General features: G+C 63.4%; 4 protein-coding genes and 1 non-coding gene across 8 annotated transcripts; 3 read left to right on the top strand and 2 right to left on the bottom strand.

The window, feature by feature from the left end:
- Positions 1 to 2688: 2688 nt before the first annotated feature.
- Positions 2689 to 6731, top strand: CLDN15 (claudin 15). Its single transcript, XM_074983141.1, has 5 exons — positions 2689 to 2954; positions 5304 to 5468; positions 6206 to 6287; positions 6383 to 6493; positions 6595 to 6731. The coding sequence occupies exons 1-5, from the start codon at positions 2741 to 2743 to the stop codon at positions 6695 to 6697; spliced, it is 675 nt and encodes a 224-aa protein (XP_074839242.1). The 5' UTR covers positions 2689 to 2740; the 3' UTR covers positions 6698 to 6731.
- A 2813-nt stretch (positions 6732 to 9544) lies between these two features.
- On the bottom strand, positions 9545 to 33845 carry LOC142005947 (dnaJ homolog subfamily C member 3-like). Of its 2 annotated transcripts, none has more exons than XM_074983137.1 (12): positions 33693 to 33845; positions 32487 to 32597; positions 30160 to 30284; positions 25044 to 25118; positions 23375 to 23518; positions 21134 to 21315; positions 19610 to 19729; positions 19017 to 19122; positions 15457 to 15577; positions 13575 to 13707; positions 11815 to 11963; positions 9545 to 11014 (listed from the first exon to the last, which is right to left on the bottom strand). In XM_074983137.1, exons 1-12 carry the CDS (start codon positions 33793 to 33795, stop codon positions 10872 to 10874), a joined length of 1512 nt encoding a protein of 503 aa, XP_074839238.1. In that variant the 5' UTR covers positions 33796 to 33845; the 3' UTR covers positions 9545 to 10871. The 2 variants fall into 2 exon arrangements, with proteins under 2 accessions (XP_074839238.1, XP_074839237.1); XM_074983136.1 differs by having other exon boundaries at positions 32487 to 32600; positions 33693 to 33835.
- A 39-nt stretch (positions 33846 to 33884) lies between these two features.
- ADAT3 (adenosine deaminase tRNA specific 3) lies at positions 33885 to 36353 on the top strand. 2 transcript variants are annotated; one of them, XM_074983139.1, is made up of 2 exons: positions 33885 to 33912; positions 35274 to 36353. In XM_074983139.1, the coding sequence occupies exon 2, from the start codon at positions 35288 to 35290 to the stop codon at positions 36275 to 36277; it is 990 nt and encodes a 329-aa protein (XP_074839240.1). In that variant the 5' UTR covers positions 33885 to 33912; positions 35274 to 35287; the 3' UTR covers positions 36278 to 36353. The 2 variants fall into 2 exon arrangements, with proteins under 2 accessions (XP_074839240.1, XP_074839239.1); XM_074983138.1 differs by lacking the exon at positions 33885 to 33912 and adding an exon at positions 34846 to 34884.
- A 2122-nt stretch (positions 36354 to 38475) lies between these two features.
- On the bottom strand, positions 38476 to 38547 carry TRNAM-CAU (transfer RNA methionine (anticodon CAU)). The gene has a single exon. It is a non-coding gene; the product is annotated as a tRNA-Met (tRNA).
- An 8736-nt stretch (positions 38548 to 47283) lies between these two features.
- LOC142005945 (uncharacterized) lies at positions 47284 to 53626 on the top strand. Of its 2 annotated transcripts, XM_074983129.1 has the most exons (5): positions 47284 to 47360; positions 48579 to 48649; positions 49134 to 49251; positions 50588 to 50677; positions 51658 to 53626. In XM_074983129.1, exons 2-5 carry the CDS (start codon positions 48638 to 48640, stop codon positions 53202 to 53204), a joined length of 1767 nt encoding a protein of 588 aa, XP_074839230.1. In that variant the 5' UTR covers positions 47284 to 47360; positions 48579 to 48637; the 3' UTR covers positions 53205 to 53626. The 2 variants fall into 2 exon arrangements, with proteins under 2 accessions (XP_074839230.1, XP_074839231.1); XM_074983130.1 differs by lacking the exons at positions 47284 to 47360; positions 48579 to 48649 and adding an exon at positions 48861 to 48991.
- The last annotated feature ends 9638 nt before the right edge of the window (positions 53627 to 63264 follow it).

The following is a 63264-nucleotide window of genomic DNA, read 5'->3' as shown; positions in this document are numbered from 1 at the left end:
GAGCAGGGGGACCCCTGAACCCCATTACAAGGGGTGAGTGATAAAGAAAGAAAGAGAAGGGGCGAAAGAAAGAAAAAAGAAAGAAAGAAAAGGGGGGGAGTGAAAGAGAGAAAGAAGGAAATAAAGGAAGAAAAGAGGGGAGAGAAAGAAAAAGAAGGAAAGAAAGGAAGAAAAGGGGGGAGTGAAAGAAAGAAAAAGAAAGAAAAGGGGGGAGTGAAAGAAAGAAAAAGAAAGAAAAGGGGGGAGTGAAAGAGAGAAAGAAAAGGGGGGAGTGAAAGAGAAAGAAGGAAAGACAGGAAGAAAAGGGGGGAGTGAAAGAGAGAAAGAAAAGGGGGGAGTGAAAGAGAGAAAGAAGGAAAGACAGGAAGAAAAGGGGGGAGTGAAAGAGAGAAAGAAAAGGGGGGAGTGAAAGAGAGAAAGAAAAGGGGGAGAGTGAAAGAGAAAGAAGGAAAGACAGGAAGAAAAGGGGGGAGTGAAAGAGAGAAAGAAGGAAAGACAGGAAGAAAAGGGGGGAGTGAAAGAGAGAAAGAAAAGGGGGGAGTGAAAGAAAGAGAGAAAGAAGGAAAGGAAGAAAGTGAAGGGGCGAGTGTGAGAAAGAAAGAAAACACGAAGCCCCTTTTGTTCACGTCCCGGCCCCCGACTGTTCGGCTTTGCCCATCCGGCTGCCGGAGGACACAGCGCGTAGCCCCGCGAGGAAAAGGTTCATTTTCGCCGGGCCGTTCCCTGGGGGACCCGGGGAGCTCACTGGGACCCCCCCCCGGTTTCGTTCAGCGTTGGCAACAGAAAACACGAGCCCGTCTCCTCCGAAATTCCCGCGGGGTTTTTCCTTCCGTCCCTGGGGCGAACGCTCTTCGGCGTTGGTCGGTGGCGATGGCTGATTTCCCACACGGCCGCCGGCAAGGCAGAGAGATGTCGGGCCTCCTCCGTGGTTGTCCACCACGGAGCGCTGGGACGGGGCCTCCAGAGATCACCGAGCCCAGCCCAAGACCAAGCATTGTCTAGACCGTCCCTGGTCGACGGCCGTCCGTCCAACCTGCTCTTCAGTGCTTCCAGCGCTGGAGATCCCACCACCTCCCCGGGCAATTTATTCCAGCGTTTGATCCCCCACTCACATCCAACCTCAACCGCCCTCGCTGCAGTTTAAGCCCATTGCTCTGACCTGTCCGCAGAGGCCCAGGAGAACCATTTTCCCCCTCCTCCTCGTGACCCTCTGAAAACTGCCCTCATGACCCCCTCCCATCTCTTTTCTCCACTAAACAAGCCCCGTCCTTTCCGGCGTCCCTCATGGCTCATGTTCTCCAGATCTTCCATCCTTCTCTTCTGGACCTGCTCCAGGTCTCTCTTGAGCCGTGGGGCCCAGAACTGGGCACAAGACCCCACCTGAGCCCGCATGGGCGCGGCTGAGTGTCTTCTCCTGCCCGGCTCACCGCCCTCCCATGGGTGCATCTCAGGACCCAGTTCTGATATATCCCCCCTGAAGACCCCGACCTCCCCCAGGCAGGCAGCAGCGGGTAGCGAGGCTGAGGCTGGGGAGCGGAGCGCCTGGGCCTGCCTTGATTTACCCAGGAGGCCAGGGCGCCATGGGGGGGAGCGGAAGGGCTCCAGCCCCATGCAGGGGGAGGCCGGTGCCTGGCAGGAGGTAGGACAAGGCCGTGCCAGGTTCTCCTGGCTCAGGGAGGTCGGGGCGTAGAACTGGTGTGTACGCCGGGCCCACCAGTGGCAGATGGGGAGGCTGGGGGCTGGGACCCCTTCCCCCCACCCCACGCTTTGCTGAGCCAGGGGCCCGTCGTGGGCCAGGGCTGTCCCTAGAGGGGCACAGGGCTTGGGGTACAGCCCCCACATCCGCCCCAGGCCCTGCCCCGCCCCCCCTTCCGGGCCCTGCCCCTCCCCCACTCCACCCCACCTCCAGGCCCTGCCCCACCCCCACTCTGCCCCCTCCAGGCCCTGCCCCACCCCCACTTCTTCCCCATCCAGGCCCTGCCCCACCTCCCACTCCCCTGAGGACCATGAGTTGGGGTGTCCCACCCCCCCCCTCCAGCCCCACTCAGTGGCGGATGGGGAGGCTGGGAGCTGGGCTCCCCCAGGCAGTGGGGCCGGGACAGGTGCCGGGCTCCCTGGGTAACACGGCCCAGGTCCCCATCCAGCGCTGTCTCCCTGCCCCCTGTGGCAAGGGGCCGGGCTCCGGGCTCGCCCCGAAGGACTTCCCTGGATCCCAATCTGGTCCTGCTCCACCCCAGAGCAGGCTGCATCCCGGGGTGCTGGCCCAGCACCCCGGCACGGACAGAGTGGGGGGAGCGGGGAGCCAGGACTCCTGGGTTCTCTCCCCGGCGCTGGGAGGGCAGTGAGGGCTGGTGGTTAGAGCGGGGGGGCAGGGTGGGAGCCAGGACTCCTGGGTTCTCTCCCCGGCGCTGGGAGGGCAGTGGGGGCTGGTGGGTAGAGCAGGGGGTGGGAGCCAGGACTCCTGGGTTCTCTCCCCGGCGCTGGGAGGGCAGTGGGGGCTGGTGGTTAGAGCAGGGGGTGGGAGCCAGGACTCCTGGGTTCTCTCCCCGGCGCTGGGAGACACCCCAGGTTGCGTTCCCAGCCGTGCGGCGAAAGCCAGATCCCCAGGGCTGCCCCGCCCCGCCCCGCCCCACAGCTGCCCCGCACAGCTGCCCCGCCCCGCCTCCCCCAGCGCCGTTAGCCGCCGCTCGGCCCCGTTAGGCGCTTCGCTGCTGCGCTCCGTGCGCCCTGCCCGTGCGCCATGGCGGCGGTGGAGGCGGGGGGCTTCCTCCTGGGCACGGTGGGCTGGGGGCTGCTGGGGGTGACGCTGCCCAACAGCTACTGGCGGGTGTCCACGGTGGACGGCAGCGTGATAACCACCTCCACCCTCTTCGAGAACCTCTGGCAGAGCTGCGCCACCGACTCCACCGGCGTCTACAACTGCCGCGACTTCCCCTCCATGCTGGCGCTCTCCGGTGAGCGGGGGGCCCGGGGCCCCCGCCCTGTCCGTGCGCCCCGGGACCCCGCCCCCCTCCTCTCTCCGTGCGCCCCCGGGACCCCCGCCCTGTCCGTGCGCCCCGGGACCCCGCCCCCCTCCCCTCTCCGTGCGCCCCCGGCGCCCCCGTCCTGTCCGTGCGCCCCGGGACCCCGGACCCCTCCCCTCTCCGTGCGCCCCGGGACCCCGCCCCCCTCCCCTCTCCGTGCGCCCCCGGCGCCCCCGTCCTGTCCGTGCCCCCCCGGACCCCTCCCCTCTCCGTGCGCCCCCGGCACCCCCGCCCTGTCCGTGTGCCCCGGGACCCCGACCCCCTCTCCGTGTGCCCCCGGACCCAGCCCTTCCCCTGTCCGTGCGCCCCGGGACCCCGGATCGCTGCCCCTCCCCTCTCCGTGCGCCTCGGGACCCCCGCCCCTCTCCTCTCTCCGTGCGCCCCCGGGAGCCCCCTCATTCCTCTCCGTGCGCCCCCGGGACTTCCTCCCCGCTCCGTGCGCCCCCGGGACCCCGCCCCTCTCCTCTCTCCGTGCGCCCCCGGGAGCCCCGTCCTGTCCGTGCGCCCCCGGGACCCCGGATCCCTGCCCCTCCTCTGTCCGTGCGCCCCGGGACCCCCGTCTTCTCCGTGCGCCCCCGTGACTCCCTCCCCTCTCTGTGCGCCCCCGGACCCCCATCCCCTCCCCTCCCCTCTTCTCTCCGTGAGTCCCCGGGACCCCCTCCCCGTCCGTGCGCCCCCCGGACCCCGCCCCTCCCGCCCCTCTCCTCTCTGTGCGCCCCCGGGACCCCGGATCCCCGCCCTGTCCGTGCGCCCCCGGGACCCCCTATTCCCTCCGTGCGCCTCCTGGGACACCCACCGTGTCCGTGCGGCCCCCGGGACCCCCTCCCCTCTCCATGCGCCTCCTGTACCGCGGGGACCCCTCCCCTCCCCATGCGCTCCTGGGACCCCCCTCTCCATGCACCCCCTGTACCACCGGGACCCCTTCCCTCTCCTTGCGCCCCCTGCGCTCCCCTCTCCCCTCTCTATGAACCCCCGGAACCCCCCACGCGCCCCCTGCTCCATCGGGCCCCCTCCCCTCTCCATACACCCCCGTGCTGCAGGGACCCCTTCACCTCTCTGGGCGCCCCTGAACCACCCAGATCCTCGCCCTTCTCCATGCGCTCCCGCGCCCCCAGGACCCCTCTATGCGCCCCCTGCCCCTCTCTCCTCTCCATGTGCCCCTGCACGGCCGGGACTCCGCTCCCCCCATAAGCCTCCTGCACTTCCAGGGCCCCTCCCCCTCTTCCATGCGCCTCCCGCGACCCCCCTCCCCTTTCCTTGCACCCCAGCACCGCTGGGAGCCAGGACTCCTGGGTTCTCTCCCCGGCGCTGGGAGGGCAGTGGGGGCTGGTGGTTAGAGCAGGGGGTGGGAGCCAGGACTCCTGGGTTCTCTCCCCGGCGCTGGGAGGGCAGTGGGGGCTGGTGGGTAGAGCAGGGGGTGGGAGCCAGGACTCCTGGGTTCTCTCCCCGGCGCTGGGAGGGCAGTGGGGGCTGGTGGTTAGAGCAGGGGGTGGGAGCCAGGACTCCTGGGTTCTCTCCCCGGCGCTGGGAGGGCAGTGGGGGCTGGTGGTTGGAGCAGGGGGTGGGAGCCAGGACTCCTGGGTTCTCTCCCCGGTGCTGGGAGGGCAGTGGGGGCTGGTGGTTAGAGCAGGGGGTGGGAGCCAGGACTCCTGGGTTCTCTCCCCGGCGCTGGGAGGGCAGTGGGGGCTGGTGGTTAGAGCAGGGGGCTGGGGGCCAGGACTCCTGGGTTCTCTCTGTGGCCCTGGGTGGGCAGTGGGGGCTGGTGCACCACACCCCTGCTCTAACCACCAGCGCCCACTGCCCTCCCAGCGCTGGGGAGAGAACCCAGGAGTCCTGGCCCCCAGCCCCACTCCCCCCTCCTCCGGGCTGCAGACCCAGAAGAACCAATGGGCTTTGGAGGGCAGGGAACTTTTCCAAGCACAGCCCCTGTCCCTACCCTGGCGGGGTGGGGGGGCAAGGAATACCCACAATGCAAAGCTCCCTGCCCCACCAGTGTGCCCCATCAGCTGAACGCTGGGGGCAGGAGCGATCCAGCGGCGTGTGGCCCTTGGGTGGGTCCCCCCCCCCAGCCTGGCTGTAAGGGGGGGTGCGTGGGAGGTCCCCAGGCTCTGCTCCCCCCCCTTCCGCAGCCAGGTGTGACTCTCATTCAGCAGGGGAGGCGCTGAAACCGGCCCGGTCCCCCCCGCCCCCGACCCCGGTGGGTGCGCGCGCCGGGCACGCAATAAAATTATTCCGCACATGGATGGAACAAACCCGCCCCTTGCTCTGTGCCCGCCCCAGGCTACCTGCAGGCCTGCCGTGCCCTCATGATCTCTGCCCTGGTCCTGGGGGCCCTGGCCCTGCTCTGCAGCGTGGCCGGCCTGCGCTGCACCAAGCTGGCCGAGGGCAACCCGGCCGCCAAGGGGAAGCTGGCAGCCGCCGGGGGCTGCATCTTCATCCTGGCGGGTGAGTGTCTGGCCCGGGTCCCCCACCTGGGCAAGGGGCGTGGCGAGGGGGGGGCGGGTTGGTGTTTCTGGCCACGCCCCCACCTGGCCCTGGGGGCGGGGCATAGCTGCTTTGGTTCTCTAGCCACGCCCCCCATCTGCCCCCCCCGAGGAGGCGGGGCATATCCGGCAGTGTTCTTTGGCCCCACCCCCTGAAGGCGGGGCATAGCCAGTGAGGTTCTCTGGCCACTCCCCCGATCTGTCCCCTGGGTGGGGAGGGGGGCGTAGTTGGCAGTGGGCTCTGGCCACGCCCCCACCCAGCTCCTGGTGGGTGGGGCATAACGGGCTGTGTCCTCTAGCCACGCCCCCAACTGGACATGGGGGCGGGGCCTCGCTGGCCACACCCATGAGCAGCCTTCTGGGGGTGGGGGGGCATTCTGTGTGATGTCCCCTGGCCACGCCCCCATCCGCCTCTGGAGGTGGGGGTGAAGCATTGTCAGCCAGGTGCTCTGGCCCCACCCCCCCACCTGTCCAGGGGGGCGGGGCATAGCTGGTGGGGTTCTCTGGCCACGCCCCCTCCCACCCCATGGCAGCGGGCATAGCCATGGTGTGGGGCCCTGACTAGCCCCCATGTGGATTGCTGTGGCCACAACCCCACCCGGCCCTGGCCAGGGGCAGCCTTCCCCCTACAGCTGTCGGGGGGCGGGGGGTCCATGGGCCTGCCCCCCAAGTCCTTTACTCCACCCCTTTTCCCGGCAGGGCTGAGCAGTATGGTAGCCCTCTCCTGGTACGCCTTCAACATCACCCGCGACTTCTTCGATCCCCTCTTCCCCGGCACCAAGTGAGTGTGGCCGGCCGGCTGGGGGGGGGGTGGGGAGAACCGGCTCCTGCCCCCCACCCCTGCCCTGACCCCCCACTCTCTCTCCACGGCTGCAGGTATGAGATCGGCCCGGCCCTCTACTTGGGCTGGAGTGGGTCCCTGTTGGCCATCGTGGGGGGCGGCTGCCTGCTGGGAGCCCGCTGTGCTGACATCTCGCGAGACAAGAGGTAACGGCGGGGGGAGCGTCGCTGGGGGGGGGGGGGGGCCTTGCTTCCGTGGGGCGCTGGCTTGGGGGGGATACTCAACCTGCACCCTTGTCTTCGGCCAGTTACAGCTATTCCTACGCCGGGCCCAGGGCCGCCACCGAGCGCCCCCAGAAAGCCTCCGACGCCAGCAACACCGGGCCCTACGGCAAGAACGCTTACGTCTAGGCAGGGATGTGGGGGGGGGCGGGGTGTCCGAGCCCCCCCCCCCCCCCCCCCCGAGCCAGCGAGCAGCCAGAACGAGGGCACGCCGACCTCCTCCCCCGCCAGCCTCGGGGCTCATCTCTGGCGGCGGCCGAGCCCTGGCGCAGCATGGGAAGGCGAGGAAATCCAGGACCGTGCGGCCTTCCTGACCCTTCCCGGCAACCTCCCGGAGCCCTGGAGCATGAGGATGGAGTCGAAATGCCACTGCGAACAGGAACGTTGTCATGAGTTTATTTTTTGTTAATTGCCTGAGGCCGCCTCCACGGGAAACAGACTGACGCGGGCAAGGGGTTGGTGTATAAAATCATGAACGGTGTGGAGAAAGTGAATAGAGAAAAATTATTTACCTTTCCCCATGATACAAGAACTAGGGGACACCAAATGAAATCGATGGGTAGCAGGTTCAAAACTAATAAAAGGAAATTTTTCTTCACACAGCGCACAGTCAACCTGTGGAACTCCTCGCCGGAGGAGGCTGTGAAGGCCAGGACTCTATTAGGGTTTAAAAAAGATCTCGATAAATTTTTGCAGGTTAGGTCCATAAATGGCTATTAGCCAGGGATAAAGTATGGTGCCCCAGCCTTCAGAACAAGGGCAGGAGATGGATGGCAGGAGATAAATCACTCGATCATTGTCTTCTGTTCTCCTTCTCTGGGGCACCCGGCGTTGGCCACCGTCGGCAGACGGGATGCTGGGCTGGATGGACCTTTGGTCTGACCCAGTATGGACGTTCTTATGATTTTTTTTTGGGGGGGGGGCATTAAAAATGGTTAGAAGCAGGACCCGATTGTTGGTTTCCAAGAAAACCCAACTCCTGGCACGGCCTCTCCGTGCCATGTGCCGATGGACCTGCTTTGAATCTGCCCCCCCCCCGGCCCAGGGGTGTGCGAAATAAACCTTATTTCAACGCGCAGGCTGGGTCCCCCCGGGGGCTGCCACGAGGGGGCGATGCTGGGGGGGGGGGGGGGCGGCCTCAGCCTCGGCTCCCGGGAGCTGGTTTTCGGTGACGACGCTCGGGCAAAAAGGGGGCCCTTGCGTTGCTGCTGGGCTAAGGCCGGCCAGTCCATCCCCCCCACCCGCCGCAGGTTGGCTGCTACGCGTGGGGAGCATTGGGGCTGCCCCCAGCTCAGAGCAGCGGCTCTGCCAGGCCAATAGGCGCTGGGGGGGGGGGCGCACTGCCTGTGGCAGAGAGCAGCACATGGAGGCTCCCCCCCAAGTGGTCTGGAGCTACTGGGGCACAGCGAGGGGCCAGGGCAGGTGGGGAACAACCTGCCTCAGTTTCCCCATCCCCCAGGCTCACCGAAACCCGAGCCCCCCTCCGGATCACGAAACTCCCCGAGCTGCCCTCCCGCCCCCCCACAGCCCAGCCCCCTGAAAGGGAAAGGGGGGGGGGCGAGCAAGCCCCTGAAGTGGGGAGAGGGAATAGGGGGTCGGGCTTCAGGAATGGTTGGGGTAGGGTGTTTGGTTTTGTGTAAGCAAAAAGCTGACTCCCCAGGTGTGGGAGCCGGGGGGGGGGTCCCCAAGAACAGCCCCCTGAGTCCCTGCTCTGTTAAAAAGAGGGGAGCTGTACCCGTTGCTGCAGGCCCCCCCCCCAGCATTTGGGGGGGGGGGAAGTTTGACTCTCCCCTATGCACGGCACGATAAATCGGAGGATGGGGCCGAGAGAAAGCGGAGGAGGTTCAGCAGAGCCCTGCCCGCGGGACGGGAGAATCCCAAGCCTTGTTCCAGGCTGGCTAAGGAGCCGGGCGGCAGAAAAGGCCCTGGGGGTCGTGGTGGGTGAGGGGCCGGAGAGGAGCCCCCAGTGGGGCCTTGTAGCCGAGAAGGCGACGGGCGCATGGGGCTGCGTCCGGAGGAGCATTTCCAGCAGCGCTAGAGAAGCGATTGGTCCCCTCTACTCGGCGCTGGGGAGGCCCCAGCTGGAGGGTTGTGTCCGGTTCTGGGCCCCCCAGTGCAGAAGGGACGTGGGGGCGTTGGAGAGGGGCCGGCGGAGGGCAACCAAAATGCGCCGGGGGCTGGAGCAGGTGGCCGGCGAGGAGAGGCCGAGGGACTGGGGCGTGGTGAGTTGGCAGAAGAGAAGAGCGAGGGGGGTTTGCTGGCAGCCTTCACCTCCCTGCAGGGGCTCTGACGAGGCCGGGGGGAGGCTGTTCTCGGGGGTGCCGGTGGGCAGGATGAGGAGCGATGGGCTCACGTGGCGGTGGGGGAGGTGGGGGTTGGAGATGAGGAAAAACTCTGCCCCGAGGAGGGCAGTGAGGCACTGGGGCGGGTTCCCCAGAGCGGTGGGGGGATCTCCAGCCCTAGAGGTGGAGCTGGCCCAAGCCCTGGCTGGGACGATGGAGTCGGGTCGGTCCTGCTTTGGGCAGGGGGCTGGACCTGAGACTTCCTGAGGTCCCTTCCCGCCCTGAGAGTCTATATCCCGAAGTTTGGTGTTCCTCAGGTGGTGCATATCTGCGCCTCCTTTAGTGTGCACAAAATTTATTCCGTCCGGTGGGGGGGAAAAAATTAGCAGGAACCCTGTGGCTTCTGGCTCCCCTGTGCCTTCAGCCCCACAGAAAGGGGCGACTCTACCCAGCAGACTTCACGGCTGACGAGAGACCGTGTAGAAGGGGAGCAGAGGCCGGCGCACACGACCTTGCCAGGAACTCAGGACACCTGGGTTCCACTCCTGCCTCTGCGTCGAGACCCTTTGCGCCACGCTGTGCCTCGGTTTCCCCTCCTGCCTCTTGTCTCTTTGGGCCACGCCTGAAAGAACAGGGGCCCGGATTGCAGTGCGGGGAGGGTCTGTGCGGATGCCGGGAAAAAAATGGCGACGCATTTGCAATATAAACTTTAATCCCAAAACTCTGAGGTTGGGGGAGAGGACGTTGGCCTCCCCTTTCAGATTACAACGTCCAACCCGTTCCCGGAAAGAAATCAAGACTAAAATAGTATCGATAAAATAGCCAGGGAGGGGGGGAGATCGGCCCCGGTCAGCATCGATCTTCCGGAATTCGATTCCACAGCCTTAGGGGGGTCGCACGAATTCGAATTCTCCGGGGTCGGCAGTTTTCCGGAGGAGTGAGAGAGGGCGATGGGAGATCGACCTCTGTCTGTGAGAAGTCAATCCCAGCCCTGTTGAGTCCTGCGCCGTTCTTGCCATGGCTGGAAGTGCATATCTATTCCAGTCCAGTGAGAACCGGAAAAAAGAAAAGACAGGTGGCGGCTGCATCTTTCTGAGCTGCGGCAAGACCTGGGGGGTGGATTTTGGAAATCAATTTGATTTCTTTGCATGAAAGGAACCAAGGAAAAAGGTGTTTATCTTCCTTCCCCTGGGAATTGAGATGAGCTTTTGCCCAAAGTAGGCACGGCGGGAAATCTTCTGAGAGGAGAAAAATAAAAGGCCGTTTTTGGTTCATCGCAAAATATTTCAAATAAATACGCCGGCAAATCTATGGCCGAGCTGATTCCGATTGGTTTGTAAATCGCGCACAGACACAGCCGGTTTTTTCACCCGTTCCGCTGAAGTGAGCAGGGTGAGGAGCTGGGGAAAAAGTGGGTGTTTATGAGAAAAAAAAAATCTCCCCTCAGCTGAAAAAAAAAATAGTCTGAAGGAGAAATTTCAATTTTCTGGGGCAAATTCAAATTTTGAGCAAGTTGGAGCTGAAAAAAACTGATGTCTTTATAGGAGTTTAAGCACCTCCCGCGCCTTTTCTGGGCTGTAGGCCAGGTTTTGTGGCGACAACTCCCAGAATGCACCACAGCCTCTTCTCTGTGTGTGTGTGGGGGGGGGGGTGCACAAAGGGCCCCCCCCACTGCGTTGTTTAGCGGATCCTCCACTAAACACCCCCTTTCGAAATTTCTCGTCGAGGCCTGGGCCCAAATTTCCACGCAGAGCATTTTTCTCCTAAGTGTGTGCTGGGCGTTCACACGCGACGAGGGGAGGAGACGCACGTCTCACGCCGGGATCCTACGTGGCCGGGGTGCATGAATTGGAGCCGATGCAATGAGTCCTCCAGGAAATTTGGCCTAGGAAAAGCAGCACCTCGCAGGCTTTGCCGCGTCGGTCTCTCTCCGTACGCAGGTGCCAGGCCCGGCCCGGAAGGAAACGTGGCACGTGGCGCGGCGGGAGGGGGCTCCGGGGGGGCCCGGCGCATCTCCCGAGTTAGTTGAAGTGGAATTTGAAGTGGAAATTGCCAGAGCCGAAGGGGTTAAACTCGAAGGGCCACTGGTGGGGGTGACCGCCCGCCCCCTGCTGGTTCTCGGGGTCCAGGGGGTCCTCGCCCGAGTCGAACTTCTGCCGCATGTCTGGAAGGGAGAGGGCTGGTGAGGTGGGGGGGTTGAGAGGGCCGCCGGCGTGCGAGCCTGCGTCTACCCACTAGGCACTGCTCCCCGCTGCCTGGGAAGAGATCATTTCGCCTGGGGACTGGGGGTGCGGGGGGACGGGGCCTGGCTTTTAGTTTTGCCTGTGGGATGTTCCCCCCTCACTCTGCACCTAAGGCCCCACCCTCAATCTGCCCCTTCCCCAGGCCCCCACCCCCACTGCACCCCTTGCCCCCAGGACCCCATCCTCACCCTCACCCCTTCCTCCCAAGGGCCCATCCCCAAGGGCCCCCCTCTCCCCAAGCTCTGGCCCTTCCTCCATCTCACCATGCCTCTTCCTCCCAAGGCCCCACCTCCTCCCCCCAAGGCCCCACCCTCCCCGCTCCCCCCAAAGCCCTGCCCCCACTCCACTTCCATCCCCCCCCACCTCCCCTCTCTCCTGGCTCCTCCTCCCCTCCCTCTGCCAGCCCACCCACTGTCCTCCGCCTCTCCCTCCCCCAGCTGCCGGACCGCTGTACCTGGGGGCGGGGGGGTGCTCAAACCTGGCTACTCCCTCCTCTCCCCCAGTCCCGGCACACCCACGGAGTTGAAGATCTCAGCCCCCCGCCGGCCGCCCAGCCGCGTCCAGAGAACGAGGACCCCCCTCCAGCCTCTCCGCCTCCGGGGCGCCCTTCGCGGGGCCAGCCCCTCCTCAGCTGTCGACGGCCCCAGTGGCTGTCGCGGCGGGACGGCTTGGGAACTGGTGAGGAAGGGGTAGCCCGCCCGCCCCGCAGCCCAGGCCTTACCGGGGTCGGTCAGGACCTCTTTGGCGGCCGCGATGTCGATGAATTTCTTCTCCGCCTCCTTCTTGTCGTCCTCGGACTGGAAGTTGTCGGGGTGCCACTGCTGAGCCAGCTTGCGGTAGGCTTTGAGGATCTCCTGCTTGTTGGCGTTCCTGTAGGGGCGGGGGAAAGCCGAGCCGGCGGCGTAAGGGGGCGGCAGCCGCAGCCGGGCGCTCCGCCTCGCTGTGCCGCGCCGGAGTCCTGTCTACACTAGCCAGGCCACCACAGAGAACGTGGGAACAGCCGCACTGGGTCCATCCAGCCCAGGATCCAGGCCAACGCCCCAGAAGGAGTGAACAGAACAGGGAATCACCCATAACCCGTCGCCCACGCTCCGCACCTGCAAGCTGAGGCTAGGGACGCCCTCTCTGTCCGTCCTGGCCAACAGCCGTCAATGGACCTGTCCTTCCATGACCACAGATCTAGCCTCCAGCTCAGAGGTCCCCAGGGACGACGTGGGGTGTGTGGGAACCCCCTGGTTCAGTTGTGTATGTTTCCTACCGTCCAGCGCTAACCCCAGGGGGTGCCTCAGTCTCCCCAGGCACAGCAGCAGAGCCTAGCGGTGAGGGGAGTTTCGGGGTGACATCTCGCACGTAGGCAGTGGGGCCCCAGGCTCTTTGTTAACCCAGGGGACCCCTTTCTTCTCCGAGAAACGGGACAAGGCGGGTGGAGGGACCTGGCAGGCTGGAATGGGAACTGGGCTTTGGAGTTTGGCTGAACTGGAGAGGGAGAAAGGGGGTCCAGGGCCCAGCTCGGGGACCCCCTCTGGGCCCCCAAAACGGAGGGTCGTGACGGCTTCTGGGCTGTTCTACACGGTGTTCCTGCCGCCCAATCACCCTTCCGGGGCTCCAGTGGGCATCGCATGCCGTCCCCGCCCCACACGCCAGCTCGGCAGCTCCCACTGGCTGGGAACCGTGGCCAATGGGAGCTGTGGGGGCGGGGCAAGGCGCCCTGCCGCGTGGCTCATCCTCTGCGTGGGAACTGGAGCGCCATCCCCAGCCTCACCCTTGAGGCCTTTCCCCCCAATGCACCCCAATGCCCTGCCCCAGCTGAGAGCCAGGGTTCCCTATGTGCTGAGAGCCCAGGAGAGGGTCGGCGTCCCCCAGCTGTCGGGCAGAGCCCCTAGCCGGCAGTGTCCGTTTCTATAGGTGGTGCCCAGGTCCCCCGGCTTGGCGCATGGAACAAAATTTATTCCACCCCGTCGGGAAATCCATCAGCCAAGAGCCCCCTCCCACCCACCGAATTCCTCGTTTTGTGGGCTTCCGCGGCCCGCCAGGGTTTCCCCACAAGCCGGGGCCTCCGGGCGAGACCGTCCCGCGGACCTGTTTAATGCAGAACGGCCACCGTGTGAGGATGGACGCCAGACACGGATCCGCTAGACAAAGGTCCCAGCGAGACCCTGAAACCGAACCTTGGAAGGGGGGAGAAACTCAGGCTGGAGTTAAGAAGCCTCTCCCCATTGGGTGCCTGGCCTGCCAGTGGGACCCTCAGAGGGCCCTAGGAGACGGCTCAGCGTGCCGTTAACTGGGGGGACTCCTCGCCGCAGGAGAGGCGGACGTTAACGGGTTCAAAAAAGATCTGGAGAAGTTCCAGGAGGACAGGTCCATCGACGGCCTGGGAGGGGGGGTCCCAGCCTCAGTTTGCAGGGGCAGAGAATGGGCTCGACGGTTGCCTGCTCTGCTTGGGGGGCACCTGGCGTGGGACAGGCTCCCGGGCCGGCTCACCTCCGGACGCCCAGGACCTTGTAGTAGTCCCGTTTTTTCGACTGCTTCAGCAGCTTCTGGGCTCGCTCCAGCCCCTCCTTTATCTCTTCGTTCTCCCCGTCGAGCTCCTTGGCCTCCTGGTAGTCCTCCACAGCTGGGACCCAAGCAGAGAGGGGCCAGAACCTCCATTAGCGCTCGCCCCTGCAGACGTGTGCCGGGGAAACTACATCTCCCAGGATGCACCGCGGCCACAGGGGTGAAGGCGATGCATCCTGGGACATGTAGTTTCCTGGCCTTGTTCCCCTTCCTCAGCCACGCAGCTCAGGGGAACTTGTCTCCCATGATGCACCATGCTCTCGCTTCCTGCTCAGCCGCCCCAGTGCATTATGGGAGCCCCTGGCAGCAGTGCCTTATGGGAGGCAGGGCGTGTCCCAGAATCCCACACTCCCAGGGCGGGACGGGAGCTCGGGAGGTCGTCGGGTCCGGCCCCCTGCCCAGAGCAGGACCGACCCGACTCCATCGTCCCAGCCAGGGCTTGGGCCAGCTCCACCCCCAGGGCTGGAGATCCCCCCACCGCTCTGGGGAACCCGCCCCAGTGCCTCACCGCCCTCCTGGGGGGAGAGTTTTTCCTCATCTCCAACCCCCACCTCCCCCACCGCGACGTGAGTCCATCGCTCCTCGTCCTGCCCCCCGGCACCCCCAAGAACAGCCCCTCCCCGGCCTCGTCAGAGTCCCTGCAGGGAGGTGAAGGCTGCCAGCAAACCCCCCTCGCTCTTCTCTTCTGCCAACTCACCGCGCCCCAGTCCCTCGGCCTCTCCTCGCCGGCCCCCTGCTCTAACCACCAGCCCTCACTGCCCTCCCAGCGCCGGGGAGAGAACCCAGGAGTCCTGGCTCCCGGCCCCCTGCTCTAACCACCAGCCCTCACTGCCCTCCCAGCGCCGGGGAGAGAACCCAGGAGTCCTGGCTCCCACCCCCTGCTCTCACCACCAGCCCCCACTGCCCTCCCAGCACCGGGGAGAGAACCCAGGAGTCCTGGCTCCCACCCCCTGCTCTCACCACCAGCCCCCACTGCCCTCCCAGCGCCAGCGAGAACCCAGGAGTCCTGGCTCCCACCCCCTGCTCTACCCACCAGCCCCCACTGCCCTCCCAGCGCCGGGGAGAGAGCCCAGGAGTCCTGGCTCCCACCCCCTGCTCTAACCACCAGCCCTCACTGCCCTCCCAGCGCCAGGGAGAACCCAGGAGTCCTGGCTCCCACCCCCTGCTCTACCCACCAGCCCCCACTGCCCTCCCAGCGCCGGGGAGAGAACCCACGAGTCCTGGCTCCCACCCCCTGGTCTAACCACCAGCCCCCACTGCCCTCCCAGCGCCGGGGAGAGAACCCAGGAGTCCTGGCTCCCACCCCCTGCTCTGACCACCAGCCCCCACTGCCCTCCCAGCGCCGGGAAGAGAACCCAGGAGTCCTGGCTCCCACCCCCTGGTCTAACCACCAGCCCCCACTGCCCTCCCAGCGCTGGGGAGAGAACCCAGGAGTCCTGGCTCCCACCCCCTGCTCTAACCACCAGCCCCCACTGCCCTCCCAGCGCCGGGGAGAGAACCCAGGAGTCCTGGCTCCCAGCCCCCTGCTCTAACCACCAGCCCCCACTGGCCCCCCAGCGCCCGGGCGAGACCCCAGGACACACGCTGGCCCTACGACAGAACCCAGGAGTCCAGCTTTGCAGCCCAGACCCTGTTCCACCCCACCAGAGCCCCCCTCTTGTCCCAGACCTGCGAGAGCGCCCAGGAGTCCTGCCTGCAAGGGCCAGGCTCACCCCACTGGCCCGCACTGCCCAGGTGGCTGGCCAGGGCGACTCCTTCCCGGAGGGCCGTGCTCGGAGCAGGGCAGTGGAGGGAGGCCGGGCCCTACCTCTCTGGAACTCCTCGTTCAGGATGTAGGCCTCGGCCCGGTCGTGCAGGACGAACACGTTGTGTGGGTCCCGCCGGTGAGCCTCGGTGCAGACCTCGATGGCCTCCTGGGGCCGTTGGCTCTGCCGGGGAGAGGCGGGTCAGGCTAATCCGGCCCCTGGATTATGGCAACCCCGCCGGGACGCCCCTCGCCCCTTGCCTGGACTCGCCCCGCTGCCTCCCCTGCAATAAAATTTATTCCGCAAGTGGAGGCATAAAAAATCTGGGGGAATAGCAGCGGCCGCCCGGGAGAGAATCAGGCGGCACCCCGCTGGGTGGCTGAGCGCCCACCGCCCACAGCATCGGTCTCTCTGGGTGGTGCACCCGCCTTGGTGCATGTAACAAAATTTATTCCTCCCCGGTGAAAAAAGAATCAGCAGAAACCCAGCTCACAGGCCCCCTCTGCTCTGGGCTGTGAGACACCCACACGCCTGCTCCAGAAGGGTTCAACCCTCCTCGAGACGCTCTCCGACAACGGGCCCCGTTGGCCTCCCAGGTCCCCGCTTGTCTCTTCCCCTGCCACAGGTGCGCAATAAAATTTCCCAGGGGTGCCCGACATGAGGAGTCGCTCTTCTGTGCTGTTCCGGAGTCCACCTGGCTGGGCCCCTGGGCTCAAGAAAGATCTGGAGAAGGTCCAGAGAAGAACGTGAGCCCTGAGGGAGGCCAGAAAGACCTGGGCTCGTTTAGGGGAGAAAAGAGAAGACGGGGGCGGGGGGGGTTGTTTTCCAGTACCTCACAAGGAGAAGAGAGAAACATGGTTCTCCTGGGCCTGTGAGGACAACCAAAGCAATGGGTTTAGACTGCAGCAAGGAAGACTGAGGTAGGACAGCAGGAAAAACTTCCTAATGGTCAGGGGGTTACAGACTGGAATAAGTTTTTCAACCCCACAAGGAGGTGGAAACGAAGGCCTGAGTTGGGAGCGGTTCGACTCACGGGAGCAGGCAGAGACAGGCGCCCGGAGCGGGGGATTAAGGACAGTGGGGTGATAGATGACAGCCTGTTTGCCCCCAGAAGCTCTGTCCTCTGCTGGAAGGGACCGGCCCTGTACGGGTGTGTGACTGTGTGCGTCTCTCTCCCCTGGCTGGAGGAGACGGGCTGTGTGTACACGGACCCCTCAGCCAGGGCCCAGATGCGGCCACCTCTGGGGTGAGGCACAGCAGCTGTGTATATACGAACCCCTCAGCCAGGGCCGAGATGCGGCCACCTCTGGGGTGAGGCACAGCAGCTGTGTATATACGAACCCCTCAGCCAGGGCCGAGATGCAGCCACCTCTGGGGTGAGGCACAAGGGCTGTGTGTACACAGACCCCTCAGCCAGGGCCCAGATGCGGCCACCTCTGGGGTGAGGCACAGGGGCTGTGTGTACATGGACCCCTCAGCCAGGGCCCAGATGCGGCCACCTCTAGGGTGAGGCACAGGGGCTGTGTGTACACAGACCCCTCAGCCAGGGCCCAGATGCGGCCACCTCTAGGGTGAGGCACAGGGGCTGTGTGTACACGAACGCCTCAGCCAGGGCCCAGATGCGGCCACCTCTGGAGTGAGGCACAGGGACTGTGTGTACACAAACCCCTCAGCCAGGGCCCAGATGCGGCCACCTCTGGGGTGAGGTACGAGAGCTGTGTGTACGCAGACCCCTCAGCCAGGGCCCAGATGCGGCCACCTCTGGGGTGAGGTACGAGAGCTGTGTGTACGCAGACCCCTCAGCCAGGGCCCAGATGTGGCCACCTCTGGGGTGAGGCATGCTAATTTGCTGTCTTAAACCCCTGGCCATCTAGAACATGTGGCTGCTTCTCAGTGCTGGGCGGGGCATCCCTGTACAGACAGCCTCTGCGCCCCACCACTCAGCCCCACACGAGGGGGTTGCTGCATAAACAGTCGCTCTGCTCCCCCCCAGAGGTGGCCGCATCTCAGCAGTGGGCAAGGCATCCAGGTATACTGAGACCCTGCGCCACACCCCACAGGCAGCTGCATCTCAGCACCAGGGAAGGACTCGGTGTGTACAGAGCCAGAGCCCCCACGCCTCACCCCAGAGGTGGCCGCATCTGGGCCCTGGCTGAGGGGTCTGTGTACACACAGCCCCTGTGCCTCACCCCAGAGGTGGCCGCATCTGGGCCCTGGCTGAGGGGTCTGTGTACACACAGCCCCTATGCCTCACCCCAGAGGTGGCCGCATCTTGGCCCTGGTTGAGGGGTCTGTGTACACACAGCCCCTATGCCTCACCCCAGAGGTGGCCGCATCTTGGCCCTGGCTGAGGGGTCTGTGTACACACAGCTCCTGTACCTCACCCCAGAGATGGCTGCATCTCAGTACCCAAGAAACTGTGTATACCCAGCCCCCCTGCCCCGCCCCAGAAGTAGCTGCATCTGAGCCCTGCCACGTCTCTCCCGCCTGCTCACCCCACGCCAAGCGATGACGAGCTAACGGGCCCTGCAGCCGTGGGAAGTCGGTGGCCGTGATCTACGTTAACATCAGCAAAGCTTTCAAGACATGGTCCGTGGACTGCCAGGCGGCCAGAAAGCCGGCCAGCAGTCAGGCCCAACGGGTAGCCATCAACGGCTCCGTGAACGCTTGGCGGCCGGTTTCAAGGGGGTGAAACCTTCGGGGTCGGGGTTCATCGACGTGGACGAGGGGTCGGACGGCGCCCTCGGCAAATCTAAGCCGGGGGGGGAGGGTGATTGCTTGGCAGGTCGGGACAGGTCCGGATGCCCGAGAGAAATCGGAGGATGGGGCCGAGAGAAAGCGGAGGAGGTTCAGCAGAGCCCTGCCCGCGGGACGGGAGAATCCCGAGCCTTGTTCCAGGCTGGCTAAGGAGCCGGGCGGCAGAAAAGGCCCTGGGGGTCGCGGTGGGTGAGGGGCCGGAGAGGAGCCCCCAGTGGGGCCTTGTAGCCGAGAAGGCGACCGGCGCATTGGGCTGCGTCAGGCGGAGCATTTCCAGCAGCGCTAGAGAAGTGGTTGGTCCCCTCTCCTCGGCGCTGGGGAGGCCCCAGCTGGAGGGTTGTGTCCGGTTCTGGGCCCCCCAGTGCGGAAGGGACGTGGGGGCGTTGGAGAGGGGCCGGCGGAGGGCAACCAAAATGCGCCGGGGGCTGGAGCAGGTGGCCGGCGAGGAGAGGCCGAGGGACTGGGGCGTGGTGAGTTGGCAGAAGAGAAGAGCGAGGGGGGTTTGCTGGCAGCCTTCACCTCCCTGCAGGGGCTCTGACGAGGCCGGGGGGAGGCTGTTCTCGGGGGTGCCGGGGGGCAGGACGAGGAGCGATGGGCTCACGTCGTGGTGGGGGAGGTGGGGGTCGGAGAGGAGGAAAAACTCTCCCCCCAGGAGGGCGGTGAGGCACTGGGACGGGTTCCCCAGAGCAGTGGGGGGATCTCCAGCCCTAGAGGTGGAGCTGGCCCAAGCCCTGGCTGGGACGATGGAGTCGGGTCGGTCCCGCTTTGGGCAGGGGGCTGGACCCGACGACCTCCTGAGGCCCCGTCCCGCCCTGGGGGTCTGGGATTCTGTTGCGACTGAAGCTCGGGGTGCGGCCGGGCTCACCTTGGACAGGCAGTGACATATTCGGGCCTTGGCCTTGGCGATGTAAACCTCCACCTGCGGCTCCGTCTTCATGGCCGCGTTGTACTTCTCAATGGCCTCCACGTACCTGGCCCCAGGGAACAGCACAGATCACTCACCGGCGGTGCCACCCCAGAGCTGGGCGCATCTCAGGCCCGGGGGAGGGATCCCCTATAACCAGCCCCGCTCGCCCCGCCCCAGAGCTGGGCGCATCTCAGCCCCGGGGGAGGCATCCCCTGTAACCAGCCCCCTCGCCCCACCCCAGAGCTGGGCGCATCTCAGGCCCGGGGGAGGGATCCCCTGTAACCAGCCCCCTCGCCCCGCCCCAGAGCTGGGCGCATCTCAGCCCCGGAGGAGGGATCCCCTGTAACCAGCCCCCTCGCCCCGCCCCAGAGCAGGGCGCATCTCAGCCCCGGGGGAGGGATCCCCTGTAACCAGCCCCCTCGCCCCCCCCCAGAGCTGGGCGCATCTCAGCCCCGGAGGAGGGATCCCCTGTAACCAGCCCCCTCGCCCCGCCCCAGAGCAGGGCGCATCTCAGCCCCTGGGTTTTGGGGGACGGGGGCTCCAGCCCCCACCTTCCTGCTCTGACGTGCTCCTCGGCCGACTCCAGCTGCTTGGAGAGCTTCTTGACCTGCTTGTAGTGGGCGAAACAGGCCTTGTCGTCCTGGTCCAGCTTGAGGCACTCTCGCACCTGCCTGGGTGACGGGGTGGGGTGTGAGCCTGGCTGCCTCCCAGACAGCGGGGAAATGGGGGGTCAGAGGAGGCTCAGACATGGGGGGCTGGCAGGGTGAGAACCACGTCCCTGAGGGATCCCCTCACCTCCCCACTCACACCAAGGCTCCCCCGCGCTCCCCACTCACACCAGGGACTCCCCGCACTCACACCAAGGCTCCCCCGCGCTCCCCACTCACACCAGGGACTCCCCACACCCCCCCACTCACACCAAGGCCCCCCCGCGCTCCCCACTCACACCAGGGACTCCCCACACCCCCCCACTCACACCAAGGCTCCCCCGCGCTCCCCACTCACACCAGGGACTCCCCACACCCCCCCACTCACACCAAGGCTCCCCCGTGCTCCTCACTCACACCAGGGGCTCCCCACACCCCCCCACTCACACCAAGGCTCCCCCGCGCTCCCTACTCACACGAGGGACTCCCCGCACACCCCCACTCACACCAAGGCCCCCCCGTGCTCCCCACTCACACCAGGGACTCCCCACACCCCCACTCACACCAAGGCTCCCCCGCGCTCCCCACTCACACCAGGGACTCCCCACACCCCCCCACTCACACCAAGGCTCCCCTGTGCTCCTCACTCACACCAGGGGCTCCCCACACCCCCCCACTCACACCAAGGCTCCCCCGCGCTCCCCACTCACACCAGGGACTCCCCGCACACCCCCACTCACACCAAGGCCCCCCCGTGCTCCCCACTCACACCAGGGACTCCCCGCACACCCCCACTCACACCAAGGCCCCCCCGTGCTCCCCACTCACACCAGGGACTCCCCACACACCCCCACTCACACCAAGGCCCCCCCGCGCTCCCCACTCACACCAGGGACTCCCCGCACACCCCCACTCACACCAAGGCTCCCCCGCGCTCCCCACTCACACCAGGGACTCCCCACACCCCCCCACTCACACCAAGGCCCCCCCGCGCTCCCCACTCACACCAGGGACTCCCCACACCCCCCCACTCACACCAAGGCCCCCCCGTGCTCCTCACTCACACCAGGGACTCCCCACACACTCCCACTCATACCAAGGCCCCCCTGCGCTCCCCACTCACACCAGGGGCTCCCCACACCCCCCACTCACACCCAGGCCCCCCCTCGCTTCCCACTCGCATCAGGGGCTCCCCTCACCCCCCCACTCATGCCAAGGCCCCCCCGCTGTTCCCACTCGCACCAGGGGCTCCCCACACACATCAAGTCCCCCCCACGCTCCCCACTCACACCAGGGTCTCCCCCCCACTCACGCCAAGGCCCCCCCGCGCTCCCCACTCACATCGGGCCTCCCCACATCCCCCATTCATGCCAAGGCCCCCCCGGGCTCCCTGCTCGCACCAGGAGCTCCCCACACCCCCGCACTCACGCCAGGGACTGCTCGTGCTCCCCCAGGCTGTAGTAGAGCTGGCTGAGCTTGAGGAAGGCCGCCCGGTTGTCGGTGCGGAGCTTGGCCGCGGGCTTGAGGTCCAGGATGGCCTTGGCGTGGTCGCCCAGCATCAGGTGGCTATCGGCCCGAAGCTCCTTCGCCTCGGGGTCCCACGGGGAGATCTGCGGGCCGGGGAGGGAACCCGTTCAGCCTCGCTGCCTTCACGGGGGGCAGCGGGGAAACTGAGGCATCCCTCCCGCCCCCCGCCACCCCCAGCCAACTGATGCGGTGACGCTCCATCTCAGCTCCAGGCCGGGCCTCCTGGCTGAACTACATCTCCCAGGATGCTCCGCAGTCTGGCCCCCTTGGAGAGTGAGGTGCATCATGGGATATGTCGTCTGGCTGGCCGGCAGGAGCAAAAGGGGTTGTGGGGGCATGGAACTACATCTCCCAGGATGCATTGCGGCCTCGCCCCCTTTGAGGGCAAGCTGCACCCTGAGCAGCCGTGGCTGCTGTGCATCATGGGAAATGTAGTCCAGCTGGCCTGGAGAGAGGAAACGAATGGTGCCGCTGTTGAACTACAACTCCCAGGATGCTCTGCAGTCTTGCCCCCCCCTGGCCCGGAGGCTGAGGTGCATCATGGGAATTCACAGCAGCAGTGCATCATGGGAAGTGTAGTCTGGCTGGCCAAGCAAGGCCAAACGGATTGTGTGGACACTGAACTACAACTCCCAGGATGCTCTGCGGTCTCACCCCCGCCTTTGAGGGGGAGGTCCACCATGAGGCTCTCTGACTGCTGTGCCTCATGGGATATGTAGTCCAGTTGGCCTGGAGAGAGGAAACCAACTGCATGGCTGTTGAACTACATCTCCCAGGATGCATGGCGGCCTCGCACCTTTGAGGGTGAGGAGTATCATGGGACCCCACAGCAGCAGTGCACCCTGGGAAATGTAGTTTGGTGAGCCACCATCCCCTTCACCCCTGCAGGGCAAGCTAACAGGGCGGATATCTCCCATGGTGCCCTGCAGTCTCGCCTCTTGGAGGGTGAGGGGCATCATGGGAAGCCACAGCAGCAGTGCATCCTGGGAGATGTAGTCCGGCTGGCCTACAGAGGTGAAACCAATTGTGTGGAAAATAACCTACAACTTGACACAATCTCCTGCTTGGTGACCCACAGCAGCCGGGCACTGCAGACCCCAGGAGGGATGGGGCCTCAGGAGGTCGTTGGGTCCAGCCCCCTGCCAAAAGCAGGACCGACCCGACTCCATTGGCCCAGCCAGGGCTTGGGCCAGCTCCACCTCTAGGGCTGGAGATCCCCCCACTGCTCTGGGGAACCCGTCCCAGTGCCTCACCGTCCTCCTGGGGGGAGAGTTTTTCCTCCTCTCCGACCCCCACCTCCCCCACCGCGACGTGAGCCCATCGCTCCTCGTCCTGCCCCCCGGCGCCCCCGAGAACAGCCTCCCCCCCGGCCTCGTCAGAGCCCCTGCAGGGAGGTGAAGGCTGCCAGCAAACCCCCCTCGCTCTTCTCTTCTGCCAACTCACCACGCCCCAGTCCCTCGGCCTCTCCTCGCCGGCCACCTGCTCCAGCCCCCGGCGCATTTTGGTTGCCCTCCGCCGGCCCCTCTCCAACGCCCCCACGTCCCGTCTGCACTGGGGGGCCCAGAACCGGACACAACCCTCCAGCTGGGGCCTCCCCAGTGCCGAGGAGAGGGGACCAAACGCTTCTCTAGCGCTGCTGGAAATGCTCCTCCGGACACAGCCCCATGCGCCGGTCGCCTTCTCGGCTACAAGGCCCCACTGGTGGTTCCTCTCCAGCCTCTCACCCGCCGCGACCCCCAGGGCCTTTTCTGCCGCCCAGCTCCTTAGCCAGCCTGGAACAAGGCTCGGGATTCTCCCCTCCCGCGGGCAGTACTCTGCCCTTGTCCTTGCTGACCCTCGGCAACCCTGACTCCAGCACGACCCCCTCCGGCCAGCCAGCGGGAGGATCCCAGGTGCAGCGCGGCCGCAGGCGGGGAAAGGAGAGGCTGAAGCCACGCTGGTGGCTGTAAGTCCGCACGCTCTGTTCCCCAGCCGGCCGGGCTGGAGAGAGAGACATTTCTCAGGCTGGAACCAGCCCCTGGGGCTGATTTAGCCCCTCTCGCTGTGACCGCGCCGGCCGGCCTGCCTGAGCGACACCCACCCTGCTCTCAGAGGGGGCAGGGCAGGGCACCCCCTCCTCCCCCCCGCCCCCCAAACCCAGACCTCAATAACTCGCTCCAGGAAGCGGACGGCCGCCACGTAGTCCCTCCTCTGATAGGCCGCCTTGGCCTCCTGCGTGACCGCTTCCAACTCGGCGCCTCTGGCTAGCTGGTTTTTGGCCTCCTTGTGACCGGGGTCGCTCTGGAGCTGTGGGGAGCAGGACGGGGGAAAAAAAAAAACCAGACGGTCAGAAAGTCCTCCACCTGGCGGGCCTGTAACCAGCATTCCCTGCAAGCTTGGCACTCGTGCGGCTGCTCGGGCTAGGTTTTTGTGTCGGGGAGTGGTGCACGCCTGCAAGGGCCTCGGCGCATGCCGAAAAATTATCCCGCACGTGTACGGAAAAGATGCACGGGAAGGCTTCCCCCCGGCCCCCCAGCGCAGAGAAACAAGCCAGCAACGCTCTCTCTGCGCCTGGAGAGGGAGGACAGCGCAGGGGGATGGGAGGGGAAGCCGGACACTGCTTAGATGCTGCAGAGCTCCAACGCTTCCCCTCTCCTCCTCTGCCCACAAACAGAATCACAGAATCCCGGGGCTGGAAGGGCGCTCAGGAGGTCATCGAGTCCGGCCCCCTGCTTCAAACAGGATCAGCCCCCACTGAGTCATCCCAGCCAGGGCCTTGTCCAGCCGGGACCTAAAAACCTCCAGGGATGGAGAATCCACCACCTCTCCAGGCAACACATTCCAGTGCTTCACCACCCGCCTGGGGAAGGAGTTTTTCCTAATATCCAACCTGCACCTCCCCCTCTTCAACTTCAGCCCATTGCTCCTTGTTCTGCCGTCTGACACCTCTGAGAACAGCCTCTCGCCAGCCTCTTTAGAGCTCCCCTTCAGGAAGTTGAAGGCTGCTATTAAATCACCCCTCAGTCTCCTCTTCCGCAAACTAAACAAGCCCAAATCCCTCAGCCTCCCCTCATCGGTCTTGTGCTCCAGCCCCTGAATCATTTTTGTTGCCCTCCGCTGAACCTGCTCCAGCAAATCCACGTCCTTTTTATACTGGGGGGGCCCAAAACTGGACACAATATTCCAGCTGTGGGCTCCCCAGTGCCGAATAGAGGGGAACAACCACTTCTCTAGATCTGCACAAAATGCTCCTCCTAATGCCCCCCAATACGCCGTTAGCCTTCTTGGCTACAAGGGCCCACTGTTTACTCACATCCAGCCTTTCATCCACCAGCACCCCTAGGTCCCTTTCCATCGTACTGCTGCTGAGCCAGTCGCTCCCCAGCCTGTAACAATACTTGGGATTCTTCCGCCCCAGGTGCAGGACTCTGCACTTCTCCTTATTGAACCGCATCAGATTTCTTTCGGCCCCATCCTCCAATTTATCCAGGTCCCTCTGGATTCTCTCTCCACCCTCCAATCTATCTACCTCTGCCCCTAGTTTTGTGTCATCCGCAAACTTGCTGAGGGTGCAACCCAGCCCCTCGTCCAGGTCATTAATAAAGATGTTGGACAAGACCGGCCCCAGAACCGAGCCTTGGGCGCGCCGCTTGGAACCGACCAGATATTGAGTCATTGACCACCACCCGTTGGGCCCGACCCTCAAGCCAGCTTTCTATCCGTCTTACAGTCCAAAGATCCACTCCATAGTTCCTGAACTTGGGGACAAACGGCTCTGTTCCCACGCCTCCCAGGCAGGGCAGCCCTGCCAGCCCTTCCTCCCAGCACTCACCACCGCTTCCAAGTCCCGCTTGGCTTCCTGCGTGTTGCCTTCTTTCAGCAGAATGGTGCCTCTCTGTAAGCGGGCCTGCAGGGGGGAGAGAGAGCAGATTCCCAGGGCGGGAAGGGACCTCAGGAGGTCACTGAGTCCAGCCCCCCTGCCCAAAGCCGGGCTGAACCCGACTCCGCCATCCCCTTTGAAAGGGTTCAGACCGAGCTCTTTTTCTGTGACTCTCGACAAAGATGCAGCGGCATTACCGGTTTTACAGACCAGGGAAACTGAGGCACGGGGGTGGGGGGGAGGGTCTCACTTTTTTTTTTTTGGCTGGGACCCCCTCCACGATGTTCCCTAAATAACTCCCTGCTTTCAATGTGTCAATGGTGGGACCTCTCTAATCCGGCACACTCTCGCCCGGTGACCTCCGTAATCTGGCATGATTTTAATTAGCCGGACGACCGCTTATCGGGGTGTGGCCAAGTTTCCTGAGGGCCCGTGAACTTCGGTTCCGGCTCTCGCTGTTCTGGGCTGTTCTTTAACTGTACTTTACCCCCCGCACGTCTTCTAGGAGCCCAGTGGAAGCGTTGGTAATGTGCTAGACAACCTTGACCTCCCAGGGCCCAGCAGATTCTCTCGTCCGGCACCGGTCAGGTCCTGAAGATGCCAGACTGGAGAGGTTGAATGCGCATCTGTGATTTTTGGTTTTTGCTTCTTGCTGCACCTCAGGTCCGAAAATATCAAAGCCGTGACTCCACACCGGATAATCCCGGGGAGGGGGGGACATCCTTCGTCCCAAAGGGGGGAAACCGAGGCACGGGGACAGGCCAGACCTCAGGCCAAACTGGCAGGCAGTGGGGCAGACCCACTGTCCTCTGCCATCATTTCCTTTATCGTCGTATTCAGCCCCGGTCGATAGAAATGCAGTTCTCTTTTGTAGGACGGCTCCTGGGTGTAAGTAAGATAAAGAAAACCCTCTCCGCATCCTTCATTTTGGGGGTGCTTAATTGCTTGCCCCGTTGGGTGAAGGGGGCGTGATTGGGAAGATCTGAGAGACCAGCACCTCCAGGTCTTTGCAAGGGCTGGAGCAGGTAGACCCCAGACCAAGGAGGACTTCATTGGAACCTGTGAAATGGGCCCATCGGAAGAAGATCGGACAGATGGCTACCGGCAGGTGCCTGTCTCTGGAAGCACCACCCAGAAGGCCCTAAATGCATATTCATAAGATCGGTCTCCCAGATTATGCATATGCATGAGGCGGCTAAGGGGTGCCAACATGCATGAGAGAGGGGCCGTTATAAACCACGGTTCCCCAAACTGGGGAGCATGAAGGAATTCCAGGGGGGCGCGAGGAGACCCAGCCCCCACCCTATCCCCCCCACCCCCTGAAGAAAAAGCCGGCCTTTGCTTCCAGCTCTCGGCCCCTGCCATTTTACATGGGCGACCCGGCTCAGCTGCTGCAAGACCCAGGCAGGCGGTGGGCGTGGGACTCGGGGGCAGCTGGGGCAGAACCCGGCACCCCCCGGTGGGGGGGCCGAGAAATACTATTTGTGCTCATTTTTAATTTCAGCTCGTACTTTTATACCTCGCGTTTGGGTTTGCCTTAAATTACGAACTGAAGGTTTTGTTAAAAGGGGGGTCGGACGAGGGGTGGAGGGGGCGTGAGGGTTTCTCAAATATCAAAAGGAGGGCGGGAGGCCGACAAGTTTGCTATATACGGAAGGTGCCTCTGTGGTGGGGTTCGGGGGTCCCCAAGCGCTGCCCCCCGGCCGCGGGCAGGAGTGACTCTCACTCAGCAGGTAGAACAGGAAGCTTATTAGGCGACAGATGCCCAGTTTCTCACAGAAGAGTCAGTGCAGCAGTCAGAGACAGTCCTTCCAACCCGTCCTGGGGAGAGGAGCGTGAGGGGAGCCCCTCTGGGATGTACCTTCCCCCCTCGCCAGGCTGGCTGCCCCCCAGATCCCTCTCCCCCTCCCGCCTCCGAGTCAAACCCAGCTCGGCTCCTCCCTGCTCTGTGCTCAGGGCAGAGGTGTTACCTGCCAGCCTAGGTTGTAGCCCCAGGGTCATCCTTAGCCGCTGGGAGCTGCTCTGCTTGTCTCACGCATCCAGCCTGAGTCTCACACATGCAACGCCCCCCCAACTCCATCACAGTCTTCCCGAGGGACCCCGGGTTTGCCTCCCATTGGAAGCCCCACCCAGAATAAATGCATATTCATAAGATTGCTCCCCCAGTTTATGCATATGCATAAGCCGGTGGACAGGCGCCAACATGCATGAGAGAGGGGGGTACTACAAACCATGGCTCCCCAAACTGGGGGGGGCGGCGTGAAGGAATTCCAGGGGGGCGCGAATAAGCCTGGCTCCACCTTCGTCTCACTCGCCTGGCCCGGGCAGGTCGGGGGAGCGACCGGCGGTAACGACCACAAGACAGGAGGGTGTGTGTGTGTGTGTGTAAAACATCATAGGCACGTGATGAGCGTTGACTACTGTGTGTGTATCACCAATAAACACGGTTTTTTGCCTTTTCCCCCTGAAAAGATCCCATCCGGGACTTTTCAGCACAACACAAGGACTATCACACCTCCGCCCCGAGGTCTTTGGGTCAACACGTTTCCAGGCCAGCCGGTTTGGGGTCAGCCGTGGCAGTGAAATCTTCGGCCCCGCCGCCTCTGAGCTCTGCGCGCGAGCTGCCGGAAGAGCCAGGGACGGAAGCCGATTTTTTCAGGCGCGGCCCGGAGCTTCGGCCCTCTGAAAAACGCCTGGCTGACCGAAGCGGAGGCAGAAATATGGACGGGAGAACGGGACGGGGCCGTTTTCACCGCGGAATTGAAACTGGAATGTTAACCACATGGACATGGGGTTTGAACCGGGACGGCAATTTTCTAGGTCATTATAGGGGCTCTTATGCATACTTGGCTTTAGCTAATTCTTGACTCTCCCCCCCAACTTCTGTCCCCTGTGGTGGGGTTCAGGGGTCCCCACGTGCTGCCCCCCGGCCGCAGGCAGGAGTGACTCTCACCCAGCAGGTAGAACAGGAAGTTTATGAGGCGACAGAGGCCCGGGTCAGTACAGCCGACAGAGACAGTCATTCCAACCTGGCCTGGGGAGAGGAGCCTGAGGGGAGCCCCTCTGGGGTGTAGCTTCCCCCCTCACTCCCCAGCTTCTAACTGCCCCCTCCCATTCCAACCCAGCTCGGCTCCTTTCTGCTCTGTGCTCAGGGCAGAGGTGTTACCTGCCAGCCTAGGGTACAGCCCAGGGGTCACCCTTAGCCGCTGGGAGCTGCTCTGCCCGTCTCACACACATCCAGCACCCCCTCCCCTCTGCTCTCTGATTTGCTCACCTGGATCAGAATACATCTCACTTGTCCAACCTGACTACTATTTTTGGTTTCCTGTGCCTTAACCATGGAGTCTGCTCTGGGCTGAAGAAGTGGGTTTGACCCACGGAAGCTCATCACCTAATCAATTATTTTTTTAGTCGTCAAAGCGCTCCTAGACTGCTTTTTGGTTTTGGCCTGTAGACGCTGTACTTCCAGGCCGCACGAACCAGGCACGGGCGCGGAGAAACTGTCGTTTGCACTGACTTCTCTCCGGCGGTATACGCAGGACGATGTAAAACAAGGGGAGTCCCGTCTGGTGGCAACGAGACAACTTACGGAGGGAACGAATGAGCTTTAGCGGGACAGGTAGATACGCTGGAGGGGCAGGACAGAGTCTGGAGTGAGCGAGAGAAATCGGAGGATGGGGCCGAGAGAAAGCGGAGGAGGTTCAGCAGAGCCCTGCCCGCGGGACGGGAGAATCCCAAGCCTTGTTCCAGGCTGGCTAAGGAGCCGGGCGGCAGAGAAGGCCCTGGGGGTCGCGGTGGGTGAGAGGCCGGAGAGGAGCCCCCAGTGGGGCCTTGTAGCCGAGAAGGCGACCGGCGCATTGGGCTGTGTCCGGAGGAGCATTTCCAGCAGCGCTAGAGAAGTGATTGGTCCCCTCTACTCGGCACTGGGGAGGCCCCGGCTGGAGGGTTGTGTCCGGTTCTGGGCCCCCCAGTGCAGAAGGGACGTGGGGGCGTTGGAGAGAGGCCAGCGGAGGGCAACCAAAATGCGCCGGGGGCTGGAGCAGGTGGCCGGCGAGCAGAGGCCGAGGGACTGGGGCGTGGTGAGTTGGCAGAAGAGAAGAGCGAGGGGGGTTTGCTGGCAGCCTTCACCTCCCTGCAGGGGCGCTGACGAGGCCGGGGGGAGGCTGTTCTCGGGGGTGCCAGGGGGCAGGACGAGGAGCGATGGGCTCACGTGGCGGTGGGGGTCGGAGAGGAGGAAAAACTCTCCCCCCAGGAGGGCGGTGAGGCACTGGGACGGGTTCCCCAGAGCAGTGGGGGGATCTCCAGCCCTAGAGGTGGAGCTGGCCCAAGCCCTGGCTGGGCCGATGGAGTCGGGTTGGTCCTGCTTTGAGCAGGGGGCTGGACCCGACGACCTCCTGAGGCCCCGTCCCGCCCTGGGGGTCTGGGATTCTTAGCCTAGAGCTGGCCGGCTTTCACCTCAAACCGCAGCAGTCCCCGCCCCAAGCTCCAGAGCTGCCAGGTAGGTTGAAGGCTACCTGTGCGCGGTTACAGGGGCAGATACCTAGAGGACCTGACGTGACCCTGGAAGACCCCAGCGTCCCCCTCTGGCTACACGGCCAAGCAGGCTGAGAACCCAACAGAAATCTAAGCAGCTCCGGCAGGTGGATGAAGTCAGGCTGGAAAGAAGCTGCGCCCTTTCAATGGGGGCGGGGTGGTGTCCCCCCACTCTTCCCCCCACAGACCCAAACTTCTTCTATCGCGGCGGGGAAAAGACCAGAGGGAATCCCGCTGGCTGCCCCCGGCCGCGTGCAAACGGCCACCGGGGGGGGTCTGCCGGAGAAACCCGCCACAGATCAACCTGGAAGGGTCCAGGGAAGGTCTCTGGGGGTTACGACGGGGGGGGATCCCAGTGGCTTCTGCCGACCGAGCCGCAGAGGGGGTTTCGTTCACCGCGCTGCGGCCCGTGGGAAGGCTACTCCCCCGCAGCAGCCGCGGGCGTGTGCCTCAGTTTCCCCGCCGGCCCACAAGGCTTCCGCTCGCCCCGCCGGCTGACAGGCGACCGCCCCCCCGAGCGCCGAGCGCGACTTACGGCCAGGAAGTCCGGCTTCAGTTCAATGGCCTTTGACAGGTCGGGCAGCGCCGAGCGGAACTTGCCCATGGCCAGGTAGATGGTAGCTCGCTTGTAATAGGTAAGGTAGTTCTTGGGGTCGCCTTCTGCGGGAGGGAGGAGGGGTTAGTGGAGTCCTGGCCCCGCCCCCAGGCTGCTAGCTCCGCCCCCAGGCTGCTCTCCCCACCTTCTTTGGCTGTCCTGTCTCATGGGGCAGTCCTGGCTCCGCCCCCAGTCTGCTAGCTCCGCCCCCAGGCTGCTCTCCCCACCTTCTTTGGCTATCCTGTCTCATGGGGCAGTCCTGGCTCCGCCCCCAGGCTGCTCTCCCCACCTTCTTTGGCTATCCTGTCTCATGGGGCAGTCCTGGCCCCGCCCCCAGGCTGCTAGCTCCGCCCCCAGGCTGCTCTCCCCACCTACTTTGGCTGTCCTGTCTCATGGGGCAGTCCTGGCCCCCCCCTCAGACTGCTAGCCCCGCCCACCTCTCCCCACCTTCTTTGGCTATCCTGGCCCTTGGGGCAGTCCTGGCTCCGCCCCCAGGCTGCTAGCCCCACCTTCTTTGGCTATCCTGTCTCATGGGGCAGTCCTGGCCCCGCCCCCAGGCTGCTAGCTCCACCCCCAGGCTGCTCTCCCAACCTTCTTTGGCTGTCCTGTCTCATGGGGCAGTCCTGGCTCTGCGCCCCACCCCCAGGCTGCTAGCTCCGCCCACATCTCCCCACCTTCCTGGGCTGTCCTGTCTCCCGGAGGCAGTCCTGGCCCCGCCCACATCTGTTCTCCCCTTCTTCCCCTGCCCTGTCTCACTGGGGCAGTACTGGCCCCGCCCCCAGGCTGCTAGCTCCGCCCACCTCCATTCTCCCCGCCCCCTGCCTTGGGCTGCCCTGTCTCACCAGGGCAGATCAGCCATTTCTACGGCCGACGAGCCTCTCCCCCCAGCCAGCTACCCCCCTTGACCATATCCACTTTGGGACAGGATAGTCAACATCAGGCTTCGGTCGCCCGCTGCGGCTGGGTCTGCCCGGCCAAGCGATTTCGACCCCACAGCCTCTTCGGCGCTCTAAGACTCCCGGCGCCTCCGGCACGGTTTCCGAACCAGCCGCCGACCGCTCGTTCGAAATGGGCAGGGTCGGGAAAGTAAAGGCCAATAAACCCGGCAGCCACAGTCTGAGGTTGCAGCGTCCAACACTGCAGGGGTTGCTCAACAGAGCCCTCCAAAACCCGAAACCCCACCCTCGAAAGAGCCCGTCTTCTCAGGGAAAAAAATGAGGAAGAAGGTTTCTCTCGGAGAGGGGCTTTCCTTCCGACAAAGCCGCCTCCCCGGGGCTTTCCCTCTTCCGAAAGGAGGCCGTGCAAATGAGGCGCCCGAGATGTAAATCTGCCCCTCATTTGCATGCCCCTTCCGAAGGGGGAATGCGAGCGCCGACGGTAGCCACAGAGAGGTCTATTTTCATAGAAATGTGGCAGTGCCCCGTATCTTTGTACCACTTCGAAACGCCGTACTGTAGATAAGACTCCGCGGCTGGATTAGCCTGCGAGCTTTGTGCCGTCTGTGTGACAGCCGACGGAAAGCTTAGAGACACCCACAAGTCCTGGGGTACCTTACAGGCTAACAGCCAGAAAGGGGTGGGCGGGGCCAGCCCTTAAGGGGCGGGGCCAGCGAGCTAAAGATTGATGGGAGGTGGGCGGAGCAAAAGAGCAACGGGGCGGGGCCATGAGGAGTCGAGGGGAGCCAGGGAAAGGAGACTGTTTGGGGGGCAGAGCCAGCAAGAGGGGGGCAAGGCTGGGGAGGGCTAAAGAGTGACAGGGCGGAGTCAGTGCTAAGGGGCGGGGCCAGAATAAGGAAAGAGTCAGGAAACTGACCCAGCTTCCTGTCACTCAAGGGAGAGGGGAAACTGGCCATCAAGCGGACACATTTTCTCCGAGCTCTCAAGGAGGCCTCGTTCTTGCCGCCTCACTGTCGCGTCCACCTCCAGTGAGGCGGACGCCCCTTCGTTTCAGGCGCGGTTCCATTCCTCACCCCCGCTTCCTTGCACCAGGGCGATTTCAGCCCACAGGCGTGTCAAAGCCAGCCACCGTGAATAAACTGACCCAGCAGAACCCAGCCACCCCGGGGGCTGCCCCTCACTGGTATACCCGTTACACAGCCGACCTGGCCCTTCCTGCACCCTAATTTTGCTACCCCCGCTCAGCTTGACCCCAGCTGATTGCTCTGCGCTGAGCACCCCTGGCTGGCGCTCAGCTCCCGCCGGCTATCCCCAGCTACCGCTGGTTACGCCCTTCCCCGGCTGGCACCCTCCCCGGCCGCACATACTTACCGACGGCCGAGTGGTAGTGAGACAGCGCCTCGGCCAGCTGGCCGGCCGCCAGCAGCTTGCGCCCCATTTCCAGGTGGTTTTCGATCTCGGCCTGCCCGGAGGCCAGCACGCCTGCTGGGGGCGAAGTGGGTTAGATTCACCAGGGACGGGCGCCCCACTGAAGAACCCAGAGCCACCGCCCTGAAAACGCAGCCCCGCCACCCACCCGCCCTGCGTTCTCCCTGCCAGTCAGGCCGCTCTCCGGCCCGGGCTGACCAGCTGCCTCCGTGTTCGGGGCTTTGTCTTACTCAGATCCTGCTCCGACTCCCCCACCACGCCGGTCTTGACCTCCCAGGCCTCCCCTTCTGGGGGGGGTGGGGCCAGCTCCAAGGGGGAGGGGCCAGCTGAAAGGGGGCGGGCCTAGGAGCAGGAGGGAGGAGCCAGAGGGACTAAAGAGCAGCTGGGGCAGAGCCAGAAGAGAGGGGGTGGGGCCAGCAGGAAGTGGGAGGAGCCTGTGGGGAGCAAATCAGCACATTGTGGGAGGGGCCAGGAGATGGGGCGGAGCCAGAAGGAGGGGAAAGGAGCCAGAGGACCTAAAGGGCAAGGGGGGGGCGGGGCCGTAGGGGGGGGCGGAGCCAGTGGGAGCAAGAGAGAGAGATGGTAGGCGGAGCCAGCAATTAAGAGGCAGGGCGGGCAAGAGATGGGTGTTGCCAGGGGGAGGTGGGCGGGGCCAGGGCAGCAAAAGAATGTGGGGGGCGGAGCTAGGAGAGGGGGCGGAGTCAGCAGTTAAGGGGCGGGGCTGACAGGAAGTGGGCGGGGCCAAGGGCGCTAAAGAGGGTCTGGGGCGGAGCCAGGAGAGGGGGCGGGGTCAGCAGTTGAGGGGCGGGGCAGGCGGGAAGGGGCGGAGCCAAAGGATCGAAACCATCCAGGGGCGGGGCCAGCAGGAGGTGGGCGGGGCCAGGGGAACTAAACAGGGTCAGGGGCGGGGCCAAGAGAGGGGCGGGGCCAGCGCGGTGATTGGCTGAGCCGGAAGGGGCGGGCTAGGGCATCGGCTGCCCGGGCGGGAACGGAGCTCGCGGGCAGTGGGCGGGGCCCGGAGAAGGGGCGGGGCCAGCGCAGCGATTGGCTGAGCCGGAAGGGGCGGGGCTAGGGCATCGGTGACCCGGGCGGGGGAGGGGGCGCGCGCGTAGGAAGCGGGGCCGGCTTCCGGCGCGTCGCCATGGTTACCTGGGAGCTGCAGGTCCAGCAGGACGCAGAGCAGGGAGGCGGCCCAGAGCAGCCGCCGCGCGCAGCGCCACAGCCCCGGCCCGGCTCCCCGCCCGGGCTCCATGGCCGCGCTCCGGCCCCGGCCCGCACTTCCGCATGCCGCACTTCCGGCCGCGTGCGGCCCTGTCGTCACTTCCGCCGCCCCGCCTCGCGCCGCTCCGGCTGGCCGCGGGACTCTATGGTATGGGCGCGCCCTCCCGCCTCTCCTCCCGCCCTTTCTCTATGACTCCGGGCCGCTCTAGCCGGCCCGACTCTATGCCCTGGGCAGACCGCGGGCCCACGCGTTCTCTCTCGCTCTCTCTCTCCCCTTCAGGCTTCCACGTTCTCCCCTCCCCCCCGCCCGTCAATCTTTTGGGCCAATCGGAGCGCTCGGCTTCGCAGACGGGCAGCGCCGCGAGCCAATGGGCGTGAAGGGCCGGGGCAGGGGGCGGGACTGCGCTAGGGGGCGAGGGGCAGGTGAGGGAGGGGAGCTGTGGGGGGCTGGGATAAGGGGAGCTGGGGGGGCTGTGGGGCTGGGATAAGGGGAACCATGAGGGGGCTGTGGGGCTGGGATGGGGGGGTCTGTGGGGCTGGGATAAGGGGGGTTGTGGGGGCTGTGGGGCATTGGGTAAAGGGAGCTGTGGGGGGGCTGGGGGGCTGCGATAAGGGGGGTTGGGGAGGCTGTGGGGCTGGGATAAGGGGAGCTGTGGGGCTGGAATAAGGGGGTTTGTGGGGAGTCTGTGGGGCTGGGATGGGGGGGCTGTGGGGCTGCAATAAGGGGGGCTGTGGGGCTGGGATAAGGGGAGCTGTGGGAGGGCTGTGGGGCTGCGATAAGGGGGTTTGTGGGGAGTCTGTGGGGCTGGGATGGGGAGTCTGTGGGGCTGGGATAAGGGGGGTTGTGGGGGGTCTGTGGGGCTGGGATAAGGGGAGCTGTGAGGGGGATGTGGGGCTGGGATAAGAGTTGTTGTGGGGGGCTGGGACAAGTGGGTGCCCTTGGGGGAGAGAAGGGAGTCTTCTGGGGGACTTGGCTGTGGGGGTCACAGGGAAGGGGTGGGGAGCTTCTGGGGGGGTGATACAATGGGGCCTGAAGGAGGGGTGGGCTGGGGGGAGGCTGGGGGTTCTGTGGAGCTGGGACAGGAGGGTCCCTGGAGAAGGGGGAGTTCTGGGGAGCTGGGTAGGTGGGACCCGGGGGGAAAGGGGAAGGCGTACTGTGCAGCTGGGACAAAGGAGGGGCCCTGGAGTGGCTTTTGGGGGGCTGGGGGATATGACGAGGTGTCTGAGCAGCCCCCACGTAGGGCCAGGGTAGAGCATTTTCTAGCCCAGCTGGGCGGGAGTGGATGGCCGCCAGTGATGTGGGGAGGGCGGGGTGCTCTCGCTGGGTGGTGGGGCGGGGAGCGGCTCAGAGAGGGGCCCCCTTCCCGTGGGGGGCGAGGAGCATCTGCAGGAGGAAGGGTGGTGGGGGGTCTTAGGCGAGTCCCCCCAGGGAAGGGAGCGTGGCTGGGGGGGAAGACGGGGGGGTCGAAGTCTCCAATCCACCCCTTCGATTGCTATTTCTCGGCCTAGCCGGTGCCGGGGCAATGGAGCCGGACGCCAAGCGGCGAAAGACGGAGGACCCCCCGTGGGACGCTGTGCTGGTCCTGCCCGAGCTGGAATCCCGACCGGTGGAGCTGACCCCGGCCTATGCCGCCCCCGTGCTCCTGCGCACCGAGACGTCCCGCCTGGTGCGGGAGTTGGCGGTCGCCCGCCCCCTGACGGCGCTCCCCCACCTCAAGCGTGTGCGAGCGGCCGGCGAGGCTTGGCCGCTGGAGTTGCTCCTCTGCCCGGCCGGCCCCTCGCCGGCCCCGCTGACGCTCTCAGAGCTGCTCCCGGCCGGCCAGGTGGACCCCCGTGGCTTGGGAGAGCCCTTCCTCGTCCGAGTGCCCGCCCGCGTCCCCCTGACCCGGCCTCAGTTCGAGGAGGCCGCCCGCCACTGGCCCACGGCCTTCCACGAAAACAAGCGCACCAGCCTGGCGCTGGCTGGCCAGCTCTTCACCCCCCGGGACAAGGCGGCAATGCAGGGGTACATGGAACAGGCGATCCAGGCCGCACGCCGGGGGGCGGAGCTGGGGATGGTGCCGGCGGGGGCGGCGGTGGTGGAGCCGGCCACCGGGCGGGTGCTGGCGGTGGGGCATGACTGCCGAAAGTCTCTCCACCCCCTGCTCCACGCCACCATGGTCTGTATCGACTTGGTGGCCCACCGCCAGGGGGGAGGCGTCCACAGCTACCGTGACTATCCCGCCTGCAGCTTCCTGGCCCCGGACGGCGCCCCTCGGCCTAGCTCCGACGGGCTCCCTTACATCTGCACCGGCTACGACCTCTACCTCACCCGGGAGCCCTGCCCCATGTGCGCCATGGCCCTGGTCCACTCCCGTATCCAGAGGGTCTTCTACGGCGTGGCCACCTCGCAAGGAGCCCTGGGGACCAGCTACCGCCTCCACGGCCACAGAGACCTCAACCACCACTTTGAAGTCTTCCGGAGCGTCCTGGAGGGGCCGTGTGGACGTCTGGGCCAGGATCTCGCTAGCTGAGGGCTCCTTTTTATACCGTTCTGTTTTAAACGTTGAGCTTTCCTTCTTTTTTTTATTTTTTAATAAATTTGTTTTAACGGGGAGGCGGTTTGCGGGCTGCGCCTCTGATTTTGCAGTTCTTGGCCGCAGGGACGGGTGGGCTTGGTGGGGGACGAACCACGTCAAACGGGATGGAGAGAGGCTGTGCCGGGCGGCAGGACGAGGAGCGACGGGCTCACGGCGCGGTGGGGGAGGTGGCGGTCAGACGCGACGGCCTCCTGAGGTCCTCTCTTCGTCTGTAAGGTGCCCCCGGGATTTCTCGGTGTCGTGACACCTCCGTGGCTTTCTTGCAGCAGGCTGGTTTTGTGAATTTGGAAGAGGCTTTGTTCCTTTTAGCCCGGCCTAGCAGAACTGTGGGCAGCAGAACCAGGGAGCTGAACCCTGGGCTCCGTTCGGCTCTAAACCTGGTCGGATCTCGTCTCGTGGGCACAGCTGGGCTGCCTGTCGGGGCCGAGCCTGGGCGGCCCCCCCAGGGAATGCCTGCCCGCAGCCGAACGGTTATCGGAGGATGCCAGAGTATCGTATCGGTGGTAGAGACCCCCGGGGGGTGGCAGGGACCTACTCGTTTTGAGGGGGGCTGGCCTCCCCGGTTCTGCCCCTTAAGAGAAGGCAGGTGGGGGGTTATGCACAGCTGCAAATAACGTCCGGGAAAGGGGGGAGCGGGTGTCTTCTGGGGCCAGATGGGAACAAGGGTCCCCATTGAATATCCCTGAACCCTGAGTCCTCAGACCCCCGCTCTGACTCCAAGATCCAAGCCCGCCCCCTGCCCCACCGCTCTGGCCATGGCTCCGCCCTGGACAAAGGGCTCCCCGGGCTGGGGGGCGGATCCTCTGGCCAGGCCCAGCCCCTCGCGGGGGGGAGATAAGGTGGGGAGCCCTGGCTGAAGATTCCCCCAAACCCAGCAGGGGGGATCACAGCCCCCCACAACCTGCCCCTGTGGGGGGGGGGAGAAAACTCAGCCAGGTGCCTAAATCCCCTAGGCCAGAACACCCCCCCCATAGCTGGGAACAGCCAGGCTCAGAGCCCCAGCTGAGGAACCCCCCAAACCCAGCAGCAGGGGAGTGGGGATTGCAGCCCCCCAAACTGCCCCCTGTGGGATAATCCCAGCCAGGCACCTAACCCCCCTAGGCCAGGACCCCCCTGGAGCTGGGAACAGCTGGGCCTGGCCCCTCAGAAGCAGGGGAGCCCTGGCTGAGGACCCCCCCAAACCTACCAATGGGGGGCTGGGGACCACAGCCCCCCCACCTGCCTCTGTGGGGGGGGAATTACAGCCAGGTGTCTAAACCCCTTAGGCCAGGACCTCCCATCCCCCCAGAGCCGGGTCCTGTCCTCCCCTGGCCGGGCCTGGCCTCTGGTGGAGGTGTGTCAGCCCCAAAGCCCTGCGGCATCCGCAGCAGAGAAGTTGGGGGCAGAGGGGTTAATCCCCCCCCCCGGCACTGCCTTCCCCTGCTTTCCTGGGAAAGGACCCTAACAACCCCACCAACTTTCCTCAGCCTCCCCTTATCCCAGCAGGCCAGCGCCCTGCACCCCGAGCTGCCACGGGAATGCTTATCTGGGGGGGCGTCACCCCCAGACCATTCCTGGACCCTCCAAATCACCCCGGAAATGATCTGAGACCCCCCCCCACCCCCAAACTGTTCCCAGACCCCCCCCACCGCTCCTACATGGATCTCTGAGAGCACCGGCTCCCTCTAACTTTTCCCACCCACCAGCGGAATGAATTTTCTTCTCTGCGCTGATGCGTCTCCAGAGGTGCACCACCCAGAGAGGCACAAGCTGCCAGAGGGAGCACGACTCGCACGCCCGTGACCGAGGGAGAGGAACCTCGTGCGAAGGGCCCTTAACTTATTTCCACTCGTACGTGGGATCAGCGTTGTTCTGCATGCGAAGGGGAACCACCCGTAGACACGCAGGCCGGTTGTGCGGCAGGAGGCGACTGGTGGTCTGCGCCAGTGAAAAAGTTGGAACTGATGACCTGGGCCTTTTTTCCCCCTCCCCCAGCCGTGTGCAGAATAAATTTTCACATGCACTGAGGCTTGCACAGATGCGCACCACCTACAGAGAAAACAAACCCAGCTGGGCTGCCTTTAAATCTCTCCCCAGCAGCTGCACAAGCCCACAACAGACAGGGAAGGCTGTTCCAGAAGGAAAAAAGGAGCTAGCAGAGGATGGTTTCGATCCATCGACCTCTGGGTTATGGGCCCAGCACGCTTCCGCTGCGCCACTCTGCTCTGATTTGCAGCTTCTCTGACATCTGCACAAGCTGCGCTGCTGGGATCTTTTTAAGCAGGAAAAAAACATCAGTGGATTTGCTGCGTTGGGATTTTATCAGCTTCCTTGGAAAGGATTTCACAGAGGTTCTTTCCAACCCCGACCAAGGACCTGGCCTGGCACGGCCGCGCTCTCCTCTGGGCTTCTCGGCGGCCAAAACCTCCCCGTCCACGTCTGCAAGGCTGGAGTCCTGGCCAGCCTCCCGTGTGGCTGTGAAACCTGGACCTTGTACAGAAAATATAAAACCGCCGGAGCGTTTCCCCAGCCGCAGCCCGAGGTCCGTACGTACTGCACATTCGAGGGCGGGAGAGAGTCACGAACCGGGAAGTCCTGGACAGAGCAGGAACCAGGAGCGTCAAAGCCGTGACCCTGAGAGCCCAGCTTCGCTGGCCGGGGCACGTCCTATGAACGGAGGAGGCGGGAGTCCCTAAGCAGCTCCCCCACGGTGAACCCTCCCAGGGCAGGAGGAATCAAGGCAGGCCTGGCGAGAGGTGTACAGACTACGTGAAGGCCGGCGCTGCTCACGCTGGTTTAAAACCAGAGCAGCGAGCACAAGAGCGAACAGGCCGGCGAGCTCTCGCCCGCCACGCGAGTGATGACTCGGAAGGGCAGCGACGCGCGCGCCTCATTGGCGCTGGCGAGAGGAGGAAAGCGACGGCAGCCGCCGCACCGACAGAGCCGGGACAATTCCCTTGACCCCGCTGCGACCGCCCAGGCCGTTCAAAGCTTGGACTCCCCGGCCACACGCGAGTCCACGACCGACGAGCCTGCGCACGCTGGAGACGTCAGCGTCGCGCACGCCAGACTCCCGACATCTAGGCAATAAGACTGAAAAAGTCATCTCACCTTCACGTAAGTCAGTGGGACGTCCACATCTGGAGTGCTGCGTGCAGGTGTGGTCGGCCCATCTCAGAAAAGATCTCTTGGAACCGGGAAAGGCTCAGAAAAGGGCAACACAAAGGATTAAGGGGACGGAGCATCCGCCACGTGAAAGGAGATGTATAAGGGTGGGGCGGAGGCGATGCTAGAAAGCTTTGTCGACAGAAGAGGCCAGCTGTCGACATAACCCGGGGAGCATCCTGTCGACCAAGTCTCGCCAGATGATCCCTCCAAAATCAGAGGCACGACCACCTCTGGGCAGAATACTGTCGACAAAACAGGCAATGCAGCCAGCTCTGTCGACAGAGCAAGGCGTGTGTTGACCCGATCTGTTGCCACCTATTCTGTCGATATTACCCTGTCGACAATGACCTCTGTCGACAGATGCGTCTAGTGTAGACGTGGCCTGGGACTTTTTAGCTTGGAAAAAAAGACGATTAAAGGGGTGTGTATGCTAGAGGTCTATAAAATCGTGACTGGCGCGGAGAAAGTAAATAAGGATTCGTTATTTACTCCTTCTCACAAGACAAGAACTAGGGGTCACCAAAAGCCAGAGCTGAGGAGGTCTATTCAGCAAGGTGGAAATGGCCCTGTATCAACAGCACTTATCAAGAGGAAAAAACAAGTCAGATCAGACAGGGGGGTGTGACCCACTGTCAGCGTCTAATGGGGAGATATTAACACCCAGGGCAGAGAAGCTGCTTTCGTAAGGGGCCAGCCACTCCCAGTCTCTCTTTCATCCTCGGTTAATGGAGTCACATTCTCAAATAAATTGCAGCTCAGAGATTTCTCTCTCCGTTTGATTTCTGCATTTTTTCTTAAAACAATTTTTAATTTCTGAATTTTTCTTGTTTCAGAACGGTCACCCTTAGATCTGCCACTGAGTGACCAGGGAAACTGAAATATTCTCCCACCCGCTTCTGTACATTACTGTCGATACTGGGCCATTTCCACCTTGCTGAATAGACCTTGTCAGCTCTGGCCCTCCCCTTTTACGGGGACCCCACTCTTTAAATACCCCTCTGAAACCACCACCACCCCACTCCTGCATCTGATGAAGTGGGTCTTTGCCCATGAAAGCTTCTGCTCAAAAATATCCGTTAGTCTAAAAGGTGCCACAAGACTTCTGGTTGTTCTCGAAGCTACAGACTAACACGGCTGCCTCTCTGATACAGTACAACAACATCACCTTAACTCTGCCCTAGCTCAGGTGCATCTGAGGAAGCGGGTCTTTGCCCACGAAAGCTTCTGCTCCAAAATATCTGTTAGTCTATAAGGTGCCACAAGACTTCTGGTCGTTCTCGAAGCTACCGACGAACACGGCTACCTCTCTGATAAGAGGAAATCTTGTTTCACGCAAGGCACAGTTAACCCGTGGAACTCCTTGCTGGAGGATGTTGTGAAGGCCAAGACAGACAGGAGACTGGGCTTGATAGACCGATGGTCTGACCCAGTGTGGCCGTTCTTATGCGAAATCGATACGGCACTAAAGGTCGGCGAGAAGTGACCTCCTGGGCTCCCGCTGAACTATCGTGCCTGGAAAGCAAGGGTCTTGCGGCCCCTCCCGCTGGCTGGTGCCCAAGGGCATGCTGGGAAAAGTCATCCCTTCCCTGCTCTGGGCCCAAGCAGGGAACGGGCCAAGGAGCTTCAGCTCCCAGGATGTCTTGGCTTCACCATCATGCCCTGCAGACACCTTCTGCATGGTGCAGCAGGGAGGAAGGGAGAAAACATGGACATGGGGTGGGAGAGGGGCTCAGATCAGTCTCTGCAGGGGCCTGGCTGCAGCATCAGTCCCTGAAATAAAGTTTTCTCCCCCTTTTTCAACCAGGGTTTCCTTCCTGTTCCCCTCTGTCCAACCCCCTGCCCCAAAAAAACCAGGGCTGGGCTTTGCTAGTGATGGGGCTGGTGCTGCAGAAAGGGGGGTGCTGGTGTTACACCCCAAAACAGAGGCTGCTACAAGCTGGGGGGCTCATTGCCCAGCAGGGCTGGAGTTGCCCCACGTTGTGGGTTCACAACAGGGGCTAATGAGGTGGCAGTTGAACCCACGCCTCCGAAGAGACTGGAGCCTAAATCCAGCGCCTTAGACCACTTGGCCACACTACCCACCCTCAGAAAGAAAGCTCCTCTCCCTGTGGTGTCATGGTCTACCACAGACCATGAGGTCAACACACCATTGGAAGAGTGGCCCTTTTTGAGCCCCAGAGATATCCCACATCCACAAGTGGCAGAAGGTGAGCTCACGTCCCCATAGACTGGGCTCTGCAAAGGTGGGGCCAGGAGACAGGCCTGGCTCCTGGGGACACGTCTGACCCCAGATAACAAGATGGCCAATTCCAAAGGTGAGGCCTCCTTAGAAATAAGCTGTTCTTCACCTAATTAAATTAGTTTCTTAGTGTTTCAGGTGCTACGGGACGGCTGGTTTACTTTGTTGGAATACAAACTAACTGTTACCAAGAAGCCTGTTACTCCATAAGGTGCCCCAGGACTTCTCGGTGTGTTTTAAGGTGACATGTTATGGACGCCGGGTGTTTATTGTTGATTATTTGAATCATCTTCCCCTTTCGTCGAATCCCAGACCCCCAGGGCGGGAAGGGGGCTCAGGAGGTTGTCGGGTCCAGCCCCCTGCCCAAAGCGGGACCAACCCGAGTCCATCGTCCCAGCCAGGGCTTGGGCCAGGTCCGGACTGGAGATCGCGCCACCGCTCTGGGGAACCCGTCCCAGCGCCTCATTGCCCTCCTGGGGGGAGAGTTTTTCCTCATCTCCGACCCCCACCTCCCCCACCGCGACGTGAGCCCATCACTCCTCGTCCTGCCCCCCGGCACCCCCGAGAACAGCCTCCCCCCGGCCTCGTCAGAGCCCCTGCAGGGAGTGGAAAGCTGCTACCCAGTGTAGCTTTCACTGTGGGCCAATGAAAGGAACCCAAAAGAAGTAAGCAGAGGCCTTAGGGATCCCAGAGAACTGGAGGAAACGTCCGTCCAGAGCTGGACACAATGTTTTGGTGAGACCGCGAGCAAAGATCTCAGAAGGGGTCTCATCAGGAGGGCGGTGAGGCACTGGGACGGGTTCCCCAGAGCAGTGGTGGGATCTCCAGCCCTAGAGGTGGGGCTGGCCCAAGCCCTGGCTGGGAGGATGGAGTTGAGTCGGTCCTGCTTTGGGCAGGGGGCTGGACTTGACGACCTCCTGAGGTCCCGTCCATCCCTACGATTTGAAGACTCTTTGAAGTCCTCCTTCCCATTGACGTTTGCTGCACTGGGCATGGTGAAAGCCAGATTCAAACACTTCTCTTCTCCTGCAGCTTTTCAGCCGGGGAAGGACATCGAACGCCAGCCCGTGGGTCCAGTTACCCCATAACCCTCGCTGGCTGTGGTAGAAACACCTTCCAGAGCACAGAGCACATGCTAACTTAAATGCCAGGGGTGCCCTGGCCAGCCCTGATATACCCGGCCTTGGAATATTTCATCGGCCTCAGCGTGCCGGCATGGTCCGCTGGACAAATAGTCCGGGCATTCCCCTCCCATGTTGCTTTCCTAGACCTTCCAGCTTTGCACCGCATAGACAAAACCCGCGCAGACAGTTGTCAGGAGAGTGGCTGGTCTTGCAGACAAAATTGTTGAGCTGCAGGTCTTCGTTCCTAGGAGGTCTAAATCCAGACACCAGCCTGCAAACTTCTGCCCCCTGCTTGGAAAACCTGTCGGTTGGGAAGCCCGAAATCCTTTTTCCTAACCTCGCGTCTTAAGCCAGCTCCCGCCGGGAAAAAAGGGACGGCTGGTTCTCACGGCGAGGGAATGAGGGACGTGAAATGAAACGAGGGAAGATGACCGCAGATACCTGCTGCAGAAAGTCGATTTTGTGGGCAGCCCGGGGGAAGGTGTGGAGGTTCAAAACGGAGCTGAGGAAAACCCCAGTGTTAAAATATCGACTTGCATAAAGTCGATTTTAGCCCGGCGCGTAGATGCAGCCGGAATCTGCCTGTCGGGGCAGGCGAAGCCGGCCTCAGGAGCGGCCCACAAGCTCGTGAGCTTAGACCTGCTTTTATAATTCCCTCGGAGGAGATGGTCTGATTGGGAGTGGACCTGACGAAGAACACCAGGGGATTGTTGGCTCCCGGTGGGACGGAAAGCTGAGCCGTCCGGTGCGTTTTGCAGCCGTTGGGATGTATCTGAGACCCTGCAGAAAAACCAGGGACGGGGAGGTTTTGGCCAATGAGAAGCCCAGAGAAAAAGGGGGCTGTCCCAGGCCAGGTCCTTGGCTGGTGTTGGAAAGAACCTCTGTAAAATCCCTTCCAAGGAAGCTGATCGAAAACCAAGGCAACAAATCTGCCCATGGTCTCTTACCACAGCAGAGCAGCTTCAGAAGACGTCAGAGAAGGGGTAAAAGAGAAGCCACAGCCCAGAGGTGCGGTGGACGCGTGCTGGGCACACACCCCATGTCGTCAGAGTTGCTACCAGCGCGGCGCTCTGCTCTCTCCAATGCTGGTATCACTCGGCTGCGCGCGTGTTCCCTCTGTGCGCTGCCCCCGCTCTGTAACAGCCGACGCAGCAGACCCGAAGAGAACCCCCAATGACCACAGAGTCTAGTAAGGTGCGCGTCGGCCGGGTTTATTGCCGTATTGGACACAACGGTAGTTCCCTGTAGACTTCTCAGTCTAAGTCAGGGCATACTACAAATATGCACCCACTGTCAATGGACTCGGCTCAGTCAGTGGCAGGACTTTCCACTGCCCCCTCGGCCGGACCCAGACCACACCCCAGGGGTACATTCTTATACACGGGTACAAACAATTCACGCATCACTCCTGACGTACTGAGGTACAACCCTTCTACGTAATCAGGCGCCGCCTCTCACCTTGTACACGTTGGTTCGAACAAAGCAACTCGATCCATCATATTACCCTTTTGCCCTGGTCATTGGGATGGGTCGGCCTGTTCTTTCTTATCTGTGCAATGTTCCGGGGTCGGGTGTTCTGGTACCATGTACCTACTTCAATATGCCAGGTAGATACGTTTATGCACCAGCAACCCTCTTCTTGCCAACTTCTGTGAGCAACGCGTTCCTTTAGCTCACAGCTGCACTTTGCTTTCTGTTAGCAAAGTTTTGACCATTACTTTGGTTCAGGCCTAAGATTGGGCCTGTACTTACTACACCCCAGAAGCTGATGGATTGAAACCATCCTCTGCTACCTCCTCTTTGCTTAGCAAACCTGGAGGAGGCTTTTCTATAGCTGCTCATCACCACAGACCCCCCAGGGCGGGATGGGACCTCAAGAGGTCGTCAGGTCCAGCCCCCTGCCCAGAGCAGAACCTACCCGACTCCATCATCCCAGCCAGGGCTTGGGCCAGCTCCACCTCTGGGGCTGGAGATCCCCCCACTGCTCTGGGGAACCCGTCCCAGTGCCTCACCGCCCTCCTGGGGGTAGAGTTTTTGCTACCCTATCTGGTAGTTACCTGGGTTTGCTCATCTCTTTTCCAACCCAGCTTTTGAGGTCTCCCTCTGTGTCCGAGCAGGTGCGTGAGAACTCGGAGGAGAATTTCCTGCAGGAAGAGGCTGAGCGAGGGGAACTGAATGGCAGAGGGTTGCAACGCTCCAGGCCTTGTGCGCCAGGAAATCGGCGTGAGGGCCAACGCCGGCCAGCCTGGGGGACATTTAATCGCCTGGGAATTCACAAGGACTCCGAGAAATCCCCAGCACAGCAGAGACTCCCCACCGGATACAGGCTCCACCCGTGCTCCCACTGCAGGAAAAATTTCACTTCCCGCCCCAGCCTCGTGAAACACCACTGAACCCACACGGGTGACAGGCGCCTGGTCACCCATCAGAGGATCTACTCCGGTGAGCTCCTCTACTCGCGTGACCATTGTGATCCCTGCTTCGGGGACAGCTCGACCCTGGCAGCACGTTCCCCCCCCTGCCCCAGCCGGGATTGTGGGAAAGCTTCCCCTTGGCTGTGCACCAGCGTGCTCACGTGGGAGAGAAGCCCTGCTCGTGCGAGGAGTGTGGGAAAAGCTTTGCACGACAGTCAAGCCCCATCAGGCACCAGCCGGTCTCCCAGGGTGAGGGTCTCTTTAGCTGTACGGGCCGGGGCGCACGGCGGTGGATAGCTGGGGGGGGCGCACGGCAGGTTGGGCAGTAGCTGGGGGCGGTGCATGGCGGGTGGGCTGGTGGGTGGCTCTGGGCCGGGGTGCACAGCGGTGGGTAGCTGGGGGGGTGCATGGTGGGCAGGCTGGTGGGAGGCTCCCAGCCGGAGCGCACGGCGGTGGGTAGCTGGGGACGCGCGGAGGATGGTGGGTAGCTGGGGGGGGGCGCACGGCAGGCGGTGGGTAGCTGGGGGCGGGTGGTGGTTAGCTGGGGGGCGCACGGAGGGTGGGCGGTGGGTAGCTTGGGGGGCACACGGTGGTGAGTAGCTGGGGGTCACACGGCAGGTGGTGGGGCGCTGGGGGGGCTCATGGCGGGGGTGGGCGGGTGGTGGGGCGCTGGGGGGGCGCACAGCGGGTGGTGGGTAGCTGGGGACGCACGATGGGCGGGCAGTGGGTAGCTGGGGGGGCGCACGGCGGGCGGTGGTTAGCTGGGGGGGGCGCACGGCGGTGGGTAGCTGGGGGAGCGGGTGACTCCCAGCTGGGGTGCACGGCAGGCGGTTGGTAGCTGGGGGGGGGCGCACGACGGTGGGTAGCTGGGGGAGTGGGTGGCTCCCAGCTGGGGCGCACGGCGGGCGGTGGGTAGCTGTGGGGGGGCGCACGGCGGTGGGTAGCTGGGGGGAGCGGGTGACTCCCAGCCGGGGCGCACGGGCGGGCGGGCGGTGGGTAGCTGGGGGGGGCGCGCACGGCGGGCGGGCGAGTGGGTGGCTCCCAGCCGGGGCGCACGGCGGGTGGTGGGTAGCTGCGGGGGGGCGGCGCACGGCGGTGGGTAGCTGGGGGGAGCGGGTGACTCCCAGCCGGGGCGCACGGCGGGCGGGCGGGCGGTGGGTAGCTGGGGGGGCGCACGGCGGGCGGGCGGGCGAGTGGGTGGCTCCCAGCCGGGGCGCACGGCGGTGGGTAGCTGGGGGAGCGGGTGGCTCGTAGCTGGGGGCGCACGGCGGGCGGTGGGTAGCTGGGGGGGCGCACGGCGGGCGGGCGGGCGAGTGGGTGGCTCCCAGCCGGGGCGCACGGCGGTGGGTAGCTGGGGGAGCGGGTGGCTCGTAGCTGGGGGCGCACGGCGGGCGGTGGGTAGCTGGGGGGGCGCACGGCGGGCGGGCGGGCGAGTGGGTGGCTCCCAGCCGGGGCGCACGGCGGGCGGGCAGTGGGTAGCTGGGGGGGCGCACGGCGGGCGGGCGGGCGAGTGGGTGGCTCCCAGCCGGGGCGCACGGCGGTGGGTAGCTGGGGGAGCGGGTGGCTCGTAGCTGGGGGCGCACGGCGGGCGGTGGGTAGCTGGGGGGGCGCACGGCGGGCGGGCGAGTGGGTGGCTCCCAGCCGGGGCGCACGGCGGTGGGTAGCTGGGGGAGCGGGTGGCTCGTAGCTGGGGGCGCACGGCGGGTGGTGGGTAGCTGGGGGGGCGCACGGCGGGCGGGCGGGCGAGTGGGTGGCTCCCAGCCGGGGCGCACGGCGGTGGGTAGCTGGGGGAGCGGGTGGCTCGTAGCTGGGGGCGCACGGCGGGCGGTGGGTAGCTGGGGGGGCGCACGGCGGGCGGGCGGGCGGGCGAGTGGGTGGCTCCCAGCCGGGGCGCACGGCGCTGCGCACGGGGACCAGCGGCCCGCAGCGCGGCGGGGGCGGCCCGAGCGGGCTGGGCCCACCCAGGAAGGGGCAGAGCCCGGCGCGGCGGCGGCGGAGGAGGAGGAGCGAGCCGGGGCCTGGCGCACAAAGGGCCGCAGCCGGAGCTCGCCGCTGGGCCTGTGCCGGGGAACGCAGCTCCGGGAGCCCACGCGGTGCGGGGAGACCCCGGGGGGCCGGCGGCTGGGGGGGGGGCAGAGCCGGTGGGGGGGGCATCGGGGACGTGGGGGGCGGTCCGTGGGGGGAAGTCAGTGAGGCGGGGAGGGCATCGGGAAACTTGGGGGGCGGGGGGCAGGTCAGTGGGGCGGGAGGGCATTGGGAGGTGGGGGGCACTGGAGTTGGGGGGCGGTCTGTGGGGTGGAGGTGGGATCAGTGGGGCGGGGGGGGGCATCGGGAGACGTGGGGGGCACTGGAGTTGGGCGGTGGTCCATGGGGTGGGAGGGACGTGGGGGCAGGTCAGTGGGGCGGGAGGGCATCGGGAGGTGGGGGGGCACTGGAGTTGGGGGGCGGTCTGTGGGGTGGAGGTGAGATCAGTGGGGCGGGGGGATTTTGGGGGGCAGTCCGTGGGGTGTGGGGGGAGGTCAGTGGGGCGGGGGGGCATTGGGAGACGGGGGCACTGGAGTTGGGGGGCGGTCTGTGGGGTGGAGGTGAGATCAGTGGGGCGGGGGGATTTTGGGGGGCAGTCCGTGGGGTGTGGGGGGAGGTCAGTGGGGCGGGGGGCATTGGGAGACGGGGGCACTGGAGTTGGGGGGCAGTCCATGGGGTGGAGGCGAGATCAGTGGTGCGGGGGGGTTTTGGGGGGCAATCCGTGGGGTGTGGGGGATGTGGGGGGAGGTCAGTGGGGTGGGGAGGGGGTGAGCTGTTCATACAGTCAGGAGCTGCTGGGGGCAGGTTAATGACTGTCCCTGGTGGTGGGGGGCGAGACCCCCAACACAGCCCTGCTCTGCCCTTTCCTGGGGGACCCCCTGTGCATCCCCACTGCAAAGCTCCCCCCCACCGGCCTTGGGGCCTCCTTGTTTCCCCACCGGAGCCTCTGGTTCCCACCTGGCCTGACCTTCCCCTCCTGGGGGACCCCAGTTTGTGCCTTTCACCCCCAGCCTTCCAGGTCCCCCCTTGCCCCCCTTCCCCATCCCCCCCATCTGCCATGTCCCTCCTCACCCCCACCCCCTGCAGACCCCCCCCCACAGGGGAAGGTGGGGACTCAAGGTAAAATGTGGGCTGGGCTTCTGGCTGCAGGGGGTGGGGTAGTAGCGCCCCCCCACATCCAGGGGTCATGCCGCCCTTCCCCCTTTCTGCCCCCTTGTCGGTGTCCCCAGCAGGGCAGGGTTTGGGGGCTGGCGGGGTCTGACCCTGTTTCCCTCTCACCCCGCCAGGCTGCAGCCCCCCGGGTTCCTGTCGCTCCTGCCCAGCCCCCCACGGCGCGGGGGGGGACATGGCTACGCAGGTAGGGACCCGGGAAAGAAGAGGGGTTGTAAACACAGGGAAGCGGGTAGAGGTTTGGGCCTGGTTCGGTGCGGCGGCAGGACAGCCCTGGGGTGGGGAACGGGAGATGGGGGAGGGGAGCTCCAGCCGGGGGGCTCAGGGGAGCTGCCCCCCCCATACTTAGCTCCCCGGGATAAGGAGGGTGGTGATCATTCTCGGGGGAGAGCATTTGTGGGGTTGGCTGGGGGCCCCTCGCCTGGTGTTGCCTGGATTTTCTGGCCCTGGAGAAATTCTTCGAGGATAGGCCTATGGTGGCTGTTCGCCAGGATAGGCAGGGAGGAAGGTGCGTGGCCTCAGTTTGCAGGTGCGGAGAATGGGCACCCGGTTATGTGTCACTGGGTGTTCCCCTGCTCTGTTCGCGCCTTCTGGGGCGGCGGCCGGTGTTGTTGTTCTGAGCATCGGTAGGGGGCTCGGCGCGGCAGGTACCGACTGTTGGGCTCTTTCAGGAGGCTGGGACCGGCAAGGAGGCGGCCGTGGATTTCGACGGGGAAGAGATGGGCCCCACTCCGAAAGCCCTCTGCAGCTCCAGCGAGCCAGAGACCGACGGGAACGAGACCTCGCAGGGTAAGGAGCCTTGCTGCAGTGGTTCTGACAAGGGGAAAGGCAGAGTTAAGGCTCATGGCACCCTCACAAAATAACCTTAACTCTGCCCTATCTCAGCATCCCCAAAATGTAACCTTAACTCTGCCCTATCTCAGCATTCCCCACAGTGTAACCTTAACTCTGCCCTATCCCAGCAACCCCTCCTCCAAAATGTAATCTTAACTCTGCCCTATCTCACCAATGTCACTTCAACTCTGCTCCATCTCAGCATTCCTCCTTCCCCATGTCACCTTAACTCTGCCCCATCTCTGCATTCCCCACAATGTCACTTTAAATCTGCCCCCATCTCAACAATGTCACCTGAACTCTGCCCCATCTCAGCATTCCCCCTCCCGCATGTGACCTTAACTCTGCCCCATCTTGGCATTCCCCACAATGTCACCTTAACTCTGCCCCAACTCGGCATCCCCCTCCCGCATGTGACCTTAACTCTACCCCATCTCTGCATTCACTACAATGTCACTTTAAATCTGCCCCATCTCAACAATGTCACCTTAACTCTGCCCCATCTCAGCATTCCCCCTCCTGCATGTGACCTTAATGCTGCCCCATCTTGGCATTCCCCACAATGTAGCCTTAACTGCACCCTATCTCAACACTGTCACCTTAACGCTGCCCCATATCCACATTCCCCACAATGTCACCTTAACGCTGCCCTATCTCAGCGACGTACCCTTAACTCTGCCCCATCTCAGCATCCGCCTCCCACATGTCACCTTAACTCTGCCCCATCTTGACATCCCCCTCCTGCATGTCACCTTAAATCTGCCCCATCTCGGCATTCCCACAATGTAACCTTAACTCTGCCCTATCTCAACGATGTCTCCTTAACGCTGCCCCATATCCACACTTCCCCACCATGTCACCTTAACGCTGCCCCCTATCCGCATTCCCCACAATGTCACCTTAACGCTGCCCTATCTCAGCGACGTACCCTTAACTCTGCCCCATCTCGGCATTCCCCCACAAGGTCACCTTAACTCCGCCCTATCTCAGCCACAGCACGACCCCTGGCGCCAGTTAGGGTTCCTGCTGATTTTTCAGCTCGGGGGTGGAATAAGTTTTTTTGCGTGCGCGGAAGTGCACCGTCCCTAGACACGCCCTCTGGTGGGATGAAGAACACCGAGTCTCTGGGAATTTCAGTCCCAGCCACAAAAAACTCTTTGACGAGCAAGAGAGGAAAGGTGCGTAGGGTTGGCTCAGGGGCTGCGTCGGGCACCGCAAGGCTGCGGTGTCACTGGGAAATCCTCCGCTGTGACCGGCCTGTGATCGCCCCTCTTTCGTCCCCCCGGAACAGAGGCTCCGGATTCCAGGCAGGAGCGAGAGGAGGACCTGGGAGGGCCGGATGCCCGGGGCTCTGGGGACGGAGGGATCCGGAGTGGTGCAGGTGAGCGATCGTGAGGCAGAAGAGGCCATGACTGGGTGGGATAGATTCCCAGGGCGGGGCGGGACCTCGGGAGGTCGTTGGGTCCAGCCCCCTGCCCAGAGCGGGACCGACCCGACTCCATCGTCCCAGCCAGGGCTTGGGCCAGCTCCACCTCTAGGGCTGGAGATCCCCCCACCGCTCTGGGGAACCCGTCCCAGTGCCTCACCGCCCTCCTGGGGGGAGAGTTTTTCCTCCTCTCCGACCCCCACCTCCCCCACCGCCATGTGAGCCCATCGCTCCTCGTCCTGCCCCCCGGCATCCCCGAGAACAGCCTCCCCCTGGCCTCGTCAGAGCCCCTGCAGGGAGGTGAAGGCTGCCAGCAAACCCCCCTCGCTCTTCTCTTCTGCCAACTCACCACGCCCCAGTCCCTCGGCCTCTCCTCGCCGGCCACCTGCTCCAGCCCCCGGTGCATTTTGGTTGCCCTCCGCCGGCCCCTCTCCAACGCCCCCACGTCCCTTCTGCACTGGGGGGCCCAGAACTGGGTCCACATTTCCAGAAAGATGGGGAGAAACTGGAGAAGGTCCAGAGAAGACCCACAAGAAGGATGGAACATCTGGAGAACATGTGGGATGAGGGACACCGGAAAGAACGGGGCTTGTTTAGCGTAGAAAGGAGAAGGCTGAGAGGGGACCTGATGGCAGCTTTCAAAGAGGTTCCGCTCAGGGATGGTTTAGATGGTGCTGGGCCCCGCCCTGACAGCCGGGGCCTGAACTCGGTGACCTCTGTGGGTCCCTCGCCGGCCTCGTGTTCTGGGGTTACCGGATGCAGTACTCCGGGCACAGGGGCGTTGAGGGGGAATTGTTCCCCTCCTTCCTGCTCGGCAGGGCAGAGTTAAGGGGATTTCAGCGCCTCGGTTTCTTTTCCTTCTCCCCGCTGCTCGCGTTGCCTGGCTCTCCCCTTTCCTGCCGCCCTTTCTGAGGTTTCTCTCTCTCTCCCGGCAGGCGCCAGGCTTGGGAACGAGGTGGAGAAACCTCCGCCGGAAGAGGCCGAGCGGGACGACCCTGAGAGGGGCTTAGGGGAAGACCCCAAAGGGAGCGCGTCCAGCTGTCTGGGGAAGGGGGAGGCCTGGCACAGCCCGCCCTGGCCGGCGCCGGAGCAGGCCGACCCGCCCGAGGAGGCGGTGGGCATCTTCATTAACTGCCAGGGAACATACGAAGACCTCCGGGCTGTCCCGGCCGAGAGGAGAAACACCTGCCCCGTGTGCGGGAAAACCTTCACCCTGAAGTCCACCCTGGTGCGGCACCAGCGGATCCACACCGGCGAACGCCCCTACTCCTGCGGGGAGTGCGGGAAGCAGTTCAGTGACAAGTCCAACCTCAACAAGCACCAGGCCAGCCACACGGGCGAGCGGCCCTACGTCTGCGGCGACTGCGGCAAGGGCTTTGCCCGCAGCTCGACTCTCACCCGGCACCAGCGGATGCATGCGGCCGAGCGGCCCTACCCCTGCCCCGCCTGCGGGAAGGCCTTCTCCTGCGGCGCGGCCCTGGCCCAGCACGAGCGCAGCCACGCCGCCGAGCGCCCCTTCGCCTGCCCCGAGTGCGGGAAGCGTTTCCGGGAGAACTCGAAGCTGCTGGAACATTGCAAGACGCATGCCAAGGAGCGGCCCTACGAGTGCACCGAGTGCGGCAAACGCTTCACCCGTAGCTCCTCTCTCCTCCGCCACCAGCGCATCCACACGGGGGAAGCGGCGGCGGAGTGGAAGAAGCCGGCGGCGAAACCGGCCGCCCGCAAGAAGAACCCCCTGCCGCCGCCGCCGCCGCCAGGCCCGGCCGGCGAACGACCCCACCAGTGCCCCCAGTGCGGGAAAAAATTCACCCACCGCTCGGCCCTGCTCATTCACCAGCGGCTGCACACGGGGGAGCAGCCCTACGAATGCCAGCAGTGCGGGCAAAAGTTCACCCACAGCTCGGGCCTCGTCCACCACCAGCGCATGCACACGGGGGAGCGGCCTTACGAGTGTGAGGAGTGCGGGAAGAAATTCACCCAGCGCTCCTCCCTCATCAACCACCGGCGCATCCACACCGGCGAGCGCCCCCACGAGTGCAGCCACTGCGGGAAGAGTTTCACCCAGAGCTCCGGCCTCATCCACCACCAGCGGATGCACACGGGGGAGCGGCCTTACACCTGCTTCGTCTGCGGGAAGATGTTTACCCAGAGCTCGGGCCTCATCAAGCACCAGAAAATCCACACGGGCGAGCGGCCCTATAAGTGCGGCGCCTGTGGGAAGCGCTTCACCGAACGCTCCTCCCTGCTCCGCCACCAGCGGGTCCACACCGGGGAGCGGCCCTACGGCTGCCCGGAGTGTGGGAAACAGTTCACCTGGAGCTCCAACCTGATTATCCACCAGCGCGTCCACGCCGGAGCCCGGCCCACCGCCGCCGGCGGGACCCTCTCCTCCGGCCCGCAGGGCTTGCTGGACGTCGCCGACTTCACCGACTACATAAGCAGCATCGCCACCTTGGGGAGGGAAGAGAGTTGTTTTTTCTAGACCCGCCTCGGCTGTCTCTCCCCAGCGCCCGGTTTTCGGCGGCGGATCCCGCCGGCCCGTTTGCCGACTCCTTCCTCCCGCCGGTCGGGGTCGCCGGGGAGCGGACGCCTCGGACCAGCCGGGCGAGCTGGTTCTAGACGCGTCCGTCCCGAGCCGCCCTACCTGGAGAAGGCGGAGGGGAAAGGCGACCTTGGGACGGCCCCCAAGAGGCCGAGCTGGCACGCCCTTCCCCGGAAAACCGATCCCAAGCAGGCTGATCTTCCGGGCTCGTGGAGACGTAACCTTAGAAGACCCAACCCTGGTAAATTTTCACCGCCGGCTTTGCCCCGTGCTGGGCCGGTGAGACATCCTTCTGACGTGAACACGCCGCTCTCTTCCAAGCGTTTTCCTCACCCAGGCAGACTCGTTAGTGTTGCACAGGTCTTTCCCTGTGTTTTCCTGTCCTAATTAATACTGGTTTTCCTGTCAAGTCCGGAACGTTTTGCCACCCCAACTAACCGACCAAATCTTAGAATCTGCAAGTTCTTGCTGGGCTGAGGTTGTCTCCTATCCCACGTTGGTCCAGGTCCTGTGGGCAACGATTATTTTTCCTTCTCCAAAATGCGTCTCAGCAAGCGAAGGGAAGCAGCTGAAGTCGGGTAACTGTCGTTCAGCCTCGGCGACACCGGGCAGACCCGCGTTGAGTTGGACTGAGAAGGAGCCCTCAAGCCCAGCTGGGGAATTTTCATTCTTTCCGAGTTTAAATCCTTGTTTCTTTTGCTCCGTGATTTGATTTGATTTTTTTTTTTCTCCCCCCTCCTGCGTGGGGATCGGTAGCATGCGAGATCATCCCCTGTTTCCCCCTGTTCCTTGGCCATGACGTGGCTGATTTTTTTTGTGGTCGTCCGCAGCTCTTTTTCCGGGATGACACCTGTAGCGTTCAGAGGAGAAAGCGGCCGGGAATCCTCTCTCTCCATTTTCTTTCCTTTCCTTTTTTTTTTTGATGCATCAGCTGTAACCTGCTCTAAAATTTCCTTGGGTAGCCAGCAGCCAGGCACAGGCCGAGAACTAGCCGAGCGGTGTTAAGGCTAGTTTAGCTGTAGGGCGCGGTGTTCTGCTTTGTATTTAATTTCATTAAAAGGTGCGAAAGAAACGAGGAGTCGTGGCTTAGAGTGGGCGGCACGTGTCAGAAACGGGGAGCGGCCGGGGACGGGTTTAGTGTTCACTGTAGAGGGAGTCAGCTGCTACGCAGCCAGCAGCGAGCGCTTCTACAGGAGGCAAAGGTTAGAGCTGGGCTTGGGGGCGCGGGGGGTCCCTGCTTGGCATGTGTCAGGATTCGGGCCTCCCTTCCTCAGGATCTGGCCCATGGGGGATGGGGAGCCCCGAACGTTGCAGGCTGGACTCAGAGCCAGTGAGGGAGGGAGTGTGTGTGTGTGGAATCATCTTTTCCCGGCCGCTCTGATTGGCTGGACTTCCAGCCAATCGGAGCAGGGGCGGGTGATGCCTGGGAGCGGGGTTGGGTTCGGGGGACACGGATCCAGGTACGCCCCCAGGATGCTGGACAGGTAAGCGGCCCCCCCGACCCTGCACCCCAAACTGCTCCAGCCCCCCAGTTGGCATCTGCCCCCCCAAATTCCAGCCTGCTCCTGCGTCCTCCCTCCAGCCCCACTTCTCCACCGTCTCTCCCCCGTACCGCTCATTTCTAACCCCCCAGAAGGTCCCCCACCTTCGGATTAGGCGCTTAATTTAGCTGCAGAACAGTTTGGGGCTTGGAATGGATCCGCGCCGGGCCAGGCCGGGGGTTCAGGTCATAAAACTGCCGCCTGCCAGGCAGTAAAGTGAATTGAAAAGCCTTTTCTCAGAGGGCTTTTATTTTACGAAGCACAAAACCTCGCCAGAGGAGAGGCCGTCCCCAAGCCCCTCTACTCTCTTTCTTTCACGCCTTAAAGCTTGAAGAAAAAGATTGTTCGGAAAAAGAAACGGAAAACAAATTGGATGCGGCAAAATATATTTCGAGGGTGTGTGTGGGGGGGGTTATGAATTTGTTTTCACAGGAGATCTGCAGAATATAAAAATACAGTAACCCCCCGAGATTCGACAGGCGGTTATCTCGCGTTTGCATGAAGGGGGGACAGGGTAGCCCAGCGGCTGGTTGGGCTGCAGCCACTGGGTCCCCGGCAGGGGTACGGGGAGACCCGCAGCTGAGGGAAGGTAGGGAGGAGGTTCTTGACCTGGGTCCCAGCTCCCCTGCACTGAGCTGGTCCGTTTCCCAGGTCCCCCAAGCAGGGGGGAGACAGGAACCAGGCTGCCCCCTCGGTCCCAGGCTGGGCCCTGAGTCCCAGCTCCCCCTCACTCGGAGCCAGGAAACTGACCAGGCCTGGTGGCAGGAAACTGACCAGGCCTGGTGGGCTGGTCAGTTTCCTGGCTCCCATCAAGTTGCACGAATATTCGAGTTACACGGGGCTTGTGGGAATAAGTGGCCGGACTAAGGAAGGGTCTTGGGCTGTCGTGGTTTTTTTTTTGAGCCACGTCGTTTCTTTCTGAATCCTTTCGGAGGACAAACGGCAGGAGCGTGGGAATTCCCCCCCCCACACACACACACAGGCGGCCAGGTCACCTCGCACGGGTGCAATGGAACTCGCACGAGCCGCGGGGGAGGGGGGCCGCCATGTGCAGCTCCCCCTGCCACCTGGAGACGTCCCCTGCAAACCAGGGCTGGCTTGGTAGAGCCTCGGCCCCACTCCTGTGCCCCGCTAGCTCCCCAGGGGTGGCGACTGGCAGGTTAATCAGACACAGGGCAGTGCGGCCAAGTGGTCAGAGCCGATGCAGAATAGCAACACAGCCCCCGCCTGCCTTCCTTGCTGGCGTCACCCCAGCATGACCCAGGCTGCTGCTGATGGGAGGGTCGTTGTCCCCTCTGCCAGCTTATCTTTCACAGCAGGAGGTTGCAGGTCATATCATACACCTTAATGTCGCCCCCTCTCAGCATCGGCATAAGGTAACCTTAACTCTGTCATGTCTCAGCAGCCTCGCAGCATAACCTGAATGCTGCCCTCTTTCAGTAGCTCCACAAGGTAACCTTAACTCTGCCCTCTCTCAGCATCCTCACAAGGTAAGCTTAACTGCCCTCTCTCAGCAGCCCCTGCAAGGTAACCTTAACTCTGCCCTCTCTCAGCAGCTCTGCAATGTAACCACTCTGCCCTTTCTCAGCAGCCCCACAAAGTATCTTTAATGCTGCCCTCTCTGAATAGCCCCACAAATAACCTTAACTCTGCCCGCTCTCAGCAGCCTCACAACACAACCTTAATGCTGTCCGCTTTCAGTAGCCCCACAAGGTAACCTTAACTCTGCCCTCTCTCAGCAGCTTCACACTGTGACCTTAATGCTGCCCTCTCTCAGCAGCCCCACACGGTATCTTTAATGCTGCCCTCTCTCAGCATCCCCACAAGGTAACCTGAACTCTGCCTGCTCTCAGCAGGTACAGAAGGGAACCTTAATGCTGCCCTCTTCCAGTCGCTCCACAAGGTAACCTTAACTCTGCCCTTTCTCAGCAGCCCCACAAGGTAACCTTAACTCTGCCCTCTCAGTAGCCCCACAAGGTATCTTTAATGCCGCCCCCTCTGAGTATCCCCACAAAGTAACCTTAACTCTGCCCGCTCTCAGCAGCCTCACAACACAACCTTCATGCTGCCCACTTTCAGTAGCTCCGGAAGGTAACCTTAACTCTACCCTCTCTTGGCAGCCCCACCAGGTAACCTTAACTGCTCTCTCTCGACAACCCCGCAACATAACCTTAACTCTGCCCCCTCAGAAAAAGTAACTGGTTTTAACCTGTTTCCCGAGCGATGGCATGGGTTTGCTATCCCTTGGAGAATTCCCCCCTTGCTGGCTGCAAAATGATTCTTTTCCCCCCAGGGAGGAGAAACTGATGGAAATGAGGGGTTTGTGGTTTCTGTCGGGGTTTCCTGGAAAGTCGGGTTGTAATTTTCAGGGAAAGCTTTCTTACTTGTTCTTACTTTCTTACTTGTTGACCCTAAACAGAAATGTATAAGCCATAGCCTAGACGCAGCCACAAGCAGCGTAGGAAAGAAATTAAAGCCTCGATTAGATAATGAAGCCTGGAGATTTATAAAGTCATTAGCTGGCACCCTAGCACTGGGAAAAGATATTTTAACCTTGCGACCAGCTTTTCAGTTGTAAACATTGAGCGTAAGTGACAAAGTGTCCTGGCAAAAATGTCTTTGGGTTTTAAAACTTTTTCAAAACCCGCCTTTGCACCTGAGAAAACAAACAATTTTGTTCAGACCCCCTCCTTCAGCAAAATGAGGTCGCCCTTTGTGACCGGGTGTTAAAATCTTACCCTCTGTTGTTGTATTGCCTGTCTCGTGGTTTCCCAAACGGGGGGCCCTGCCTCCCTGGGGTGGCTGAAGAAATTGATTGTTCCCCTCTATTCAACGCTGGGGAGGCCCCAGCTGGAGGGTTGTGTCCGGTTCTGGGCCCCCCAGTGCAGACAGGACGTGGGGACGTTGGAGAGGGGCCGGCGGAGGGCAACCAAAATGCGCCGGGGGCTGGAGCAGGTGGCCGGCGAGGAGAGGCCGAGGGACTGGGGCGTGGTGAGTTGGCAGAAGAGAAGAGCGAGGGGGGTTTGATGGCCGCCTTCACCTCCCTGCAGGGGCTCTGACGAGGCCCGGGGGAGGCTGTTCTCGGGGGTGCCGGGGGGCAGGACGAGGAGCGATGGGCTCACGTCGCGGTGGGGGAGGTCGGAGAGGAGGAAAAACTCTCCCCCCAGGAGGGCGGTGAGGCACTGGGACGGGTTCCCCTGAGCGGTGGGGGGGATCTCCAGCCCTAGAGGCGGAGCTGGCCCAAGCCCTGGCTGGGACGATGGAGTAGAGCTGGTCCTGCTTTGAGCAGGGGGCTGGACTCAACCTCCTGAGGTCCCTTACCGCCCTGGGGGTCTATGAATCTCACGATGTTTTCCCATAAAGCTTCTGCTCCCAGAGTCATGTGATTCTGGGAAACCGCCCGTGTCCACCAAAACCAGGTGGCCGTTAGTCTGCACTCCAACGAAACTCTTCAAAGCGCTACGTTTCGGTTTCGTTTCGCCCCAAAAAAGGCGCGTGCCGGCTTTCTTTGGCTGGGCGGGGAGAAGGAGGCCCTTGATTCGGGGAGGTTAAACCCCAGAAGGGCCATCTGCTCTGACTTCCACCCCCTCGCAAGCACCGAGACCCACTTCTTGGCCGGACGGCTTTGAGATGTTACGGGACAGGTTGTGGTTTGCGAAGGCACGGAGCAACCCTTCTGGGATGAGCGCCAGGTGTAGGTCTGAGCCACCCCTGAGTTCTGCCCTTGGTCGGCGTTCTCGGGATGACCTTAGCAGGTTAGTTGAGCGCTCGGGACTCTGAATCCAGTGATCTGAGTTCAAATCTCAGGGGGGGGCCTGTGAGCTTAAAAAGGGTGTGGGCTGGTCGTCGCTGGGGAGAAACGCCCCAAAGAGGCAGTTTTTCCATCCACGCATTGCGCTGTGTTTCGGGAGGGAACGGACAAAGCTCCCATGGCTCGACCACTGGCCGCTACCTGACTGGTGTTTCCCCTCAGTTTGCCCAGCTGTGAAATGGGTCTGCTCTCCTGAGACGGCCCTGGCCTCTCGCCCTGGTTCCCACGTCTGGCTTTGACCCCCCCAGCTGTGATTCAACATTTCCTGGGAGTTGGTTCTCACCCCTAAGTCGCGACCCCGCACCCTCTGGTCCTTGTCACGCTGAAAACCAACGGGGGTTTCGAAAGAGGGTCTTTGAACCACATACTCTGGGCCTGCTCTGTCTTCTCTCAGGCCGACCTCCGAGCATCCCCCTCGTTTCTCCACCGTGGGGAACAAACTTTTTTGTGCGTGCTCAGGAATGGGTGGACGTCCACCCTCCGTAGAAACACCCCCTGCCAGCTCTGGGCACACCGAAGCTTTCCTGGGATAGAGATACATAGAGGGGACCCGGGTCCAGGCGTTGAATCCCCTGCAAGCCAGAAATAGGGATCACGCCGAAAGATAACTGACAACAACTGATCTCGGGGGTGCGTCTCTGCCTGCTTCACGCGGAGTTGTCCAAAAGCTGCACAGAAAAATCATCCCCCCCCTCAGAAGAGTGTAGGAAAGGAGCAGGATCATCACAGCGTTCGGGGGCTGGAGCAGGCGGCCGGCGAGGAGAGGCCGAGGGACTGGGGCGTGGTGAGTTGGCAGAAGAGAAGAGCGAGGTGGGGTTTGCTGGCAGCCTTCACCTCCCTGTAGGGGCTCTGACGAGGCCGGGGGGAGGCTGTTCTCGGGGGTGCCGGGGGGCAGGATGAGGAGCGATGGGCTCACGTCGCGGTGGGGGTCGGAGATGAGGAAAAACTCTCCCCCCAGGAGGGCGGTGAGGCACTGGGACGGGTTCCCCAGAGTGGTGGTGGGATCTCCAGCCCTAGAGGTGGAGCTGGCCCAAGCCCTGGCTGGGACGATGGAGTCGGGTTGGTCCTGCTTTGGGCAGGGGGCTGGACCCGATGACCTCCTGAGGTCCCGTCCTGCCCTGGGGGTCTGGGATTCTCTGACTTAGGATGGAAGAATCCCAAGCCTTGTTCCAGGCTGGCTAAGGAGCCGGGTGGCAGAAAAGGCCCTGGGGGTCGTGGTGGGTGAGAGGCTGGAGAGGAACCACCAGTGGGGCCTTGTAGCCGAGAAGGCGACCGGCGCATTGGGCTGCGTCAGGCGGAGCATTTCCAGCAGCGCTAGAGAAGTGGTTGTTCCCCTCTACTCGGCACGGGGGAGGCCCCGGCTGGAGGGTTGTGTCCGGTTCTGGGCCCCCCAGTGCAGAAGGGACGTGGGGGCGTTGGAGAGGGGCCGGCGGAGGGCAACCAAAATGCGCCGGGGGCTGGAGCAGGTGGCTGGCGAGGAGAGGCCGAGGGACTGGGGCGTGGTGAGTTGGCAGAAGAGAAGAGCGAGGGGGGGTTTGCTGGCAGCCTTCACCTCCCTGCAGGGGCTCTGACGACGCCGGGGGGAGGCTGTTCTCGGGGTGCCGGGGGGCAGGACGAGGAGCGACGGGCTCACGTCGCGGTGGGGGAGGTGGGGGTCGGAGAGGAGGAAAAACTCTCCCCCCAGGAGGGCAGTGAGGCACTGGGACGAGTTCCCCAGAGCGGTGGTGGGATCTCCAGCCCTAGAGGTGGAGCTGGCCCAAGCCCTGCCTGGGCCGATGGAGATTGGGGTTGGCCTCCTGAGGCCCCTTCCTGCCCTGGGAGTCGCTGAGGAAGCCCATGTGGGTGTAATTCTACCAAGTGTCCACACTGGGGCTGTGTTGCTCCACCGGACGGGTGTCGTTTGCAAAAATGCACCAGCCCACTGCATTGTGGGCCTGCCTGGGCGAGCGCGGGGTTGTGGGATATCTCCTTCGCCAGGCGTGGAAAAGGAGCCTTCGGCCCCAACCAGGCCGGTCGCCCCCTTCCTCCACAGGATGGAGGCCTCCAGGAGGAAGGCCGTGATTCTCTCCCTGATCCAGACGGGGACGCTTATGATGGGGTACCTAAGGGCCCGCAGTGAGGCGTCGGCGGCCGCCTCGGCCCGGCGTGGCTGGGCCTTCCTCCAGGCGTTGGAGAGGCGCCTGAAAGAGGCGGCGGAGGAGGAGGAAGAGGACGACGAGGAGAAATCGGGGAACGAGTCGCTTCAGGAGGTGCCCGTTCCGGTGCCCAGGCCCCGCCAGCGTCCCCCCAGCCGCCGCCCGTGGGTCCGGCCCCGCAGCACCGAGTGGTGGGACCGGACGGTGCTGGAGACCTGGGCCGACCGCGACTGGGTGGAGAACTTCCGGATGCGCAAGGCCACCTTCGTGCGGCTCTGCGCCGAGCTGGCCCCAGCCCTGCAGCGCCAGCGGACTCGCATGCGGGTGCCCCTCAGCGTCGAGAAGAGAGTGGCCATCACCCTCTGGAAGCTGGCCACCTCCGACTGCTACCGCTCCGTAGGCAACCAGTTCGGAGTGGGCCGCTCCACCGCCGGGGCCGTGGTGCTGGAGGTGTGCCGGGCCATCCAGCGGGTGCTGCTCCGGCGAGCGGTGGAGGTGGGCGACGCCCGGGAGATCGCCGAGGGCTTCCGGGAGATGGGCTTCCCCCACTGCGCCGGGGCTTTGGGCCTCACCCACATGCCCATCCAGTGCCCGCCCCACCAGGCCTCGGAGTACATCAACGGCAAGGGCTACTACTCCATGGCTTTGCAGGTACTGGTGGACCACCGGGGACGGTTCACCAACATCAGCACCGGCTGGCCGGGGAAGACCCACGAGGCCCGGATCCTGCGGAAATCCACCCTCTTCAAGAAAGGCCAGGAGGGAGCGCTATTCCCCCCGGAGACGTTGAACATCAACGGTGTCGCTGTGCCCATGGTGGTCCTGGGGGACGCGGCCTACCCACTGCTGCCCTGGCTCATGACGCCCTATCCTGGGGAGCCAGGCGGGGCCCAGGGACGGTTCAACGAGGCCCTGAACCGGTGCCGGCAGCCGGTGGAGCAGGCGGTGGCGCGGCTCAAGGGGCGGTGGCGGTGCCTGACCACCCGCAACGACTGCGCGGTGGATAATCTGCCCCGCCTCATCTCGGCCTGCTGCATCCTGCACAACATTTGCGAGCGCAAGGACGAGGCCTTCGACGAGGCCTGGGGGGCCGAGGCCCGGCGGCTGGGCGCCAGCTTCGAGCAGCCGGAGAAGACGCCGGAGACGGAGGGGGAGGCCGGCGGGGCGGAGGCCCGGATCAGGGACGCATTGTGCGCCTACCTCGAGAGCCGGGCCTAGGGGACAGGTCAGGACCGTGGGGCAGGCTGGGGTAATTCAATTTACAGCGGCTCAGTCCAAAGGAGAGGTAGCGGGCATCTCCGTGCTTTCCAGAGGACCCCAATAAAATCAGCCACCCCAAGAGGCAGGTGTCACTCTAGCCTCGGGGAGCTCTGGGGAATGCCAGACCAGAACTCTGGCAAGGCAAATTGCCCGACCCTTGTGCTGCATTTTGGGGCGTAGGGGGGAGGTATTTTATGCCCCTTATCTTCCCCTCCGTCTGCCTCCTGCCAGCCCCCCCAAACCCTTTGCCAATCCCTTATCGAAATACATCTCCCGTTGCCAGCGAAACAGGCCAGAGATTGCATGTGTTTCCGGGGATGGTCCACCTTCGTCCACCTAACAAAATTTAATCCACCGACAGACGGAAAAAATTTTAGCGAGATTCCTGGTTCCAAGGGGGAAAGATTTATCTGCGATCAGGTCACAAGCGGGTAAGGCGGGTAAGTCTCCTCTCCCTTAGGCCGCCTTTATTTCATTCGACTTGGGTTTCCTTTTATTTTTCTGTTGGGGTTCTCTTGGCCCTCATTGCTCTGCCTTTCAGAGAGGCTCGCCCCGAAATAGTCAAGCTAGTAGAATTTCTTGCTTGTTTAAACCGTGGGGCTCTTTGTTTTTCAGGACTAAAAGTTTGCGGGGGCCTTTTCTTTATGGCGCGAGGAGGGGAGTTTCGTCCCTCGCAAGTTAAAATAAAATTACTTTTTAAAACCGGCATGGGATCGTTTTTCAGGGTCTCACCGATGGCTTTGTTTGGGTCTTCTTTGACCGGGGCCGGGGGAGATGCTGAATTTAACAGGGGTTCCCAAACTTTTTGGCACCATGCCCCCCTCCTTTTGATTTTTGAGAAACCCTCAAGCCCCCCCGAAGCTCCTGTTTGCCATTGTCTCACCCTCTTCTCGCAAAAAATTCATGTCGCAGTGTGAAATAAACACAAAACCTTGATGTCAAGATGTGACTTAAAATTGAAAAGAAACACAAAGAGTTTCTCTTGACCCCTGCCGGATGCCTGGTGCAGGCCCAGCTACCTGAGACCTGTCCCAGCCTGCAGAGCTGACCACAGCAGCCATCCACCCACCCGAACCCTGCACCCCCAGGACCAGCTACCCGCCTCCCCACCAGCCCGAGCCGCCCAAGCCCCACGCTGCTGGGGCCAGCTGCCTGAGTCCCACAAGCTCTCTGGCTGCCTGAGCCCTGCAAGCCGCCCTCCCGAGCCCCTCTCCTGCCCTCCCCCAAAGCCAGGCACCCCCAGCCCCCTCATC

The sequence above is a fragment of the Carettochelys insculpta genome, unplaced genomic scaffold, assembly GCF_033958435.1.
Source record: "Carettochelys insculpta isolate YL-2023 unplaced genomic scaffold, ASM3395843v1 scaffold_0036, whole genome shotgun sequence".
NCBI classification, from domain to species: Eukaryota; Metazoa; Chordata; order Testudines; family Carettochelyidae; genus Carettochelys; species Carettochelys insculpta.
This window is presented reverse-complemented; position numbering and strand designations above follow the sequence as displayed.

Coding starts and splice junctions, on each gene's coding strand:
- CLDN15 (XM_074983141.1), top strand. CDS start 2,741: ATGGCGGCGGTGGAGGCGGGGGGCTTCCTCCTGGGCACGGTGGGCTGG. Junction 6,288..6,382: donor CCCCTCTTCCCCGGCACCAA/GTGAGTGTGGCC, acceptor CCACGGCTGCAG/GTATGAGATCGGCCCGGCCC. Junction 6,494..6,594: donor GACATCTCGCGAGACAAGAG/GTAACGGCGGGG, acceptor GTCTTCGGCCAG/TTACAGCTATTCCTACGCCG.
- LOC142005947 (XM_074983136.1), bottom strand. CDS start 33,795: ATGGAGCCCGGGCGGGGAGCCGGGCCGGGGCTGTGGCGCTGCGCGCGG. Junction 30,285..32,486: donor TCACTACCACTCGGCCGTCG/GTAAGTATGTGC, acceptor TCCCTCCCGCAG/AAGGCGACCCCAAGAACTAC. Junction 13,708..15,456: donor GAACGAGGAGTTCCAGAGAG/GTAGGGCCCGGC, acceptor CTTGGGTCCCAG/CTGTGGAGGACTACCAGGAG.
- ADAT3 (XM_074983139.1), top strand. CDS start 35,288: ATGGAGCCGGACGCCAAGCGGCGAAAGACGGAGGACCCCCCGTGGGAC.
- LOC142005945 (XM_074983129.1), top strand. Junction 49,252..50,587: donor CGGGAACGAGACCTCGCAGG/GTAAGGAGCCTT, acceptor CCCCCGGAACAG/AGGCTCCGGATTCCAGGCAG. Junction 50,678..51,657: donor AGGGATCCGGAGTGGTGCAG/GTGAGCGATCGT, acceptor CTCTCCCGGCAG/GCGCCAGGCTTGGGAACGAG.